The sequence below is a fragment of the Balaenoptera acutorostrata genome, chromosome 9 (assembly GCF_949987535.1).
Source record: "Balaenoptera acutorostrata chromosome 9, mBalAcu1.1, whole genome shotgun sequence".
Lineage (NCBI taxonomy): Eukaryota > Metazoa > Chordata > Mammalia > Artiodactyla > Balaenopteridae > Balaenoptera > Balaenoptera acutorostrata.
The window spans coordinates 23,284,088-23,356,176 of record NC_080072.1 but is presented as its reverse complement, the minus strand read 5'-3'; positions in this window follow the sequence as shown (position 1 = coordinate 23,356,176).

The window sequence follows — 72,089 nt, the reverse complement described above, 5'->3', positions numbered from 1 at the left end:
ATTTATTATTTATATCTTAAGGGCCTAGAACCACACTTGTAACCAAGTTCTTGAGGTTGTGGCATATTCTTTTTGAGCTAAGCTAAAAAAAAAAGAACTGTTTCAATACGTTGAGGACCTTGCTATCCAGGCTCTCTTTATCTTTTCTCTCCCTTTGGTCCTAAATATTGCTTAATTTTTGCAGCTTCACTAGAGAAGCAATGAATTAATACCTCTAAGAAATAAGGCATTATTTATTTTAAGGCACTCAAACAAGATTGGTTAGGAAATCAAGAAGCTCTTCAGAATGTTGGATGAGAGCTCAAGACTTCTTCATTTGGAAATGATTAAAGTGGAAGCTCATTTTAATGACTTATGGGTTGACTTTTTATTTTGTCTGCTTTCCTTTTTTAAAATTAAAATATAGTTTATTTACAATACTGTGTTAGTTTTAGGTGCACAGCTTAGCGATCCATTATTTTTGCAGATTATAATCCATTATAGGTTATTATAAGATAATGGGCATAATTTCCTGTGCTATACAGTATATCCTTGTTGCTTATCTATTTTATATATAGTCGTTTGTATCTGTTAACCCCATACCCCTAATTTGTCCCTCCCTACTTCCCCATCCCTTTTGGTAACCACAAATTTGTTTTCTATATCTGTGAGTCTGTTACTTATTTTGCATATACATTCATTTGTATTATTTTTATATTCCACAAATAAGTGATATCATATAATATTTGTCTTTGATTTATTCCACTAATATTCTCTAGGTCCATCCACATTGCTACAGATGGCCGAAATTCATTCTTTTTTATGGCTGAGTAAAATATATATATATGTGTATATATATATATATATAAAATGTAATATATATATATATATATATATATATATATATATATATATATATACACATACCACATCTTCTTAATCCAGTCATCTGTTGATGGGCACTTGGGTTGCTTCCATGTCTTGGCTATTATCAATAGTGCTGCTATGAACATTGGGGTGCATGTATCTTTTTGAATTAGTGATTTTTTTTTTCAGATATATGCCCAGGAGTGGAATTGCTGGATCATATAGTAGTTCTATTTTTAGTTTTTTAAGGAAACTCCATACTGTTTTCCATAGTGGCTGTACAAGTTTACATTCCCTTGGGTGACATTTTGTTAAATTAACTAGGCAAACTCAGGGGTTACTGTGTGGATGTAAGAAGCACATTATTTTTCTAATTTTTTGAAGGTCCTGTCTTGCCTCTTGCCCTGAGATTTCGTAGGGTATTACACAATGTAATGGTTCCCAGAATTATTTTTTATAATTGCTCTGGTTGTGTCTTGCACAAGACCTCTGGTTGAGGTGGCTAATGGGAACTGAAATCTAAGCTCTTCCTCCATCAGGCTGTGTCTACCTAGAGGGGGCTGCTTTTTCAATTTCACACAAAGGCTTCTTATGGTACAATGGAGCCCCCAGGAGATCATATCTTCCATGAAGGAGGAGACACTGTCATCCCATTTATATCAGCGAGAAATGGGTAAATCATGAAGGCAAGCTTAGAAAAAGGATGCAAAAGACTTTTGGTTAAATATAGAGGTTTGAACACACATGTTTGTATCTACTTTCTCCTTAAACCCCACTTTAAATATATATGTGTATGTATATTCATGTATTATGTAACTACTATACACCACACAACACAGTTGCTTACAAGAACCCTGTAAGATAATTATTATTTTCCCCTTGTAGGGGTAGGAGACTGAGGTTCAGAGAGATGAAGTAAATAGTTTTTGGTTATACAACAGGCAGTCAGGATTCTAACCCAGATTGTTTGGCTCCAGAGCTCCCACTCTGTCTACTGTATTATTTTGCTTTCTTTCTACAGTTTATAAAATGAATTTAAATCTGTTTCCTCATTCGATGCTACCCACATCCTGTTAGATGGAATGGTGGGTATCAGTATCCTTAGAACTTACCTGGATCCTCTGAGTGATGCGGTGACTTGCCCAAGGTCAGACAGCTTATGTGAATGTCTGAGTCTCATGTATACATTTACCCTGATAGATACTGAAACTGTCAAAACACCAACAGAGATAGGAGATACTGCTGAAAGCTAACAGCGTGCTGCCAAGAAGGCATGATTCTGCCCGCAGCAGAGATACTTGGCCAGACAGCACCCTTTGCGTGATGACGCATTTGTCCTGTATGTTTTGATGTTGTCTCGGGAGCTCTTGGACTGCTGTGTCACAGAATGGCATTTCATATGGCTTCCTGTAAAAATAGATGAGTGTTCAAATGGCAAAAAGCATCCAATAGGAATAAGGAGACCAGTGATTAAAAACAGGCTGAGGCCCCTGGAAATGCTGGTTTCAGGGATTCTGGGGTGCAGAATGTCAAAATTATAGTGCAACTCTTAGAGAAGTTACTTCTATCCAGCTGTGTAAATGACTATATTGGAAATGTCAGAAAAAAAGAAACTCTTTTCTTGGAGGGGGCTATTAAAAAGGCAACATTAATAATAAAATTAGAAATGCATTAGCGCTATCGGACGAGGTGACAGCATCACTTTCTGGCATCGGAATAGTCTCTTATGCACACACGGGTAGAGCATTTGTCGGGTTTATGATCTCCTCCCATAAAATGGTTATTGCCTCTTGATTCCTATGCCGTACATCACACAGTTCATAAATCAATTTACAAATCCTATAATATCAAATGTCTGTTCTGATCAGCCCTTCAGTCTTTTTAGTATTTATATGATTTCCTTTGACAGAGCTTGGTGAAATTTTTTCCGGGTTTTGGAGGCTGGAAGGGTGACGGGGTGGGTGCCCCAGAGAAACCTGTGAAGACTGACTGGCAGATTTAGTGGCTACTGAGCAAAACAATTGGGTTACACCTAACAGACACACCAGAATGAAACATAACACTGTCACTGCTTTGGTCCTGACAGTTTCAGAGGAAGAGACTGAGAGCTATGCCAAAAGTATTTTCGTGGGGATATTTGGATTGCAGGGACCTATGGACTGTGAAGTTGTGCTCATCAGGGGTGAAAAAGAAAATTTTAAAAGCTGTTAGCGTGTGTCAATTTTTGTGTAACCAGATTGCCATGTATTTCACGTCACGGTACACAAAATCATACAAGGCATGAATTGGAAGTCAGGTCAGAGGAAGTTCTCAGAGACATTTGATTGAGAGCTTTTGGAAGCCAAAGATGTGGAATTCTTCTTTAGACATAGGTTTTCTGTACAATGCCTGTGTTCCAGCTTTCATTCATTCATCCTTTCATGCAAAATTTGCTGATAAATTTGTAATTTGAGGGAAGCTGCAGTTATTAATTTGTTAAGACAAATAAATGTCATTTCACAGGGATGCACCAATATGCAATATTCAGTATCCCATCTGCTCAGAGTAGCAAGAAATGAAGTCTTTTCCTCTGAGGATGCTCTTCTCATGGTGGGTCCAAGAAGCCTGGGATGCTGATTCCAGATGGTAAGTCCAAGTTCTGTCCGTCTCTCCAAAGGCCTGTTTTTCCACTGATGCCTGGTGCTTCATAAAAAGGCTGGCTCTTGCAAGACCCAGCCCATAGGGATTGAGGGGAAGCTAAATTGTGACACAGCATAAAAAGGATTAGAAGAACAATCCTTCCTGAGTCATGCTTAGATATGGGGGCCTCATGCCAACACTGACTCAGTAGTACAGCACTTTCTCTAGCCAGATTTTTCAGTTAGCTCAACGCATTGCCTGAGGGTTATAAGTACACATGTTGCTAGAATACATGGTTTGGGGCAAGCTTTTTGGCAAATCCAGAAACAATATCTCTCCTCACACTTAAGGTGACTTTTATCTCAGGGGCTTGTTAGAGCTTTCCTACCAATAGGCCTTGATCAGGGACACCCTCTATCTTCCCTGCAAATATTTAGATGTTTCAATAACTTTGAACCTTGAAGAAAGTTAAAAGGTCTTGACACTTTACTTCCTAGAAGGTCTTTTTGCTCTTATTCAAAGTTGTACCCTCTCCACTTCAAGCTTTGTATTTCAGTTAGTACGGGGGAACGGTAAAAGCTCTATCTATCGACAGAGCTGGATTCTGCTCTTCCTTCAAAATTAAGGAAAGAAGAACCCTGCTTCACTAGGCGCCCACCTGTATCTGTTGTGTGCTGGACATTCTGTTAGGGCCTAGGAGTTGGCACACTAAATAAAGTTTTATTGGAACACAGTCTTTCCCACTCATTTGTTATTATTTATGGCTCCTGTCCCTTGGCTTCTGTTCCTGTATTTCCTCCATGCTAGAGCAAGCTTAGACCTTGGCAGGGGAGATAGAAGTCTTGGCAGAGGTGCTTACACCTTGACAAGCTAATGCCATCCGTGCTGGGTCCCAGGCAGAGCTGTGGACCACTGCAGCAGAGGGTGTCCAACCCTGGAGTCACCTTTGTGTTTTTGCTTATAAGAACTGAAACATCTATGGGATTTGGGGTGTAAGAGATTTGGAGAGATTAGAAGAATGGGAAGGTGGGGTGAGTGACAGAAATAGTGGACATTGCAACAATGGCCAGGCACTGCTGATTCCCTGCACATTGGGCCCTTCCTGAGATAAGAGAGAGGCTGTGGGGATGGAGGAAGCCGTGAGGAATAAATTGCATTTTCATTCAGTGAGCTCAATCTTTGAAAATCTATGGAATGCCCATCTAGCATGGGTACCAACTATATTCATTTTACTAAAAATGAGAGCTAATGTTTAATGGGGCTCCTATGCTAGGCATCATGTATAGTGACTTATTTAAGTACTGTAGTAACAATCATAATCCCCATTTTACAGATGCAGAAACTGATGTTGTTTGAAACAAGTGTAACATAGGGTTCAAGCACATAAGTTGAAAGTCTTAAATTTGGCCTAATAAAATATACAAGTCACCAAATATTTTCTGTGACTTAGCTGATTACAGAGCCATTGAATACAGAAAACATTTAGACATTATTATAAGAGCTAGCAAAAAATTTGAATATAATTGCTGTTACTTTAGCAGAAGCTGAGAAAGGCTCCAGCACCATAAACAACACATTGCTGATGGTAAGAGATGTTCGTACCTAAGACTACTCGTGAGCTAATGATCATCAATTTAGAAGAGTTTGTTGTTTTCTGTCAAACTGTGTCTAACAGATGGAGGCTATATGACAGCTAGTGACAACCTCATCCAACAAAGGGTAGCATCAATAATTTATAATATTGGGAGAAATTATTTATCAGGTAAACAAATTTTGTTACAATTTATATCACTTGGTAACTGGTTCTATAAACATATATAGTTCAGTTTATGTAGAGACAAAATAGGAGCAGAGGTTTTCATTTTTGATTTATATATTTATTTATTTTTCTGCACAGGTTGTTAAATATTTTAAGTAGTTTGACGATATTTTAGTTACCTAGTGAATAAATCAAATAGTTAGGGAGACTAATGGATGTGAAAAATGCATCATAAACTGTGACACACTCATAAACTGTAATGGAAAGAGTTAATATATTATTTTACACATGCACATATATTTTTTAAAGGCAAGAATAAAAATGGTTTAGAAATATGTTATTGATTTAACACTGGGGCTGGGAGTGAATGTGTCTCCTGTATAAAATAAATGAATCTATGGGGTACCTCAATTGTGTGTAGAAATGTACTGCCATTCAAGCAGTGTGGCACTGTGAAAACTGTGTGCATTTTGAAGTCATGAGAATCTGGGATTTGTCAGCCTTGAGCCTCATCTGTGCAGACTTGGGCACTTTATGTAACTGTTCTGAGCCCCATTTTTCATTCTTGTGAAATGTGGATAAAACTTTTACAACCTGGAGAGTTAGGAATATGATGCTCCTATCAGTGCCCTCAATATATTGATAAATATTATTATGAGTTTATTTTGAACATCTCCCATTTCTCCTTTACACACTTTCAAGGATTTGGTCTCTGGTTCTTTATTTAATTTCAGTTATTACCTTAAATGCAAGGAACTTCTATTTTAAATTATAACTCATTTTTTTTAAAATTTTTATTTATTTATTTATTTATGGCTGTGTTGGGTCTTCGTTTCTGTGCGAGGGCTTTCTCTAGTTGCGCCAAGCGGGGGCCACTCTTAATCGCGGTGCGCGGGGCCTCTCACTGTTGCGGCCTCTCTTGTTGCAGAGCACAGGCTCCAGACGCGCAGGCTCAGTAATTGTGGCTCACGGGCCTAGCTGCTCTGCGGCATGTGGGATCTTCCCAGACCAGGGTTCGAACCCGTGTTCCCTGCATTGGCAGGCAGATTCTCAACCACTGCGCCACCAGGGAAGCCCTATAACTCATTTTTTTATTACAAAAGCAATATATAATCATATAGAAAACAGAAATCACCGAGAAGCAAAGAAGAACAAAAATAAACATTTCTATCATCTCTAGAGAGAACCATTATTAATTTCCCCAGTCTTTTTATGCGTAAATATACCTTTAAAAATTATGCTCTACTCTCTGTTTTGTAACCTGCTTTCTTCAGATATACAGTGAACATTTTTTCCATGTTATTAAATGTTCTACAACATTTAAATGACTGTATACTGTGAATATAAAAAGCCAGGGACATTTTGACTTGCAAAACAAATTCTCAGTTTCTTCGGTTTTGTTTCTGGGTGGGTGGGTGGGAGAAGGTATGAACTGCTTTTAAAGTATTTTTTTTTGAAATTTATTTTTTAATACAGCAGGTTCTTATTAGTTATCCATTTTATACATATTAGTGTATATATGTCAATCCCAATCTCCCAATTCATCACACCACCATCCACACCCCCCCCCGCCGCTTCCCCCCTTGGTGTCCATACGTTTGTTCTCTAAATCTGTGTCTCAATTTCTGCCTTGCAAACTGGTTCATCTGTGCCATTTTCCTAGGTTCGACATATCTGCGTTAATATACGATATTTGTTTTTCTCTTTCTGACTTACTTCACTCTGTATGACAGTCTCTAGATCCATCCACGTCTCTACAAATGACCCAATTTTGTTCCTTTTTATGGCTGAGTAATATTCCATTGTATACATGTACCACATCTTCTTTATCCATTCATCTACGGATGGGCATTTAGGTGGCTTCCATGACCTGGCTATTGTAAATAGAGCTGCAATGAACATTGTGGTACATGACCCATTTTGATTTATGGTTTTCTCTGGGTATATACCCAGTAGTAGGATTGCTGGGTCATATGGTAATTCTATTTTTAGTTTTTTAAGGAATCTCCATACTGTTCTCCATAGTGGCTGTATCAATTTCCATTCCCACCAACAGTGCAAGAGGGTTCCCTTTCCTTCACACCCTCTCCAGCATTTATTGTTTGTAGATTTTCTGATGATACCCATTCTAACTGGTGTGAGGTGATACCTCATTGTAGTTTTGATTTGCATTTCTCTAATAATTAGTGATGTTGAGCAGCTTTTCATGTGCTTCTTGGCCATCTGTATGTCCTGTTTGGAGAAATGTCTATTTAGGTCTTCTGCCCATTTTTGGATTGGGTTGTTTGTTTTTTTAATATTGAGCTGCATGAGCTGTTTATATATTTTGGAGATTAATCCTTTGTCCATTGATTGGTTTGCAAATATTTTCTCCCATTCTGAGGGTTGTCTTTTCGTCTTGTTTATGGTTTCCTTTGCTGTGCAAAAGCTTTGAAGTTTCATTAGGCCCCATTTGTTTATTTTTGTTCTTATTTCCATTACTCTAGGAGGTGGATCAAAAAAGATCTTGCTGTGATTTATGTCAAAGAGTATTCTTCCTATAAGAGTTTTATAGTGTCTGGTCTTACATTTAGGTCTCAAATCCATTTTGAGTTTATTTTTGTGTATGGTGTTAGGGAGTGTTCTAATTCCATTCCTTTACATGTAGCTGTCCAGCTTTCCCAACACGACTTATTGAAGAGACTGTCTTTTCTCTGTTGTATATCCTTGCCTCCTTTGTCATATAATAGATGACCATAGGTGTGTGGATTTATCTCTGGGCTTTCTATCCTGTTCCATTGATCTATAATTCTGGTTTTGTGCCAGTACCATATTGTCTTGATTACTGTAGCTTTGTAGTATAGTCTGAAGTCAGGGAGTCTGATTCCTCCAACTCCATTTTTTATCCTCAAGACTGTTTTAGCTATTCAGGGTCTTTTGTGTCTCCACACAAATTTTAAGATTTTTTGTTCTAGTTCTGAAAAAAATGCCATTGGTAATTTGATAGGGATTGCCTTGAATATATAGATTGCTTTGGGTAGTATAATCATTTTCACAAAATTGATTCTTCCAATCCAAGGACATGGTATATCTCTCCATCTGTTCCTATCATCTTTAATTTCTTTCATCAGTGTCTTATAGTTTTTTGCATACAGGTCTTTTGTCTCCCTAGGTAGGTTAATTCCTAGGTATTTTATTCTTTTTGTTGCAGTGGTACATGGGAGTGTTTCCTTAATTTCTCTTTCAGATTTTTCATCATTACTGTATAGGAATGCAAGAGATTTCTGTACATTAATTTTGTATCCTGCAACTTTACCAAATTCGTTGATTAGCTCTAGTAGTTTTCTGGTGGCATCTTTAGGATTCTCTATGTATAGTACCATGTCATCTGCAAAGAGTGACAGTTTTACTTCTTTTCCAATATGTATTCCTTTTATTTCTTTTTCTTCTCTGATTGCCGTGGCTAGGACTTCCAAAACTATGTTGAATAATGGTGGTGAGAGTGGACATCCTTGTCTTGTTCCTCATCTTAGAGGAAATGCTTTCAGTTTTTCACCACTGAGAATGATGTTTGCTGTGGGTTTGTCATACATGGCCTTTATTATGTTGAGGCAGGTTCCCTCTATGCCCACTTTTTGGAGAGTTTTTATAATAAATGGGTGTTGAATTTTGTCAAAAGCTTTTTCTGCATCTATTGATATGATCATATGGTTTTTCTTCTTCAATTTGTTAATATGGTGTATCACATTGATCGATTTGTGTATGAAGAATCCTTGCATCCCTGGGATAAATCCCACTTGATCATGGTGTATGATCCTCTTAATGTGTTTTTAGATTCTGTTTACTAGTATTTTTTTGAGGATTTTTGCATCTATATTCATCAGTGATATTGGTCTGTAATTTTCTTTTTTTGTAGTATCTCTGTTTGGTTTGGGTATCAGGGTGATGGTGGCCTCATAGAATGAGTTTGGGAGTGCTCCTTCCTCTGCAAGTTTTTGGAAGAGTTTGAGAAGGATGGGTGTTAGCTCTTCTCTAAATGTTTGATAGAATTCACCTGTGAAGCCATCTGGTCCTGGACTTTTGTTTGTTGGAAGATTTTTAATCACAGTTTCAATTTCATTACTTGTGATTGGTCTATTCATATTTTCTATTTCTTCCTGGTTCAGTCTTGGAAGGTTATACCTTTCTAAAAATTTGTCCATTTCTTCCAGTTTTTCCATTTTATTGGCATAGAGTTGCTTGTAGTAGTCTCTTAGGATGCTTTGTATTTCTGCCATGTCTGTTATAACTTCTTCTTTTTCATTTCTAATTTTATTGATTTGAGTCCTCTCCCTCTTTTTCCTCATGAGTCTGGTTAATGGTCTGTCAATTTTATTTATCTTCTCAAAGAACCAGCTTTTAGTTTTATTGGTCTTTGCTATTGTTTTCTTCGTTTCTATTTCATTTATTTCTGCTCTGATCTTCATGATTTCTTTCCTTCTGCTAACTTTGGGTTTTGCTTGTTCTTCTTTCTCTAGTTCCTTTAGGTGTAAGGTTAGATTGTTTATTTGAGATTTTTCTTGTTTCTTGAGGCAGGCTTGTATTGCTATAAACTTCCCACTTAGAACTGCTTTTGCTGCATCCCATAGGTTTTGGATCATCGTGTTTTCATTGTCATTTGTCTCTAGGTATTTTTTGATTTCCTCTTTGATTTCTTCAGTGATCTCTTGGTTATTTAGTAACGTATTGTTTAGCCTCCATGTGTTTGTGTTTTTTACGTTTTTTTCCCTGTAATTGATTTCTAATTTCATAGCATTGTGGTCAGAAAAGATGCTTGATATGATTTCAATTTTCTTAAATTTGCTGAGGCTTGATTTGTGACCCAAGATGTGATCTATCCTGGAGAATGTTCCATGAGCATTTGAGAAGAAAGTGTAATCTGCTGGTTTTGGATGGAAAGTCCTATAAATATCAATTAAATCTATCAGGTCTATTGTGTCATTTAAAGCTTGTGTTTCCTTATTAATTTTCTGTTTGGATGATCTGTCTATTGGTGTAAGTGAGGTGTTACTGTCCATTGGTGTAAGTGAGGTGTTAATGTCTCCCACTATTATTGTGTTACTGTCGATTTCCTCTTTTATAGCTGTTAGCAGTTGTCTTATGTATTGAGGTGCTCCTATGTTGGGTGCATATATATTTATTATTGTTATATCTTTTTCTTGGATTGATCCCTTGATCATTATGTAGTATCTTTCCTTGTCTCTTGTAATAGTGTTTATTTTAAAGTCTATTTTGTCTGATATGACAATTGCTACTCCAGCTTTGTTTTGATTTCTATTTGCATGGAATATCTTTTTCCATCCCCTTACTTTCAGACTGTATGTGTCCCTAGGTCTGAAGTGGGTCTCCTGTAGACAGCATATATATGGGTCTTGTTTTTGTATCCATTCAGTGAGCCTGTGTCTTTTAGTTGGAGCTTTTAATCCATTCACGTTTAAGGTAATTATCGATATGTATGTTCCTATGACCATTTTCTTAATTGTTTTGTGTTTGTTTTTGCAGGTCCTTTTCTTCTCTTGTGTTTCCCACTTAGAGAAGTTCCTTTAGCATTTGTTGTAGAGCTGGTTTGGTGGTGCTGAATTCTCTTAGCTTTTGCTTGTCTGTAAAGCTTTTGATTTCTCCATCAAATCTGAATGAGATCCTTTCTGGGTAGAGTAATCTTGGTTGTAGGTTCTTCCTTTTCATCACTTTAAATATGTCATGCCACTCCCTTCTAGCTTGTAGAGTTTCTGCTGAGAAATCAGCTGTTAACCTTATGGGAGTTCCCTTGTATATTATTTGTCATTTTCCCCTTGTTGTTTTTAATAATTTTTCTTCATCTTTTATTTTTGTCAGTTTGATTACTATGTGTCTGGGCATGTTTCTCCGTGGGTTTACCCTGCCTGGGACTGTCTGCAGTTTCTGGACTTGGGTGGCTATTTCCTTTCCCACGTTAGGGAAGTTTTTGACTATAATCTCTTCAAATATTTTCTTGGGTCCTTTCTCTCTCTCTTCTCCTTCTGGGACCCCTATAATGTGAATGTTGTTGCATTTAATGTTGTCCCAGAGGTCTCTTATGCTGTCTTCATTTCTTTTCATTCTTTTTTCTTTATTCTGTTCTACAGCAATGAATTTCACCATTCTGTCTTCCAGGTCACTTATCCGTTCTTCTGCCTCAGTTATTCTGCTATTGATTCCTTCTAGTGTAGTTTTCATTTCAGTTATTGTATTGTTCATCTCTGTTTGTTTGTTCTTTAATTCTTCTAGGTCTTTGTTAAACATTTCTTGTATCTTCTCAATCTTTGCCTCCATTCTTCTTCCAAGGCCCTGGATCATCTTCACTATCATTATTCTGAATTCTTTTTCTGGAAGGTTGCCTATCTCCACTTCCTTTAGTTGTTTTTCTGGGGTTTTATCTTGTTCCTTCATCTGGTACATAGCCCTGTGCCTTTTCATCTTGTCTATCTTTATGGGAATATGGTTTTTGTTCCACAGGCTGCAGGATTGTAGTTCTTCTTGTTTCTGCTGTGTGCTCTCTGGTGGATGAGGCTATCTAAGAGGCTTGTGTAAGTTTCCTGATGGGAGGGACTGGTGGTGGGTAGAGCTGAGTGTTGCTCTGGTGGGCAGAGCTCAGTAAAACTTTAATCTGCTTGTCTGCTGACAGGGGGCTGGATTCCCTCCCTGTTGGTTGTTTGGTCTGAGGCACCCAACACTGGAGCCTACCCCGGCTATTTGGTGGGGCTAATGGTGGACTCTGATAGGGCTCACGCCAAGGAGTACTTCCCAGAACTTCTGCTGCCAGTGTCCTTGTCCTCACGGTGAGGGGGTGTCCTCACCCCCTGTCTCTGCAGGAGACCCTCCAACACTAGCAGGTAGGTCTGGTTCAGTCTCCTATGGGGTCACTGCTCCTTCCCCTGGGTCCTGATGTGCACACCACTTTGTGTGTGCCCTCCAAGAGTGGCGTCTCCATTTCCCCCAGTCCTGTTGAAGTCCTGCAATCAAATTCTGCTAGGCTTCAAAGTCTGATTCTCTAGGAATTCCTCCTCCCGTTGCCGGACCCCCCTGGTTGGGAAGCCTGATGTGGCGCTCAGAACCTTCACTCCAGTGGGTGGGCTTCTGTGTTATAAGTGTTCTCAAGTTTGTGAGTCACCCACCCAGCAGTTAATGGGATTTGATTTTATTGTGATTGCACCCCTCCTACCATCTCATTGTGGCTTCTCCTTTGTCTTTGGATGTTGGGTATCTTTTTTGGTGAGTTCCAGTGTCTTCCTGTCGATGACTGTTCAGCAGTTAGTTGTGATTCCGGTGCTCTGGCAAGAGGGAGTTAAGTTATGTTTTCAAGAGATATTTGTTTTCCCCAATGAAGGTTCAGTAGTTTGAATGATGTGACTCAGTCCATACCTTGTGCATGACAGTGATAGGATTTAGTAAGATAACCCTCTCAGGGAATTCATTGCCTGCCAAGACCCAGAACTGGAAGATTTACTGATGACAGAGAGTTTGCTGTCAATAGGAGTCACATGAAAGTTATTCTCTGCAGGAATGCCTGCCTTTCACTCTGTATCAACCACCTATGGCTCCCCGAAATATACAAACCAGCAAGTGACAAATGCTTTTGAGAAACTTACAATTGCATTCAAATTGAAAATGGAGGGGGGGCTTCCCTGGTGGCGCAGTGGTTGAGAATCTGCCTGCTAATGCAGGGGACACGGGTTCGAGCCCTGGCCTGGGAAGATCCCACATGCTGCAGAGCGGCTGGGCCCGTGGGCCACAGCTGCTGAGCCTGCGCGTCTGGAGCCTGTGCTCCGCAACGAGAGAGGCCCGCGCATCGCGATGAAGAGTGGCCCCCGCTTGCCACAACTGGAGAGAGCCCTCGCACAGAAACGAAGACCCAACACAGCCAAAATCAATCAATCAATCAAACATACGCATCTGATTCAAGATCCTCATTAAAAAAAAAAAAAAAAAGAAAATGGAGGGGGTTGATCAAAGAAGAAAGAAAGGCATTAAAAAGTAATCATCCCAGAGCCATAAAGTCAGCTGGAAACGCTTAGCAATAAAAAAATTAAATGAAGAAGAAGTTAATGTTTTAAGCAGAGATTTACATTTCCAGGAGAGAACCTGATAGTGGCAGCAGATGGGGAGCCTGCTAGATTTACAGGGGAAGCCCAAGTGTCTTGTCCCAGCAGAGGCTGCAGAAAGCATAAAACAGTCATCAAATATAATATCATTTATATTATTTAGTATCATTGTTCAAAACCTTGGTTGTAAAAGGAAGTGGCACTTCTGACTGACAGAATATTGTATTCAGAACAGATTGAAGTAGCAAAAATTGGAGGAATGGTAAAAAAAAAACACATCACTGCTGAGAGGAGCCCAGAGGAAATATTACAGAAATATTTAATATGAGGAAGTTGTAAGGCTTCAAGTAATAATATTTATCTACCTGTCTTTATAGTTTCAATACGAAAGCGTAAAATTGTGCCTGGGATTACATGTTTATTGGCAGGTTGTCTCTGGGTGGACTTAATGAATGGTCAAGTCTTTGGACCCAAAAGGAAAGCTGAACCAGATTTATTAGTTTCTGAGCAAAGTTGACACATATTTTAGAGTTTTCCTGACAAACTTAAAAATTGGGCCTGGAATGATATAGGTATAAAGACATTCTAACATTGGGGTTAAGAGAACTGGTTTTGGCAGCAAAGAGATCCTGCTTGAATCTTGGCTGTGCCACAGTGAAACCTTGAGGAAATTGCTTTTCTTTGAGCCTTGATTTCCTCATCTTTCCCTCAGCTGAGGGAAATGGGAATGGCAATAATACATTCACTTCACAGGGTGGTAGTTTTCAGGATTAATTGTGATAGTAGATATTAAGCATTTAGCATAGGTCTGTGTACACAGCAGACCTTCAATAAATGCAGCTTCTTACTCTTTTCTTGTTTTGCTAGATAATTACATGGAGGTTAGATGGTTGTGTGGCAACCTGCCTGAAGATAGCCTGGATGGCTTGTGAAATCACAGCCTTGGAACTACAGGTTAGTGTTATCTTACGGTGTATCGAGATTCTGGTCTCTTTCTGTAAATCTCCAAAGATTTTAGGGGTCTTTTCATGGTATTCTTGATTGCTTGTTGCCCATTATAGAGGGTTTCTTGGTGTGAGGTGTGGCGTTAATACCTTCTGATATCTTTTAGATTCTAACCAACTTTAAGGGCAGAGTATGCACCGGGATAATCTTAGAAGGGCCTTCTCCCAACTCAACTTCCCTGGGTCTACCTGCAGAAATATCTTATGAATGGTTAGCAACCCTAGGAGGGAATGTTCCAGCTGTTAAGAGGAATTGACACTTATTTAGCTAATTTTTAAAGCTCCTTAAAATTTATGGAGCTCCTGTTGATGCTGCTTCTGTGCCACACTTTTTTTTTTAAATTTATTTCTTTATTTTTATTTTTGGCTGTGTTGGGTCTTCGTTTCTGTGCAAGGGCTTTTCTCTAGTTGTGGCAAGCGGGGGCCACTCTTCATCGCGGTGCGCGGGCCTCTCACTATCGCGGCCTCTCTTGTTGCGGAGCACAGGCTCCAGACGCGCAGGCTCAGTAGTTGTGGCTCACGGGCTTAGTTGCTCTGCGGCACGTGGGATCTTCCCACACCAGGGCTCGAACCCGTGTCCCCTGCATTGGCAGGCAGACTCTCAACCACTGCGCCACCAGGGAAGCCCTGTGCCACACTATTGACCTTCAGTTAAAGGAAGCAGTTGAAATATTGCATCGTACTCAGATTATTAGTATGTCAAATGAAAATAATAAAAATAATCTTTTGCAATCATTATAGTCCTTTCTTCCCAGCATTCTTTCAGATGAACTGAGTTCATTTGCTTTTCCTCTGGGAAGCTGGCTCTTTGCACATCTGTGAGACTTGTCCTCTGACTCCCTTCCTCCTTCAGTCTTTCTGACTTCTGGGTCACCATCATCCATTCAGTTTCCTAAATCAGAACCCTCAGCGTCATTCTACACTTTTTCTGCAAATAAGCGATCAGCAAATTCTATCAATTCTAGTTCCTGTAATGCATCTATTTTCCATTATCACTACCACTGCCTTAGTTCAGGTTGTCAGCATTTCTTGATGCACTTTAATACCTCGATTTAATATTCTTGATGAACTCCTCTAGTCAGTAATTTATAAGACTTTTAGAATATTCTTTCTAAAAGGCAAATACAGTGATGCCACTTCTTTGCTTAAAAATCATTCAGTGAGTCCAATTGGCTCCCATTTGGCGTACTTTCCCTCTCCCTTCCCTCTTTCTCTTAATTAGCCTGTGCTAGAATGATACAGAATTACCTGCGGGTCTCCAACAGGACCTGCTTTTTCATGCCTTCATTCCCACTGCCTGAAATCTGACCCTTCCAGTCTCTTGTCTACTGAGAACCGAGGGAGATGGCGCATATGACACTTTTTCCAGGACCCACTCAGTGACTTTATTCTTCGCCTTCCACCTTTCCCCTCATCTTCACTCAGTCATCCTGTATCGACAAAACAGTGAATATGCTCTGAGATTACAGCGCTTATGCACTGCTCTGTGTTGATTACCAGCTTATTTACCCCACTACACTGTGGACTTCCTGAACATAGGAATGGTGTCTCTTTATGTCTGTTGTTAGGCCCTTGGACATTGCACGTAGTAGATGCTAAATAATACATGGTGGAAGAATTGGATGTGTGGATGGAGAAACCAGCGGGGACCCCTGTTGCTTTCCTCGGGTGTCTCTTCTCCCTCGTGCTCTGACCCCAAGCTGCTCTGTGTTCTCGGGAATCCTCCGCTGCGTGCTCAGAGCGGAGCCTATTTCAAAGGCAGCCACCTCATCTTTCATGGTGACTTTTCCCTCCCTCCTTAAAATCTACCTTTTCTCTGTACTGATTTTAATAGCTGTTCAGAGCAAAACATTTGAACTTAAACTATTTTATTCTAAATTATGAATGACTCACCACCCCCCTATTTTCTATTTTAAAACATAATTCCTATTCCTACTCCTAGTTTGAAAAAGAAGGCATCAGTTGCTCGTGAGATTTCAACAAATGTGTTAGGCCAGAGGGTATAGCTTTGCTCTTTCAAATTACCCCCTTACTTTGAGTACACCTAGGCCAGCCTTGTTTCACAAAAGAAGAGCTTCGCTTTTATAAGATCGAGAAATAATATTGTTATTATAACAACAATAATAACTACCCTGTCATGAGTGCTTGCATGAGTCTGCTATGCAAAGTCCTTTATATAGGTAATCTCATTTAGTCCTCCCAGTTACCTTGAAAAATAGGTCTCACTTTTCCCATTTTGTAGTTGAGGAAGCAGAGAGACAGAGAAGTCAAGTGACTTGCCCCAGGCCATACAATTAGTAAGTGGGGAGGCTGGGATTTGAACCCTTGCCTTCAGAGGCCACTCAACCTATGCCCGCTCAGGCACCATGCCAGGTGAGCACAGTGACATTTCAGGGAAGCAGGTTCAAAGAGCAAAGGCGGCAACTGGAAGTGAGGACTTGAGGAGGAAATGAGAACAACTGATCAATTCTGAACAGAGTAATAATGATGATCAATAGGGATTCCTGTTTCTGGCACACCGGGTACTTTGCTCAGCACTTTCCGTACTTTATATGCATTCAGTCTTCCAAAAAAACTCTTTAAAACATGAAGAGGAGAGAATTGAACTCAAAAAATTAAACTCGGAAAGTGACTCGCCTCCGTTGTTTGGTTAATATATATAGTATATGAGGCGATTTAATAAGAGTTCCAACAATGAACATTCTTATTTTATCAATTTGATTAATAAAAAAAAAAAACCCTGCAGCTCAGGGTAGTATTTATTTTAATATGGGCTTTGATATGTATATAGTTTGTCTCTATTATCAGAGCCATTGTACTTAGAAGTCTGCAATTTCAAGGGTCTTTCTAATTTAGGTTGTGCCATTTGTCTTGCTATCCCCCTGATCTTTCTGAAGGTGTTTATATTTCTCTTTAGAAGAGAAGTTCTAAGTGGTAATCCAATAAACTGCCTATAAGAAAGGTCCTGGGACCTGTTGATGTGCATTTTTCCAGTTCTCTAAACATCCCCTTTATTGGTCTTAGACGGCTAGTTCCTCTCAGGCTCTATTCTGACTTGTATCAGGGCTATGATAGCTTTAAGGAATGAGGTCCATATTTCAAAGGCATAATTAATTGAGCACGCCTCCTCCTTCATTAGGAAGCTCATTTTTCCCTTGAGCCTCTCTTTCTCAGGGTGTCTGCAAAGCCCTTCTTCATTCTCCCTTAATTCCTTTTGTGAGCCCTATGTCACTGTTCTTTTTTTTAAGGTTTCTGACTTTGTTCTCATTCTTTAAGCTTCTTTAACCTCACAAATAGCATAAATTCTTCCACAATTTTTATTCTATCTTCAGTGGCACTTTATTTCTCGAGGGTCAAACTCACTGCGGTTCCAGCTGCTTGGCCTGGTGGGACTGCCCTCAAGGTGAGCGGTAGACCAAGTTACACTTCGGTGGGGCTGCAACACCTCTGGTTAGCACAGGGGAAAAAGTGACCAGCTGGCAAGTTGAATAGATTACTTTAAAAAAAATTTAAAAATTGATTGTGGTAAAATGCACATGAGATTTACCATCTGAACCATTTTTAAGTGGACAGCTCAATAGTATTAAGTACATTAACACTCTTTACAATCACTAGAACTCTTTTCATCTTGCAAAACTAAAATTACCCCTTAAACGACAATCTCTCACTCCCTTCTCTCCCCAGTCCTCAGAGACCACTTTCTGACTCTATCAATTTCACTACTCTAGGTACCTCATATAAGTGGAATCATAACAGTTTTTATCTTTTTTGTGACTGGCTTGTTTAACTTATAATGTCCTCAGGTTTCTCCCATGGTGTAGCATGTGTTGGAATTTCTTTCCTTTTAATACTGAATAATATTCCATTGTACGTATGTACCACATTTTAAAAATTCATTCATCCATGATGGACACTTAGATTGCTTCTATCTTTTGGCCATTGTGAGTAATGCTGGTATGAACCGGGGTGTATTAGCATCTCTTCAAGATTGTGCTTTAAATTCTCTTAGGTGTATACCCAGAAATGGAATTGCTGGATCATATGGTAATTTTATCTTGAATTTTTTGAGGAACCTCCGTACTGTTTTCTATAGGGGCTGTATATCCTCACAAACACTTGTTATTTTCTTCCTTTTTTTTTTTTTTTTTTTTTTGGTAGTAACCATCCTAATGGGTGTGAGTTTGAATAGTTTATTTTAGGAGTTTGGGAGAAATTCAAGTTTAGTCTGTTTAGAATTCCCCAAGAAGGTGTTAATCTGAAGGAGGAAAGGTAGTAGTTCTTGGCAACAGGTGGGAAAACTGGTCTTGGATCAAGAGATTCTTTTTTTTTTTTTTTAACATCTTTATTGGAGTATAATTGCTTTACAATGATGTGTTAGTTTCTCCTTTATAACAAAGTGAATCAGTTATACATATACATATGTTCCCATATCTCTTCCCTCTTGCATCTCCCTCCCTCCCACCATCCCTATCCCACCCCTCTAGGTGGTCACAAAGCACCTGAGCTGATCTCCCTGTGCTATGCGGCTGCTTCCCACTAGCTCTCTATTTTACATTTGGTAGTGTATATATGTCCATGCCACTCTCTCACTTTGTCACAGCTTACCCTTCCCCCTCCCCATATCCTCAAGTCCATTCTCTAGTAGGTCTGTGTCTTTATTCCCGTCTTGCCCCAGGTTCTTCATGACCTTTTTTTTTTTTTTTTTTTTAGATTCCATATATATGTGTTAGCATACTGTATTTGTTTTTCTCTCTCTGACTTACTTCACTCTGTATGACAGACTTTAGGTCCATCCACTCCACTACAAATAACTCAATTTTGTTTCCATTGTATATATGTGCCACATCTTCTTTTGGATCAAGAGATTCTGACACAATATGAAGGAAGCGAATTCAGGGCACAATATTGGAAGAAGAGACTGAGGAAAACCCATGAAAGTGTCGTTCTCACCTGACCGCTGGTTACAGCTCACAACTAGACCTTGTTGCCCAGACGCAGACGACCTGAGCAGAAACCCAAGTAGATGGGGTGGGGCTTCAGCACGAAGGCTGCCACCAGACAACTCTCACAGACACGGGATTGCTTTCACCTTCACTTTCAAATTAAGTATCAAAAAACTGGGTTCAATTAACATGTTTGTTTGATAGGAGCTGAGCTGAGTTTCTCGAGCCAAGGGGAAGTTTTCCCCTGCTGTGGAGAGGAGGGTCGCTGGAGTGTTGGTTCCAGAAATGAAAACCAAAATTCAGAGTGTCCCTGTTCCCTGGGTCCCCTGACTTACAGGTGGTGCAGGGAAAGTGGGGTAATGGAAATCTGTTGCGAAAAAGCGTATCGCAATTAGAAAAGAAAGACCGAGAAGACTGATTGATACGATGGTACAAGAGAGAGCATGCAGGGTCAGAGTGAAAGGCTGGCCAATTCCTTGCTGTGTCTTTCTTAAATACATGCCTCGAGGTTGCTCCCAACGTGAGCAGAGAAGATGGACTGTGGTGACATTATTTTTCCTGTCGGGGATGATCTGTGGATTTTTGTAGGTCTTTTATCTTTTCCTCTTGGCACAATTAGCCCTCACAAAGAGGCAATAAACTAATAAATGCCTACGCTGGGCCAGCTGGTCATCTTCTAGGTGTTTTACATGTGTTAGTTCTCTTAATTTGATCCTGGAAACAACTCCACCAGGGGGGTCTTATTATTCCTATCTTATAGATTAGGAATCAGAGGCTCAGAAACTTTCAATAAATTTCTCAAGAATTCACAGCTAAGTGGTGAGACCAGTATTTCATCAGGGGTTATCTTATGCCAAAGCCAGCGTCTTTCCTAGCAATCAGCCACTGCTAAACTATGCAGCTTAGGATATGCACCCTAAAGGCAACTGTGGGTAATATACTCTCCTCCTCACTATGACCTTGACCTTCTTCACTCTAGAATACCTGGTTATCGCCTGCAACTCTCCTGTCCTTGCAGCTATGCCAACATTTTAATAGAATGACCTTCACTCATATCGTAGGTACGGCCTCTGAGTTACTACATCTTGTGTTGATTATTAAGTCCCCCTCCCCCAAGTCCTTGGAGAACTAGCCTCACTAAAACCAACCTGAAGAATAATAACTTATTACTCTTGCTATATAGTTACTCATCTTAATCCTCATAACCACTTCCAGGGCCAGGCGGTATTATTATCCATATTATGTGTATGAGGCAATAGAGACATAGACGTTAAGATGTTTGCTCAAGGTCACTCCACTAGGTGGTGGAGTCAGGAACCAAGGCAGGAATGCCACTCAGTGCCAAATGTTCTGAGCCTCACATTTCTATCTCTGCCCGAAGGACTGGTTGAGTGGGTTCTTACTCAGTAAGCCTTTCACTTGGTCCCCAGCTTATAGATGAAGCAATTGAAGATAAAAGCAGTCACATGGGAAATGGAGAGTTGGAACTCAGATTTTAATTGTCCTCAAACCCCTGAACGCTCTACAAGGATTTGGAAGAATATCCATCCAAAGTCTTGTTAAAATGCGTTAATTACTTAATTCCCCCATTTAGCAAGGGAAACCTCTGGGAAGGGTCTAAATGCTGGTCTTCAGCCCAGACACCCTCCCTGCTTTCCTCCATGATAACTCTTCGCTATGGAGGAGAAAAGAAAATTGGGGACAAGAATGTGAATGGATTTTACATACTGTAACCCATGGCAGTATTTAGTAGATGCGAGCCAGCTCTTGAATCAGATCTGGGTTTGAACCTGGCTTTCTTGTTCAGCCTCATCTGTCAAATGTCTGTCTCATAAGAGTGCTCAGAGGAAGACTGGATGCAAAGTGCTTGGCATGGTGTCCGAAGTTAAGAAAAGGCTCAGTGCACGGCAGCTGTAATGACCTCGCTTCACCTGATTTGGGCTAAGAGGTGTAATTTTCCTGGATAGGAGTTGCTGCAGGACTAAGTTACATTTAATTCATTGCCACGAAGTTTGTGTTCTTTGGCCGTGAGTGTTTATAAATCACAAAGGGGCTGTGAATACTCACGGGCTTATCCGAAATATCGTCAACTCTTCCCAAATATTCGTCTTTCCTTTACCTTGTTTTTTTAAAAATATCTTTATTGGAGTATAATTGCTTTACAAAGTTGTGTTAGTTTCTGCTGTGTAACATAGTGAATCAGCTATACGTATACATATATCCCCATATCCCCTCCCTCTTGCGTCTCCCCCCAACCCTCCCTATCCCACCCCTCTAGGTGGTCACAAAGCACCGAGCTGATGTCCCTGTGCTATGTGGCTGCTTCCCACTAGCTATCTGTTTTACATTTGGCAGTGTATATATGTCCATGCCACTCTCTCACTTCGTCCCAGCTTACCCTTCCTCCTCCCCGTGTCCTCAAGTCCATTCTCTATGTCTGCATCTTTATTCCTGTCCTTCCCCTAGGTTCATCAGAAACATTTTTATTTTAGATTCCATATATATGTGTTAGCATATGGTATTTGTTTTTCTCTTTCTGACTTACTTCACTCTGTATGACAGACTCTAGGTCCATCCACCTCACTAAAAATAACTGAATTTCGTTTCTTTTTATGGCTGAGTAATATTCTGTTTTATATATGTGCCACATCTTCTTTATCCATTCATCTGTTGATGGATACTTAGGTTCCTTCCATGTCCTGGCTATTGTAAATAGTGCTGCAGTGAACATTGTGGTACATGACTCTCTTTGAATTATGGTTTTCTCAGGGTATATGCCCAGTAGTGGGATTGCTGGGTCATATGGTAGTTCTATTTTTAGTTCTTAAGGAACCTCCATACTGTTCTCCATAGTGGCTGTATCAATTTCCATTCCCAGCAACAATGCAAGAGGGTTCCCTTTTCTCCACACCCTCTCCAGCATTTATTGTTTATAGATTTTTTGAGGATGGCCATTCTGACCAGTGTGAGGTGATACCTCATTGTAGTTTTGATTTGCATTTCTCTAATGATTAGTGATGTTGAGCATCCTTTCATATGTTTGTTGGCAATCTGTATATCTTCTTTGGAGAAATGTATATTTAGGTCTTCTGCCCATTTTTGGATTGGGTTGTTTGTTTTTTGATACTGAGCTGCATGAGCTGCTGGTATATTTTGGAGATTAATCCTTTGTTAGTTGCTCCATTTACAAATATTTTCTCCCATTCTGAGGGTTGTCTTTTCATCTTGTTTATGGTTTCCTTTGCTGTGCAAAAGCTTTTAAGTTTCATTAGGTCCCATTTGTTTATTTTTGTTTTTATTTGCATTTCTCTAGGAGGTGGGTCAAAAAGGATCTTGCTGTGATTTATGTCATAGAGTGTTCTGCCTATGTTTTCCTCTAAGAGTTTTATAGTGTCTGGCCTTACATTTAGGTCTTTAATCCATTTTGAGTTTATTTTTGTGTATGGTGTTAGGGAGTGTTCTAATTTCATTCTTTTACATGTAACTGTCCAGTTTTCCCAGCACCATTTATTGAAGAGGCTGTCTTTTCTCCATTGCATATTCTTGTTTCCTTTATCAAAGATAAGTTGACCATATGTGTGTGTGTTTATCTCTGGGCTTTCTATCCTGTTCCATTGATCTATATTTCTGTTTTTGTGCCAGCACCACACTGTCTTGATTACTGTAGGTTTGTAGTGTAGTCTGAAATCCAGGAACCTGATTCCTTTGGCTCCATTTTTCTTTCTCAAGATTGCTTTGGCTATTCGGGGTCTTTTGTGTTTCCATACAAATTGTGAAATTTTTTGTTCTAGTTCTGTGAAAAATGCCATTGGCAGTTTGATAGGGATTGCACTGCATCTGTAGATTGTGTTGGGTAGTATAGTTGTTTTCACAATGTTGATTCTTCCAATCCAAGAACATGGTATATTTCTCCATCTGTTTGTATCATCTTTAACTTCTTTCATCAGTGTCTTATAATTTTCTGCATACAGGTCTTTTGTCTCCTTAGGTAGGTTTATTCCTAGGTATTTTATTCTTTTAGTTGCAGTGGTAAATGGGAGTGTTTCCTTAATTTCTCTTTCAGATTTCTCATTGTTAGTGTAGAGGAATGCAAGAGATTTCTGTGCGTTAATTTTGTATCCTGGTACTTTACCAAATCCATTTGTTAGTTTTCTGGTAGCATCTTTAGGATTCTCTATGTATAGTATCATGTCATCTGCAAACAGTGACAGTTTTACTTCTTCTTTTCCAATTTGTATTCCTTTTATTTCTTTTTCTTCTTTGATTTCTGTGGCTAAAACTTCCAAAACTATGTTGAATAATAATGGTGAGAGTGGGCAACCTTGTCTTGTTCCTGATCATGGTGCAAATGGTTTCAGTTTTTCACCATTGAGAATGATGTTGGCTGTGGGTTTGTCATATATGGCCTTTATTATGTTGAGGTAGGTTCCCTCTGTGCCTACTTTCTGGAGGGTTTTTATCATAAATGGGTGTTGAATTTTGTCAAAAGCTTTTTCTGCATCTATTGTGATGATCACATGGTTTTTATCCTTCAGTTTGTTAATATGGTGTATCACATTGATTGATTTGCATATATTGAAGAATCTGTGCATTCCTGGGATAAACCCCACTTGATCATGGTGTATGATCCTTTTAATGTGCTGCTGGATTCTGTCTGCTAGTATTTTGTTGAGGATTTTTGCATCTATGTTCATCAGTGATGTTGGCATGTAGTTTTCTGTTCTGTGTGACATCTTTGTCTGGTTTTGGTATCAGGGTGATGGTGGCCTCGTAGAATGAGTTTGGGAGTGTTCCTCCCTCTGCTATATTTTGGAAGAGTTTGAGAAGGATAGGTGTTAGCTCTTCTCTAAATGTTTGCTAGAATTTGCCTGTGAGGCCATCTGGTCCTGGGCTTTTGTTTGTTGGACAATTTTTAATCACAGTTTCAATTTCAGTGCTTGTGATTGGTCTGTTTATATTTTCTATTTCTTCCTGGTTCAGTCTTGGAAGGTTGTGCTTTGCTAAGAATTGTCCATTTCTTCCAGGTTGTCCATTTTATTGGCATATAATTGCTTGTAGTAATCTCTCATGATTCTTTGTATTTCTGCAGTGTCAGTTGTTACTACTCCTTTTTTATTTCTAATTCTGTTGATTTGAGTCTTTTTCTTTCTCGATGAGTCTGGCTAATGGTTTATTAGTTTTGTTTATCTTCTCAAAGAACCAGTTTTTAGTTTTATTGATCTTGGCTATTGTTTCCTTCATTTCTTTTTCATTTATTTCTGATCAGATTTTTATGATTTCTTTTCTTCTGCTAACTTTGGGGGTTTTTTTTGGATTCTTCTTTCTCTAATTGCTTTAGGTGTAAGGTTAGGTTGTTTATTTGAGGTGTTTCTTGTTTCTTGAGGTAGGATTGTATTGCTATAAACTTCCCTCTTAGAACTGCTTTTGCTGTATCCCATAGGTTTTGGGTCATCGTGTTTTCATTGTCATTTGTTTCTAGGTATCTTTTGATTTCCTCTTTGATTTCTTCAGTGATCTCTTGGTTATTTAGTAGCATGTTGTTTAGCCTCCATGTGTTTGTATTGTTTACAGTTTTTTCCCTGTAATTGATATCTAGTCTCATACCATTGTTGTTGGAAAAGATACTTGGTACGATTTCAATATTCTTAAATTTACCAAGGCTTGATTTGTGACCCAAGATATGATCTATCCTGGAGAATGTTCCATGAGCCCTTGAGAAGAAAATGTATTCTGTTGTCTGTGAGTGGAATGTCCTATAAATATCAATTAAGTCCATCTTGTTTAATGTGTCATTTAAAGCTTGTGTTTCCTTATTTATTTTCATTTTGGATGATCTGTCCCTTGGTGAAAGTAGGGTGTTAAAGTCCCCTACTATGATTGTGTTACTGTTGATTTCCCCTTTCATGGTTGTTAGCATTTGCTTATGTATTGAGGTGCCTCTATGTTGGGTGCATAAATATTTACAATTGTTATATCTTCTTCTTGGATTGATCCCTTGATCATTATGTAGTGTCCTTCTTTGTCTCCTGTAATAGTGTTTATTTTAAAGTCTATTTTGTCTGATATGAGAATTGCTACTCCAGCTTTCTTTTGATTTCCATTGGCATGGAATATCTTTTTCCATCCCCTCACTTTCAGTCTGTATGTGTCCCTAGGTCTGAAGTGGGTCTCTTGTAGAGAGCATATATATGGGTCTTGTTGTTGTATCCATTCAGCCAGTTTGTCTTTTGGTTGGAACATTTAATCCATTTACATTTAAGGTAATTATCGGTATGTATGTTCCTATTACCATTTTCTTAATTGTTTTGGGTTTGTTTTTGTAAGTCTTTTCCTTCTCTAGTGTTTCCCGCCTAGAGAAGTTCCTTTAGCATTTGTTGTAAAGCTGGTTTGTTGGTGCAGAATTCTCATAGCTTTTGCTTGTCTGTAAAGCTTTTAATTTCTCCATCGAATCTGAATGAGATCCTTGCTAGGTAGAGTAATCTTGGTTGTAGGTTTTTCCCTTTCATCACTTTAAATATGTCCTGCTGTTCCCTTCTGGCTTGCAGAGTTTCTGCAGAAAGGTCAGCTGTTAACTTTTTGGGGATTCTCTTGTATGTTAATTGTTGCTTTTCCCTTGCTGCTTTTAATATGTTTTCTTTGTATTTAATTTTTGATAGTTTGATTAATATGTGTCTTGGCATGTTTCTCCTTGGATTTATCCTGTATGGGACTCTGCTCTTCCTGCACTTGATTGACTATTTCCTTTCCCATATTAGGGAAGTTTTCAACTATAATCATTTCAAATATTTTCTCAACCCTTTCTTTTTCTCTTCTTCTTCTGGGACCCCTATAATTCGAATATTGGTCCGTTTTATGTTGTCCCAGAGTTCTCTAAGACTGTCCTCAATTCTTTTCATTCTTTTTTCTTTATTCTGCTCTGCCGTAGTTATTTCCACTATTTTATCTTCCAGGTCACTTATCTGTTCTTCTGCCTCAGTTATTCTGCTATTGATTCCTTCTAGAGAATTTTTAATTTCATTTATTGTGTTGTTCATCATTGTTTGTTTGCTCTTTAGTTCTTCTAGGTCCTTGTTAAACGTTTCTTGCATTTTCTCCATTCTATTTCCAAGATTTTGGATCATCTTTACTATCATCACTCTGAATTCGTTTTCAGGTATACTGCGTATTTCCTCTTCATTTGTTTGGTCTGGTGGGTTTTTACTTTGCTTCTTCTTCTGCTTTGTATTTCTCTGTCTTCTCATTTTGCTTAAGTTACTGTGTTTCGGGTCTCCTTTTCACAGGCTGCAGGTTTATAGTTCCTTTCGTTTTTGGTGTCTGCCCCCAGTGTGTAAGGTTGGTTCAGTGGGTTATGTAGGCTTCCTGGTGGAGTGGACTGGTGCCTGTGCTCTGGTGGATGAGGCTGGATCTTGTCTTTTTGGTGGGCAGGACCGAATCTGGTGGTGTGTTTTGGGGTGTCTGTGAACTTATTATGATTTTAGGCAGCCTCTCTGCTAATAGGTGTGATTGTGTTCCTGTCTTTCTACTTGTTTTGCATGGGGTGTCCAGCACTGGAGCTTGCTGGTCGTTGAGTGGAGCTGGGTCTTAGTGTTGAGATGGAGATCTCTGGGAGAGCTCTCGCCGATTGATATTACGTGGGACCAGGAGGTCTCTGGTGGTCCATGTCCTGAACTCGGCTCTCTCACCTCAGAGGCTCAGGCCTGACACCCGGCTGGAGCACCATGTCCTGTCAGCCACACAGCCAGGTAAGTGGGAAGTTTCTTGCCTTTTGGGAAGTCTGAGGTCTTGTGCCAGCATTCAGTAGTTGTTCTGTAGGAGTTGTTCCACATGTATATGTATTTTTGATGTATTTGTGGGGTGGAAGTTGATCTCCATGTCTTACTCTTCTCCTGTCTTGAAGGTCCTCTCTTTGCCTTTTTTGTATTCTCCTTCTTGCCTTCCCATCTCAGTCAAAAGAGACATAGAATTTTAGCTCTCAGCTCAAGAAGGAAAAAAAAAAAAAGACATAGGGAAAGGAGTGGGAGAGAAAAGCATTTACCTAGAATGTCAAACAAGTGGAAAAGAATAATAAAGAGATATGATTGCTTTTCTTCTTTGCTTTTTTGAACGATGTTGGAAGAAATATCTCTTTATAAAATTTCAGAAACCAAAATCTAGAAATAAGCAAAAGAAACCATATAGCATAATCCCACCATCCTAATGCATTTTAGCCAATCCCTTTCCAGTCTTTTTCCCTATGCCCCCCTTTTTTTGTAATGTCGATGTAAGGTGGAGAATAGCCATCTTTGTACTTTTTCTTTTAACATGTTTCTGAATTAAAAATAGATATACTAAAACCATGAAAAGACATGTAGTAAACTTAAATGAATGTTGCTAAGTGAAAGAAACCAGTCTGAAAAGACTTCTGGGTGATTTCAACTTTATGACATTGTGGAAAATGCAAAACTGTGGAGATGGTAATATGATGAGTAGTTGCCAGGGACTTGAGGGTAGAGAGGGAGGGATGAATAGCTGAAGCACAAGGGATTTTTAGGGTAGTGAATTATTCTGTATCATATTCTAACAAATACATGACACTATACATTTGTCAAAATCCACAGAACTGTACAATATAAAGAGTGAACCCCAATGTAAACTATGCATTTTATTTAATAATAGTGTATCAATATTGGTTCATTGGTTGTAACAAATGTACAGCACTAATGCAGCTGTTGATAATAGGGAAGCTGTGTGTTGGGGAAAGGCGGTATATGGGAATTTTCTGTACCACCTACTCAGTATTTCTGCAAACCTAAAACTGCTCTAAAAGCAAAGACTATAAAGAATAGATATATTAGAATTTAAAATTTTGAACATCTGTTGTGCCCTTCAGAATGGTCTCCTCAGATGTGATGTGCATGTTTTAAAGATACTGTCTTTGCTAGAAACATGTTGTAAGTCCTCAATGAAATATTTCTATAGAGATTAGGTGGGTGAGCAAGATGGAGGTACCATTTTAAAATTATGTTTGTATAATCATAGAAAGATTGGAGGAAATGAGACATTTTCACATGTGACTCATAAATTGGATGGGAAGGTTTTCTTTATAGAGGCGAGCGTTAAGCAAATGCATTCTGGTGGGAGTATGTGGGTAGCCTCCCAAGAGAACTGTTTGAAAGAGAATGGTGCTTTGGATCATGAAGTCTCGCACGAGAGAAAAAAAATGAAAACACCATATTCATGTCTAGATTTTTTTCTTTCATGGGACCTTGGACATTGGTGACACTTGACTATCCAGGTACAGTGGACATAGACTTTTGATCAATTCCTAGTTACCATTTTCTAGTTGTAGAATCTTGCACAAGTCTGAACCCTAATTTTCTTCTCCTTAAAATGGGGAATATTATCTTGGAAAGTTTGTGTAGGATGCAAATTCTCTGCCTGGAACAAGCTATTCAGTACTGCTCAATCACGGTAAAAATTGTTACCAATAAAACTATTTTTATTGAAAGAGCCTCTGATTTTAGCATTCTCTTCTGAGGCTAATATTAAAAAACTAGAGTTAAACTTATAAAAAGAGCAATACTTTGCAGCACAAAATGTGCATGTCAATGATATATTATCTGACATGTTAATATCTATTATTTTTTAACCCATTTTCTTTTTTGTAACCATTAAGGTACAAATTTCATGACCTACTTTTTAAAAATTTGAGCTTATATAAGGTGATGTCTATAATAATGTCACTTCCACATACTAGCATTCTGATATACTTTCCTGAGTGGGAGAGAAACTTGTATGCAGACGCCTGTGCATTGAGAATTGCCCGTAACCTGCACCCTGTCTTAGCAATGCTGAGATCTGTAACCTGGTACAGCCATGGTTGTATTATTGTTACCAAACCCAGGTCCAGCTGCTCACTGCTCAGAAGCCAATTCTCGAGAGGCAAGTGTTGGTAGGAAAGGAAAGGTTGCTTTGTTTCGGAGGCTGGCAACCGGGGGAGAGGGTGGACTCCTGTCCGAGAACCAACTCCCGATTGTTGCTCAGGGGACAGAGTCTTTTAAAGGGGAGTTTCAGGGATGTATCGGCAAAGGGAAGGAGCAGAACAGTATAGTCAGTTCTTGACAGTCATCTTGAAATCAGTAATGTGGTGGTCTGATCGGCGTCATCTTGGTTGTTTTAAGTATAGTTAATCTTTAGTTCCGGGGTTTGTTCCCATTTCTTTGAGGCCAGTTCTGGGAATTGTGTGAAGTGGAGCAGCTTATGTCATGGCTTCAGTCTGGTCATCATGCAGTCATCCTCCTCCAGCTGGCGGGGGCTTCAGTATCTGCAAAACAGCTCACAGGATATGGCTCAGAATATTATCTATAGCCCTTAAGGCGACACTAAAGGTCCTTGGCTATGCTTAATGACTAAACTATTATTATTTGGTCTCCTTTGACGGTTTTCCTTTGTTTCTGCATTTTCTCACTTCTCTGATTAAACTTCTTCTTTGGCTAAAGTTTTTCCACAGACAAAAGGCAGGCTGAGGACATGGGGAGGTAAGGACCGTAGGGTCCTGCTCCGTTTCATTATGTGAATGTGATTTGTCATCTGTTTCATGGTGAAGGAAAAGACTGAAAATTGATGTTTTGGCTTAGTCCAATGACATGCTGGCATGTCATTCCTATGACCCTTCAAAGGAAGACTCAGCTGCTACTGCAATTCCTGGGGGCAGCTGTTGGAATCCAGTTTGTTTTTCCAGAGAGTATAATTTTGCCTTCACATATACATCTTTGAGCAAATGGTAATACATCGAAGAGGACTGATGCAGTATTCTGCTAATTGCTGAAGCCCTTGGTTGACATTTTAGGAATAAATAGGGGGAAAAAAAAACCCAAATAAAACTTAGAAGATAGAAATTAATTTTAGTAACAATCTATGCCAATTCCAAGCCTGGCTCTTGTAACTAACTATCAAGTTAATTTAATTCCTCAAACCCCATTGCCCTAACAAAATGTTGTTTAAATCAATTCATTCTTTCATTAGGCTGCCTAAGAGCACCGTGGAGTGATGAGAAATTACTGAGATGGCATTCATGTTTCAAAAATCCCTCAGTTTCACTTCATTTTCCATCCTGACATGGGACTAATGTTCTGCATTTGCATGCTAAAATAGTATTTTTAATTGTAAAAGTGGTGTTGTTAAATTACCTTCAAATGAGTTTATTTTATATGGTTCATTAAAGTTTTTGAAATCAGTCCCTGCATGATTGCATCTCTTCTCTGCTTTGATGTATTACATCTCTCACCAAAGACACTGGTGCTGAGAGAAAAGCCTTTTCTTGCAAGAATCACATCTCACAATCTGGCCGGTTTTGAAGTGAGAGCAGTAAAAGCCTCAAGCGATCACAGAGTGGCTGAGGGCATCGTCCCTGGCACTGCAGCTGAGAGGCTCGGGTAAGAGGGGAAGGTGGGTGGCCGTATTCACCAATAATGGAAGGTCAAAGCCACAGAGGTCTCAAAAGGTTTGTGTCAACTCAGAAGAGGAAAAGTGGCTCCCCCTGGGGAGCTAGTTTGGTTCTGAAATTTAAATACATCTCACAGATTCTGTATGTTTGCTTTCATTTTAACTTTTCTCTCTGATACCACCTTTCCTCTTCATTATTTCTCCTCTCGTGGTGTCTTCTAGAACAGTGGCCCTCAACCATTTTATCTTAAGCCTCAATGATGACTTTGCCAAAGTAGGGTTTTTTGTTGTTTTTTTTTTAACATCTTTATTGGAGTATAATTGCTTTACAATGGTGTGTTAGTTTCTGCTTTATAACAAAGTGAATCAGCTATACATATACATACATCCCCACATCTTTTAGAAATAAATAGCATGATTTTTCTGAGATTGTCATTTGTATGTTTATGAGAGTTTCTTTATCACATTATTCATTTTTAGTAGGTTTCGGGGAATACAAAATTGGCAATATATTGTTGGAGTGAATTTGATTGTGATTCCTCAGTTCTTGGTATGAAATCCTGATTATCCATCCAGGCCCACTACTTTCTCCAGCGGTGGAGCGACTGGGCAAGAAGGCTTTCCCCAGTGAGGTAGACAACGTGGAGAGGAAATGAGGACAGCCAGCTCTATGCTGTAGTATATAATGTCAGCACTTGGCAGCTTATAGATCAGTACCTGGTGGTGAAAGTACCTCTTAGCATCCTTGCTTGTCAAATAAAATCCAAACTCTGCTTAATGACGCCAACCATCTAACCCTGAGTAGAAGCAGCGTTTCCATTTCGATTTGAACAGAATTCCAGCTTCCCCTTTCTTAACATCTATTATTGAAAATGCTGTCTATCTTTATGATGACCTTTAAAGGCACCATATTACTATTATGCATTTACAGTTTGTTTTAAAACGTTTTGAGCAATGACAACAGCACAATATTCAATGCGTTTGCAGAAGCCAATGTCAAGAATAGAATTCCTGCTTCCTCAAGTTAGCCACTGATTCCTAAGACTTGCCCTTTAATCTTTGGCCAACATTAACTTTTTCTTGAACTTGAAGCACTCATAGTGCATCAGACTATATTTATTCAGCCCCTACCATGCACAAGACACTATAATAGGAACAGGGAGGAATACAAAAAAGTAAAATTGGAGAGAAAATGAAAGCCACTAACCAGTTTATCTTTGTTAATTACTCTGCTGTGAATCAGTATTTCACATGCATTTGCTCATGATAGGCTTGTAGGATAGATATGATCATCCTCAACTTTTCGGTAAGGAGGTTGTAGATTCTAATTTTAGCCCTCAAGGAACTTACAATCCGATGGGAAAATAAGGTACATACACGTGGTAAAATAACAATATAAAGCACTATGTAAGGAATATCAAATGAGTATTTCCAACATAACTACCACAGTTGTTGAAAAGAGAGGTCATTAATTTGGGACGGGCTAATTAGGAAAATCTTTGATACTACTGTGGGGTGGGGATGGGGATTCATTCATTCTATAAGCATTTGGGGAATGCCCACCATGGTCCTTTCCTAGGAATTTGAAGTCTGTGGTTAGGGACTGATATATAACTGGGAGCATCAAGGAGAGAGTGACTATGTGACTTGACATGGGTTTTAAATCAAAGAGGAAATTTAATAAATATGAAGCACTTTGAGACTCCATGGCTTATTTGGGTGGTTTTTATATTTTTCTTCTCTTCTGGTGGTACTTTTGTTCACTTTAAAGAACTCACTAAGAGTTATGGAAGAGCTTACATTTTTGATGTTTCTCCTCCATCAGCTCTTGCTTTTACTCTGACATTGGATAGAAACAATCTATTTCATTCCCCAGGATTCAGGACAGTTGATTTTATACATTTCAATTTGGCTAATAACACAGTATATTCAAATTTTCAAATTCACTTCCACATTAATTCTCCTACCTATTTTTTCAGGTGGAAGTTTTTAGCATTGATAAAAGCAGTCAAGGCTGAAAATTGACTGATACTTGAGTCTTGACTTAGAATCTGAATTTCTTCGGTTATTGGATGGTGAAAAATTGGGATGTTTAGTTCAAACTACGATACAAAAGGGTTCCATTGCTTTATTAGAAGTGATGTCTTCTGCTGAAACTATTCATTGAAATGACACAACAAATCAACCGCAGGTTCCAGACAGCCCAATATTTTGTTGCTGACCAAGAAGTATATTAGGAAAATCTTATGTTTCTGTGACATCAGAGGTTAGCAATTTTCTGTGAATACTTAAAAGTTCCTTAAAACCTTGTTGATAGTGCTACCAAATAGAAGTTTGGCCACACCCCTTAGGAACCTATATTTGTTCACCTGTATATACTGGAATGACACCAAAGAACTGAATTATAAGCTAGAAAATCTGGATGTTTGTTCTGGATTTACTTACCAGTTACTAACTCTGTGGCCTTGGAAAATCACACAAAGTCTCACGGTCTCAGTTTCTTTATTGGCAAAGTAGAGTAATACTATCTACTTAGGGTGGCTGCGAGGCTCAAATTCATGTCTTTTGAGCATTCTAAAGTATTTTAAAAATATAAAATATTTTTGTTACATATCAATCCCAGCGGACTTGAATTATACTTTCATTTCTTCTTCCTTAGGGGCCCTTCCTCAAATTAAAAAATATATCCTTCTCCAATAAAAAGGACCAGAGCTCCTTGGAGAAATGGCTGATTTTAGGACTGGAGTAGGAGATATACAAGATCTGCTTGGAGCATCTTCTAGTGCTAGAAAGTAAAGAAGTGCTCAAAGCAACAACAGCAACAAAAAATCCCACAATCATGGGAGTATGTCAAAGAGACACAGGAGCCAACTGAAAGAGCACCCAGTGGCCAAAGCCAGGGCAATTTGACCCACAAAATAAACATATTAGTGTTGGATTATAATTCAAAGTATAAAATAAATGTCCATGAGTCCACACTAATATAAATAAATGATTGAATAAATAAATAAAAGGGGGAGAGAGTAGACAAACTTCCTATATAGAAGAATTCCAAATATCAATAATTTACGTAGGTATTCTGCCATGAAGGAGGTGGAGCATTAGTCCATGCTCCTAAAGTGTGGGCTGCCCGTAGTGACTTTCTTCCAAACAGCACAGCATACAAAGGGGAAAAGAATCAGTAACTTCTGGTGGAGGACCCTGACTAACGCTACTTCCAGCCAGGTAATAGAGGAAAAATTGTACTGATAATATATACCTTTAATATGACGTGATGAGCATGGCACTCCTCCTCTGTGGTCTTCTTCCTAAAATGTTCTAACCCGCTCTGATCATGAGAAAAACATTAGAAAAATCCCAATTGAAGGACAGTCTATAAAATATCTGACTGTACTCCTCAAAACTGTCAAGGTCATCAAAAATAAGGAACGTGAGAAATTATCAGAGCAAAGAGAAGCCTGAGGACGTGACAACTAAGTGAAAAGTGATTTCCTAAATAGGGTCCTAGAACAGAAAAAGGAGATTAGGGGGGAAAAGCTGAAGAAATTTGCATAAAATATCCATTCTATTTAACAATGTTATTAATATTTATTCATTAATTATAACAAATCTACCATACTAATCTCAGATGTTAGTAATATGGAAAACTGGGTGCAGGCTATATGGGAACTCACTTACTAAATTCACTATAATTTTATAAATCTGAAACAGTTCTAAATAAAAAGAAAAATTCAAGGGCTCTTTGGAAAGTGTTTTACATGTCTGGATAGAGAAACTTCTACCATAATTAAAAGGGAGATTTCTTTCATTTTAAATAAGTTGGATTTCTTTCAAGCCTAGTGATCTGTTTTTCATTACTGAACTATACATTTTAAATAGTGAATTATTACTAATAAAATGTTCAATGGAGCATAACTTCAATATAAAATGAAACACTGGTTTTCATCAGGAAGGAAGAAAAAATTAATCATTATAAGATAAATACCCCTTTTAGTTCTGCAGAGCATTACTACTACTTTTAACTTAGATAAAATAAATTTTGCAACATTAACAAAAAAACAGTGGAAAAATCCTGTGTCCCTATATTTTGTTTTTCTGGCTTTGCTGATCCTCAGTCTCTCTGAGATGTCCAAGGTTTTTGAATATTCCAGTGACCTTTCTCTTTAGCCTTCATCTTTTGTAGAACAGAGGATGCTAACTTCCTCAATTCTTACCTCTGTAGAAGCCCTATCATTTCTTTATTCATTGCTCAAATTAAAGTTTGAAGTAAAATCAGAATCTAGTACCTTCAAAGCCATGGTCAAATACTAGATTTCTCATCCTTTTTCCTTTATGCAATCTGATTGCTTTGCTTGAACCTTAGCTAACAACAATGCAGAGATGCATTTGGAATCCCAGGTCCTTTCCCTGCAATCCTGGAAAGACACCGAGCAGATAAAGTTGTTGAGCAGAGCAGTTACATAGTCTGGATTTCATGCAAGCTTCCACAGAATTGCTGCTTTGAATTGAACTATCCAGCGTGAATTGATAAGATAGTACCAGGAGATCAGGGGGTTCTCCCAGTCCGGTAAGAGTTCAGTTCAGCATAGCAACTCACCAATTACTTTGTTGGTTTGGGAAGGGGAAGAGGAGGAGAATTTTACATTTCTATTCATTATTAATGGACTCTCAGAAGAAGCAAGAGTATCATAAAATAGAAAGTAGACACACCATTTGTGTACTCAGTCATTGAACTGAGATTGGCCAAAGTAAGATGGGTCACAGGGTACAAGAGAATTTCTTGTCTTGAATCCTGGTTCAGGAGGGCCCAAATTGGAAATGGCTGAATATAGGGCTGGCTTGCAAAAAAATGAACCTGTCTAAAGAGGGTATTTTCTTACCTGACTTTAGCTATTGACTACACAAAAGAAAGCAGTGTAGGATTGTGCTTTTATCTCAGTGACATGTGTGTGGTTGGATGGAGAGCTCACCTGGAAAGAAATATTCAAATCCACTTTCACTCAACCAGTTTAATTCTGGGCTGAATTTGTGTAGTGACAATGGATTTTGAGACCAGTCTCCTGCAGGATGGCCTGCATTTTAACACAGAGAGAACCGATGAGTATAATTGATATTCGTAGTTCCCAGGCCACTGGAGAGCAGTCATGCATTGGTCTGAGCCAGGAAAGCCTTCTGTTGGGTCATGTTATTGCAGATAAGCCAGATGCAGGCTAACTTTTCATTCTTTTGATTATTCTAACAAGAAAAAAATGTTCTACAGATGTGTGTCTCTGCGTGGCCAATGATTATTCCTAGTTTGCAAAAGGCTGTTTATCTAAGCTTAGCTGTCTAGATAAATTCTCCTGAGATTTCCTAATGGTTTCTAGCTTCTGACCTCCCTGCTTGGATTGCTCCTGCTTTGGACTGGTTTTGAGAACCTTTGGAGATGAAGATTCCACGTCTCTTTGTTAATCTTTTCCACTATTTCCTACCAGACGAGGGGAGGGTTGGTATCTGCTGGAAGAGGAATCAAGGACACGTCCAACATGGGCCAACAAAGATCAGGGTCTACTTTCAATCCAGAGTTTGGAGCCTGGAAAATAGTTTGTGGAGAGTGGAGTCAGTGCGTTGAGTCATGAAAGAGTCACTGGGAAGAGGATCTTAAGAATATGGTCACTAAGAGGAAGAGAGTCTGTGAAGTGGGAAACAGAACAGAATGTTAGAAAGCAAGGCTGGGCAGGGGTCTAGCTAAATTCTAGTCAGAGAATGTTAGAGTGGACACACAGATGGTTCTGCTAACTCTTGGCAACCAGGGTTGGATTTGCGAGCTCTGGACCAGGGCTCTTGACTCTACCACTTCTAATTCTAATTCCGTGTGCACTGGTTGAAACTTTGATAGCTGCCAGATGTTATCCTAACGTCCTATATTTAGTCTTCGAAACAGCCCTTTGAGCTTGTGCTGCTGTTATCATCCCCATTTTACAGATAGGAAGACTGAAGCTCAGCAAATTCAAGTAGCCTATCTGAAGTCTCACAGCTGTAAAGCAGCTGAGCCAGGGTTCAAGGAGGAGAGTGGGAGAGAGGGGAGAAGTTACAATCGTGAGATTGCAACTTAAAAGGACAAAACTTTGGTTCCCATATACCCTTTCCTCAGGAAGTAAATCTGTTAGTTTGAGGGTGTTTTAGAGGTTTCATCACATAGCATTATAAATACTCCATGTGACAGGCAGAATTTTAGTCCAAATGAACCCTGCCCCCCCACCCCCCCACCCCCACCCCTACCCCCGGTGTTACTTCTGTGAATATGTTAAGTTACATGGCACAGGAGCTTTGTAGATGTAAATCAGATTAGTAGTCAGCTGACCTTAAAATAGCAATTCGTCTTGGGTTATCCTGGAGAGCTGAATGTAATCACATGAGACTTTTGAAGCAGAGATCTTTCTCAGGATAGTAGTGGAAGGGGAATTCAGAGATTTGAAATACGAGGATCCCATGTGCTATTGTTGCCTTGAACCTGAAGGGGGACCCATGTGTCAAGGCTCTGCAAGGCACTGAATTCAATTCAAAACCCGAATAAGCTTGGAAGTGGAATTTTCCTTGGAGCCTCCAGAAATAACTGGAGGGCTATTCCTGGCCACCCTCCTTCACTACCCTGCTAATAGTTTAGGCTTCTCTGTTATATGCTCTCAGAGCAACATGTACTTTTCTGTACTTATTTGCGGAATTATTTGTTCCATGCTTTTTCTTTCCACTAGATTGTCTACTTCAGGACAGTCCTCATTTCTGTATTGCTCACCCCAGTACAGCACCTGTCACAGAGTAGTTTGGCTTTAAATGTCTGTTGAATGAATCAAAGAGTATTCCTTTTGACTCATTCTCTGTTTGGAAATATCAAAGGGGTCAACCCATGTAAAGGTCAATAGAAAAAAATGTTAAATGTTCCTCTTCCTGACACCCAACTTTAATGCCATTTCCCAAAGTGCCAACCTTCTATTAATATTCAAACTAAAGAAATGACCAAGGACAGGAACCTAAAATGGGAACTGTTGACAATAAGAAAAGAATAGCTGGGACTCATAGCTCCTGTTTCTGTTTCTTTAAATGCGTTTCAGACTTGTTTCCAAAGAGCAGCAGCCGAGAGGAAGAATGTGATGGCTATCTGACGCCCACGTAATTGTTCATTTCCAAGCAGAAGGCCTTTGCTATAAACATTAAGTTTATTTCCTTTTATTTGTTTTCCCCCTTTTGTTTAAGTAAAAGTAATTACGTTTGCATTAGATTAAGCACTGGCTTATTTTTGTGCAAAACAATGGAGATTTTTTTCCCCTTTCACTCTGTATTCACTATGTCATCTTGACAGTCGCGCTGAGGAGTCATCTCGCAGACTTGGAGCTATGTCCTGGGACACATCTGCTTGCCCTTTGCAGAAGGACAACGGGGCAGGTAGGAAGGGATATGAAAAGAAGAGACTGCAGTGACCAGTTGACTCGGATTAGCAAAATCAAAAGTAGTGTAAGAATGCTTTCCTGGGAGGTTCCATGAAGAGCTAAGTGTTTTCAATAGTCAGTTAATGCAGTAAATAAGTAATTAAATTGTTTGTGACCCCAGTCATTCATTTCTGTTTCTTGTGTGCTTTGTGGCCAGTGGGCCTCCAGAGTTTTCCCCAGATCCCTAAGTTCCCTCTCTCCTCATAGTTTTCTTGGATAGATTCTTGGACAAGATTTGCTCACTACCTTGAGACACCACAGTAAGTTGAAAAGCCTGGGGAGCTTCTGTAGGGGGACTGGGAGGGGTAAAGGCTGGGGAGAGGGTAGGGCTCCCTGAAGCCTCTGAAGAGGGAGAGCAACGACCTTCTGGGTCAGCAATGACCGGGGAGCTCTGACATTAGGAATCTAATGATAATGGGAACATGCGAACAGAACCTTCCCTTTCACTGTGGAAGGCGCACCTCTCATTTTCCCCAGGGGGCTTACAGATCGTTCTGAGCTACTGGGTCTGGTCCGAATGACTAGATTTATTAGTACAGGAAGTTTTCTTTGGGGTCAAGACTTTAGTTGGAACTCTCCCCAATTTCACTGCTACTCTTGTCTTCTCTGTACCTGGGAAACTGTGTGGGTCACGTGGAGATAGAAACTCAGAGAAGGTAGGGGCAGACTTCAGGCTCTGCCGTTTACTGGTTGTGGGAACATCAGCACATTATTGAGGGCAGCAGGCTGCAGTTTCTTTTACTAGTAACTGGGTGTGATAAAGTTCACTTCTGAGGATAGTTGTGAAGAAAAAAAGATGAGATAATGTGGAAAGAACATCAACACAGCTCCTGGTATATAATAATCTTCCCAAAAAGAGTGGCCAGAAAATCCCCCAAACCATGTCTTTAGTGGATTATGTCAGTAGCTAAGAGAGCACCACTATTTCCATTGACTTAGGACTCTACAGTTTAATCCTGAGCTTTACTGTTTAACCTATCATTTTATCCTCAGACTTGTCCTTTAAGGTAGGAACATAATTTGTTTTTCTTTCTTGGTTAACTTAGAGTTTTGTCCTTCAAACTGTCTACCCCAGTGGGACCTGCCTTATGCTGCACAGTCCCGTTTCCATGTTTCCTCGTTAACAGGTGTCACCTACCAATTGGCACTTGCCATCTACCTCTACAAGGATCAAATTATGAACCGCTGCAGTTGCTGACCTTCACAACCCCTGAAAGGAGTTCAGGGTGGAGATCAGGAATGATACACTCTGTGCTCTGGGAAAAACTGGCAGAACATGTCTTCAGATAGTTAGATATTTTCAGGAGACGATTTTATGAGCCCAATTCTTGCATCGTCTCATATCTATTGTAGAAAAGCACTAAAATCCTTTATGGTGGCGTCTGCTCCTCGTGACTCACAGTAACCTTCACGAGACTAGCAGAAACCTTCTGCAAAAAATATGTGCTTGGGGACTTCCCTGGTGGCGCAGTGGTTAGGAATCTCCCTGCCAATGCAGGGGACACGGGTTCGAGCCCTGGTCCAGGAAGATCCCACATACCGCGGAGCAGCTAAGCCTGCGAGCCACAACTACTGAGCCCATGAGCCATAACTACTGAGCCCGTGTGCCACAACTACTGAAGCCCGCACACCTAGAGCCCGTACTCTGCAACAAGAGAAGCCACTGCAGTGAGAGGTCCATGCACCGCAACGAAGAGTAGCTTCCGTTCGCTGCAACTAGAGAAAAGCCTGCTCACAGCAACGAAGACACAATGCAGCCAAAAGTAAATTAAAACAAAAAAAAAATGTGCTTGATTGCGTGTACTCCCCCTTCACCAAAATCACATATATACTGACCTTCCTCCCCTACCTCTTTGGAGCAGTTTCTTGGAGCTAGAAGAGAAAGAACTTAGAATGAATTTTTTTGAACACCTATTCTTGGCTGACAGCCTACAGATGAGATCTTGTTTGATCCTCACGCAGCCCCTGTGAGGAAGGTTTTACTAATATCCCCATATTGGAGATGTGAACATGGAGGTTGGGAAGGTTTAAGCCAGCCACGGTGTCTGACACAAAAGCACTTGTTCTTTTAATGAAACCGACTCTCTCTCCCTATGTTTTGAGGGGCAAGAAGGTGGAGTCTGAAAGCAGGACAGAGTAGAATCTGTGCATCTTTAATGCCTGTGAGCATAAGAGAATTATCCCTTTCCATTCAGGAAAAGAGACTTCCTGCAGTGCTCAAAGAACTTACCTTCTCTCCCTGAAATGATTAATCCTTACCCCTTGAGGGGTGATGAAAAGCGTCCTACAGAGGACAACATGTGTGAGGGCTCCTGTGTTGAAGGGCTCAGCTCCACTGGCTTTGGATTCTCCATGACAAAGCACAGACCTGTGAATTATAAGAATTGTTCCTTGATCTCTGACAGAAACCTCCAGTTTCTCTTATGTAACTGCAGAAGGCCCTGTGTTTAGTAAAGTATTGTGTGTCCCTTAGCCGTGTGTCACATTCAGAAACAAGGGTTTGGTATGCAGAGTCTGAGTAATGGTCTGAAATGAGACCATTTCTCTTTGCTGACAGCATCCCATTAAGCATTCAAACCCATACTCAGCCATTGTTCAGGGCATATTCACAGTCCTTTGGCGGGGGGTTAGTTACAAGACATTGAGTTATGAAGGGAATCTGGGCTCCCAAAAGCCACAGCAGATTGACATACTTGACAGGTTAGTTCTAAAATTACCTTTTGTTCAGTATAATTCAACATAATTCAGTTAAGCTTTGTGTCTTTTTTTTTTTTTCCCTCTCACTGTATAAAACTAAACCTCAACATTGCTTCATAACATCCTGCTATTCCTCTAATTATTTTTTGGATTACTTAGCAAAACCTCCCAGTAATCGCCATGCTGATTCCTCCTTGGTCTTGTGAGTGTAAATATTTACTGCAAAGTTGCCTGGGGCAATGTGGATAAGCACAGTAGCCACACCTTGCAGAGGACCTCTGATGGTGTGGGATGGATGTGGCTGATCATACACGGTTGTAAACAATAGTTTCTCTCTCTCGTAAGCACTTACAGTCAAATTTACCAAAAAGGTATTCCTGTAAAAGAAACCTAATGTCAGGGCTTCCCTGGTGGTGCAGTGGTTGAGAATCTGCCTGCTAATGCAGGGGACACGGGTTCGAGCCCTGGTCTGGGAAGATCCCACATGCTGTGGAGCAACTAGGCCCGTGAGCCACAACTACTGAGCCTGCGCGACTGGAGCCTGTGCTCCACAACAAGAGAGGCCGCGATAGTGAGAGGCCCGCGCACTGCAATGAAGAGTGGCCCCCGCTTGCCGCAACTAGAGAAAGCCCTAGCACAGAAACAAAGACCCAACATAGCAATCAATCCATCAATCAATCTTAAAAAAAAAAAAAAAAAAAAGAATATTGAAAAAAAAAAAAAAGAAACCTAATGTCATAGGACAGAGCCTGCAATCTGCCTGGGAGGTGCGGCGCTTTGACGGGTTTATTCACTTTGAATCCAACGTCTGGCACATACTATGTAGTCAATACATAGGCAACCAATCAATAAATAAATGAATGGTACAGTAGGCACATGAGAGACATAGACAGCATGGCATAAAAGAAAAATCACAGGCTTTAGAGCAAAGGGGAGAGAATTCTGGCTTCATTATTGTGTGATTTGGGGCTAGCCATTGATTATGTTTTCTCATATGTGAAATGGATAAGAATAAGCATTTCCTTTTTTGTGTGTGATGATTTAATGAGAAAATGTCTGAAAAGAACCCAGAATGAGTAAATGTGTATGTATGTGTATATGAATATATGTATATATGTATGTATTTATTTCCTCCCTTGTTCTAAAAAGGATTTGAGGTGACATACAAAAACATCCAAGTTGTTAGGATTACATATAAAAGTGGAGGAGAAAATATGAGTGAAGGGAAATTAAACATGGGGAAAACTTAAATACAATTAAGGGTGAATGTAGTGCATAAATAGCAGGGTATATATATGTATTTCTACAGTGTCTAGAAAATAACCACAAGTTTGTCTCAGAGCTTTCTAGTAAATAAATAAGTTAACATGATAAGATATGTAATTCACATTGTTAGTCAAATAAAAACAAAACAACACTTCAGAAGACTGGTCCTAAGGAAAAAATAGAGGTTTGTTGTGAACTAAATTCTCAATAACAGACTTCAGTGGGCTATTTCTTTTTTTGTTTTTTAATTAATTTTGATTGGAGTGTAGTTGATTTATAATGTTGTGTTAGTTTCTGCTGTACAGAAAAGTGAATCAGTTATACATATCCATATATCCACTCTTTTTAGATTCTTTTCCCATATAGGTCATTATAGGGTATTGAGTAGAGTTCCCTGTGCTATACAGTAGGTTCTTATTAGTTATCTATTTTATATATAGTAGTGTGTATATGTCAATCCCAATCTCCCAATTTATCCCTCTCCCCCTTTCCCCCTTGGTAACCATAAGTTTGTTTTCTACATCTATGACTCTATTTCTGCTTTGTAAGTAAGTTCATCTGTACAATTTTTTTAGATTCCACATATAAGCAATATCATATGATATTTGTCTTTCTCTGTCTGACTTAACTTCACTCAGTATGACAATCTCTAGGTCCATCCATGTTGGTGCAAATCTTTTTTATGGCTGAGTAATATTCCATTGTGTATATGTACCACATCTTCTTTATCCATTCATCCGTTGATGGACATTTAGGTTGCTTCCATGTCCTGGCTATTGTAAACAGTGCTGCAATGAACATTGGGGTGCATGTATCTTTTCAAATTATGGCTTTGTCCGGATATTACAGGAGTAGGCTATTTCTTATGGTGCATGTCAATGTGGGATCCAGTAAAATTATGCCTTAATATGGGAAAAGGAGGGCATTAAAAACCTACAGTCTAAAATTTAGATTTCTGATGGTAATACTTATTCCTATGGTAAATTTAATTTATTCTTTTATTTCATTTTAGGAAGGCTATATAAAAAGAAGTCAAAGATAAAAGAAATGACCAAACTGATGGTCAATCAGAAACGCTTTGTTACAGAGTTTATAAATAGGGATATTTTTAAGTTGGAGTTTTGGAGAAAAAAAAATTTCTTACTTGATATCAATTACAATGATTATGATTTAGAGATATTTTTAATAACTCACTTTTTATTTGCTATTTTTGTCGTATATTTTACTTCTACATAAGTTACAAACTCCACAAAATGTTGTCATTATGATTGCCTTAAGCAGTCAATAATCTTTTATATTCCCCTGTGTTAACCTATTCTGGTGTGGTTTATCCTTTCTTGGACTTCCATGATTTCATCTGCAATTTTTTTCTTTTAGCTTGAGGAAATTCCTTTAGTATTTCCTACAGTAGAAGTCTGTTCCAGTAAATTCTCTCATGTCTTTTTGAGAATATCTTTCTTTTGCCTTTTTTTAAAAAATTACTTTTACCAGGTATGGAATTCTAGTGTTAGCAGTTTTGTTTGGTTTTTTTGTTTGTTTGTTTTGTTTTGGCATTTTAAGAACACCATTACAATTTCTTATGGCAAACGTGGTTTCTGCTGAGAAGTCAATTGTCATTTTAGTTGTTGCTTTGCTGAGGAAAATGTTTTTTTTACTTCCTTCTGGCTGGCCGATTTTAAGATTTTTCTCTTCTTCTTCTTCTTTTTTTTGTGTGTGTTTGTTTGTTTGTTTTCAACAGTTAGCCTCTTATGTGCCCAGGCATCATTCTTCCTGCTTCTGATTCACTGAACTTCTTCATCTGTGCATTAATGTCTTTCATCAGATTTCAAAATTTCTTGATCACTAATTTTTCATATAATGCTTCTGTCTTGGTGTCCTTGTCTTTTATTTCTTGGAATCTAACTATGTGTATATTAGATCTTTTCAGGTATTACATGTTGCATGATTTTTTTCTATTAAATTTTTCTTTTACTCTTGTGCTTTAGTTTGGATTATTAATACTGTCTTTCACTGTGCCTCATCTAGCCTGTTCTAGACCTGTATGTATTAGTTATCATTCTCCAGAGAAAAGAATATTCTTTTTCTATATAGGGTTGACCCTTGAACAATGCGGGGGTTGGGGTGCTGACCCTCTTACTCAGTCAAAAATGTGCGTATAACTTACAGTTGGCTCTCCACATACATTGTTCCTCCGTATATCTGCAGTTCCTCCATATCCATAGTTCCACATCTCCACATCCGTGGAGTACTGTAGTATTTGCTATTGAAAAAAATCCTCATATAAGTGGATGCACAGTTCTTTCTCTAAATATATATGGCGGGAGAGGGAGGGAGAGAAGAAGAGAGAGACACATTTATTATAAGGAATTGGCTTATACTGTTACAGAGGCTAACAAATCCCAAGATCTGCAGTTGGCAGGCTGGAGGTCCAAGAGAGCTGATGGAAAGTTCCAGGAAAGCTAGGAAATTTCCAGTCCAAATGCTGGCAAGCCTGATATCTAGGAAGAGCCAATATTTCAGTTGGAGTCCAAAGGCATGGAAAATATGATGTCCCAGCTCAAGGCAGTTCCCTCTTACCCACCTGAGGGCCAACCTTTTTGTTCTATTCAGATCTTCAACCGATTGGATCGCTCACATTAGGGTGGGAAATCTGCTTTACTCAGTCTTCTGATTCAAATATTAATTTCATCCAGAAACACCCTCACAAACATACCCAGAATAATGTTTGACCAAATATCTGGGCATCCATGGCCCAATCAAATTGACATCATCACACCCATCTAATGAGTTTTCAATTTGATTTATATTTTTCACAATAGAAGGAAGGAACAGCAAGGGAAGATCCCAATCTACTCCTCTTACAGATGTTTTAAGAGGTAGGATTTGTCCCTTGTAAAACTGAGGAGTTTATTGAGGACAAGCCCCTAGAAAGAAGGCCATCCTTATTCTTCAGAAGTGGCCAACAGAAAACTTCTGACTGCCTGGTTAATAGTAAGTGCTCAATAATTGTTAGTTCCCTTTAAATTTCTTAAAGAAGTTAGTATATGCTTGGTGTATAATAGGTAGCAAATACAAATACTCTTTTCCTTCCATACCACTTGCTAGACATGTGACCCTGGGCAAGTTACTTCTCTGTGTTTTTAAAAGCCAAGGTACACTGACATAAGAGTAATACTAATTGTTGGGTTGTTGTGACAATTAAATGTGTTAATATATGCAAAATGCTTAGAATAATGCCTAGAACAGAGAAAATATTAAATAGCTGTTGTGTGTACTATTACTGCTGTTACTATTGTTATAATCATTCTCTGCCATAGTCAATGCATTTTCTAGAAGTTGTAATGGAATAACTAGAACATCAGAGACATGGTTCTATTTTCCTGCTATTTTCTGTATGTCTACCATTCCCACATGTAAAATGAGAAGTTTTCCTTAGATGGCAACATTCTCTTCCAGTTTGACGGTTTTCTGATTTTTATAAGCTCAGGTGAGCTCAGCTTATGGAGTTGACTGTCAGTGATTCAGGGATGATTGAGGATTATGTAGTAAATCAGGCATTAGGCATATTAACAACATTGGTGACACTCCTTATCCATCCCTAGGCCTTGATACAAACTCCCATTAAGAGAATATCAGAAAAAGTGGACTTAAGGAGCAATATGTACCAGTTAGGACTGGATATGTAATCACTTTGGAGGCGCAGAAAAAGAAATGTTTTGCTATATCATGGAATAATAACCACCGGCTTTCATTGAGGGCTTAACGGGCATTACATCAGTGAACCTTTTAATAGCTCTTTGAAGTAAGCAGTATTATTAACACTGTTTTACAGAGGAGGAAATTAAAAGGCTCTGACAGCTTGAATTGCACAGTGATGTGGACCAATAGGTGGCAGTACTGGGACTTGAATCTAGGTCCAGTTAACTCCAAAGTCCAACTGGTGAATCCATAGAGTGTGCTATTTCCTGAACTATGGCTATGGTCAGATCATCTCCCAGTTGTGCCTGAAACTATTCATTAATACTTTTTAAGTTCTAACTTTGTGTATCCCTTCAAAGGAAATACCTTCTGATTCCATTACCTTTCTCTTATTCTCAGCCAGTCATTATCTGCTTCTCACACCTGAGAGAACCTGAATGCACCAGCAGAGCCACACTTAATGGAAAACCTTTCAGGACCATTACCCAGCCAGTTTCTGTGGAAACAAATGCCAGCCCAATATTAGGCTCATTTTCAGTTCGATTAAATTTCTAACAAATTGTCATTTTACAAGAAGCATTTCATCCTGACATAATAGACTTATCTATTTTCTCCTCATTCCTTCAATTACAGATACCAGTTCATACCAAGAGAAACATTACTTAAATATTACAGACTTGAACATGATGTGGATTGTACTATTTACACATACTCTGGATGTCATACAATTCTGAGTTAAAACATTTTGTGAAGGCTTCAATCATTTTAATAAATAATAGGCTTTAATAATTTTAATTAATTATTAATTATGTATTAATAATTTAAACACATAATTTTAATAATTATGGCTTTCTTTTACATAGTGGTTTGGGCTGCCAAAATGATAAATCCCTGTTTTAAGGAACTAATTCTTGAACATTTTCCTTATATGCAAGAAAGGATAATTTGACAATAGAATCTTTGTGAAAGATTCAGAGATATATTTTCCATTCACTTGTAATTTCTTGAATGCTGTAATCTAGCTATATTTATAGGGAATTCATCTTGCTGCATTGTTTATTGTTTCATGGAGGACATGCTTTTTCTATTGAAGTATAGTTGATTTACAATGTTGTGTTAGTTTCAGGTGTACAGCAAAGTGATTTAGTTTTATATATATATATATATATATATATATATATATAATTTTTTTTAAAGATTCTTTTCCCTTATAGGTTATTAAAAAATATTGAACATAGTTTTTCAAGGCAGACCGCCACCATTTGGAAAGCTGTGTGGTGTAAAGCGAAGAAACTCTGGATTTTAAATAGGCAAATCTAGGTTCTAGATACTGTTTAGTCTCTGAACAGTTGAAGTTGGGTAAGTCACTTCATCTGTAAAAGGATGGAGTGGAAGTAAATGCTTTTAGGTCCCTTCTTGCTTGAATATATCTAATTGTAGGCAGGCAAATTTTATGCCCCATCCATTTTCAAGAGATGTTCAGACTTTTTACTTTGGTCATTGATGTGTAGGTGCTGTTGTGAAAAAATTTATGAACATCTGAGTCTACCATGTTAGCATTTTTCAGAAGGAAAATAAGTAATACTCCTTTCTGTGCTTTCTGGGTTCAAAAAAAATTAAGAGATGAACTAATTATAAAATAGGATTCCATACCTGTGCCTAAAAAATCTTGCCAAAACACTCTATACTTTACACTCCCACCCATCCTGCAGTCTCTAACTTGGGCTTTCCCAACTAAGGAAAAGTTTAGGTCTACAGATCAGACATAATTGTCCTGAATTGTTGCCTCATATTAGTCAGGGGTTGAGAATGAAGAACAGGAAAAAAAAGGCATCTCCAAGGCACGCCGACCTTTAAAAGATTGGTTCTACCTAACAGAGAAATGTGGACCATTGATAAGCACATGTCACGAAAAGTTTTTGAGCGGTGGAGTGATATGTTCAATGTGAACATTAAAAATTGATTGAAAGGGGGGAGGTCCCAGAGCAGGGAAAACACTAAAGTTGTTATTGCAAGGTAATAAGGACTTCTGCTTGGTGGTGTCAGTGGGAACAGAAACTATATGAGGTGAAAAAAGGAGGACTGATCAGGAGGAAATGGCACCTGACTGAACATGGAGAGAAGAGTCAGAAGCACTTGAGATTTAAAACACGTTACTTGGAAAGTGATGGTACCGTTAACATTTCGGAGTCAGATGTAAGCATTTTAAGTTTACTTTGTTGGTGGGCCATCCAGCTGGAACCATGAAGAAGTGTGCTGGCGTTTTGAGCTGGAGATGTAGATGTTTAAGGTCATTCATTAGAGAGGTTAATTGAAGGCATGATCGTATGAGATTGTGAAAGTAAGAGGAATGAAGAGAGGAAGGATGACGACATGGCCTCAGACATGTCTGCTCTGAGGGGATGAAACAGAAGACTAGGGGTGAATGGAGGAGGCTATTTGAGTGTCCTGGAAATTTTAGGAGGGAAGAAATTTACAAAGGGAATGCTAAGCTGTGCCAAATGCTGTACAGAGGTAGTAGGTGAAGAGAAAGCACCAGTAGTGACTTTTGAGAGGGCAACATCAATGTTGGAGAAGTTTAGAGGCCAGTTTTCAAGGGCAAAGAAGGGAGTGGATGATGCATGGGAAGTGGAGTCCACGTTCTTCATTTGGAAACTTGGAGTCATAAAAAGAGAGACTGTTATCCTAAACGGAAAACACTGTTGAAGAAAAAAAAAGGTTTTATGTGAAGAGAGTTAATTATATTTGCACTTGTATGGCTGTTATTTTTTTCTGTGCTTCATAATTTTCTTTTGCAGAATTACCTCTATTTTGGCCTCTGCCCACGTGCTGTGGCAGTAGGTAATTCCCTCTTCTCTCTTTGCTTCTACTCCAGGATCTCCATGTGGCTCAGACCTAGTCCGTTAGAGCATTCTGTCCTTTGGCCAGAGGTACTGGTTCAGAGAGAAGCACATGACTCCAGCTGGGAGATTAAGAGCTCTCCCTGGGACTTTTTCTGCAGTCATTAGGAAAGAGGATTTTTTTTTTTTTTCCTCTGATATTGGTAGTACAAAGGACAATGAGAATGTCTGAAAAGGAAAGACCGAGAAGCAATCAGAACACAAACATACACATACAGAGAAGAGAGAGAGAGAGAGAGAGATTAACTATTGAGACTTTGTATTTTTGGATCTGACTGTAACTCTGAATTTAAACCAATAGCAGTGAAAGAGTATGCAAAGGAAAAATTCAGGGTGAAGAATAGAAGACCAAAAGCCTGGTGAAAGAGGGGGACTATTGATGAAATAAAGTCTAGTGGGGAGCTTTAGGAGATGAAGTGGAGAGATTTGCCTTTGAGAAAAGTTGCATCATTGTTCCCTCTGATGCTGAAGAAAGAGAAAATGATAGTAGTAGAGATACAGAGAAATGTTGATGGTGGGGAGAAGCAGAGTTGACAAAATTGACATTAAATGGCTAAGATCACCTTTATACAACAGGAAAAAAGGTCATATTACATAATTTACTTGTTACATTGATTTTTTTCATAAACTGTTATGAGAAGTTGCCTTCATAAAGATGTTATATTATGGATTGGGTTTTATAGTTGATTGAATATAAATAGAATAGGGAGATACAAAAAGTAGTAGAAGATATGGAAAATCCTTGAAATGTGTCTCTCACACACGTACACACCCCTTATGGACATGGATGTACTGTCCTTATTCCTTCCTTGTGAATATTTACAATGTACTAGCCACAGGGATTACAGTTTTGAATAAGGTAGATATGGTCTCTGCCATCACAGTGGTGAAAAAATGATGAAAGGATTAAGAAGGGACTAAATATTTCAGGAGTTTGAAGTCTTGTGTTTATTTTACCAACTGCAGAAGTTTTTACAGGAATATTATTTATTGATAAGTTGTCAAAACAGAATCAGCTGTGCTTATTTTTTATTGAATTTGGAAAGTTGATTATGTCCAACAAGCTTGACAATTTATGTGGACAAACCTTTGGAGAGAAGTCAGTCTTTTAAAATAGCATGCTCAGCTAGACTGCATCTAATTTCTTTCATTTAATTGAATATCAATAAATATATTTCAGCATATACCATCTCTCTTGCTACCTTCTTTCCACTGGACAAGTGTTTATTACACAAAAGCCTGTGTGTGTGTGTGCATATGTGTGTGTGTGTGTGTGAGAGAGAGAGAGAGAGAGAGAGAGAGAGAGAGAGAGAGAGAAAGGGAATTCAATTATTTGCAATTATTTCTCTATCTTCCTGAAAGGTTTTGGCACAGGGGAACTGTTCAGTGTGTGTGGTGAGTTGGAAGGGACATTAGTCCCTGTAGAGGTTACACAAAGTAATGCGCCAAACTACAAGCTAGCAGTGGGAATATAATGGAGAATTCAGAGGAAAATATTTCATGTCCATTGCCCCATCATGTTAAAGAATCTACCAGTCCCTGTAGAGTTTAAATTTCAACCATGGCTGGCATGACAGGTTATAGAAGCATTGCCAATACATTCAATCTAGTCTGCTTATATAAAATCTAAAACTAGTCCATTCGGAATTTTGGTTCAGTTCAAGCAAAGTTTCACTGTCTCTTGATGACCTTTGAATCCCAATGGTTGATTTGGCTCTATTGTTTATTTCCTCCCCAAGTGATTTTCCAAGTCACAGTCATACCCAAGGCTCTACCTCCTACCCCCATTTGCTTACCATTAAATTCACCTGTTCTAGTTTTAGTAGTTGGAGAAAATAAAGTTGGCATGGAGTTACCTTCTCACTCATCTGTCATTTTATTTATATTTCTGTCTTGACTAAAGAGAATAGAGATAGAAAAGAAAGAGAACTGGATCAAATATTTTGTAAATTGTGTGAAATCTCTTTGTAAACTCAGCAACTAATGTCCATACTCATAGGCTAATGCCTTTTCCAAATAGTCACTGGCTTTTGTCTGTCAGTAGAAAGCCAACATTGCTCAGTAGAAAGAATGCTTAAATTGGAGAAAAGAAACTTGGCTTTAGTTTCATCTACTACAATTATAATATAATATGCATAGCTTTGACTTTTCATTTAACATTTCTGAACCTTTTAATTTTATAAAACAAGATTAATAATGTGACACATATTCCATACAGATAGCCTTTAGAGTCAAATGAGAGAAATTATATCAGAATACTTTGTACATTTGTATAGTGCTGTGAAAATGGAAATAATGACCATAGAGATAAATTCCCATACAATTTGTTTTGCATATTTGTCATTTTAGATTTTAGAGTGATATTGCCCAATATGGAAATAAATAAGCATCAGTATTATATTAGAAAGAAAAATTCTATTTTCTCTCTCTCATCAAGTACAGCCCATCATTTTGTCCATCAGTGAAATGATTCTTTTAAGACTTATGGTCCTTTCATGCATTGTACACATTCATAGTATAGGTCTGCTATTAACGACAAGAAGTCTTAAAATTCAAGTAGATTCAGAGTGAACTATTCAAAAAATATTTTTATAAACCGTTCTATTCTTTTCTTTATTGTCTCAATTAGAGAGTTGATATTTATCAATAGAAAAAGATCCCAGCTGGCTCCATGTTTATCTGATAGTTTAAAAAATCTTTCTCTTTTCCTAGCTAATTTAATTATAATTCTTTTGCCACACCTCGAATTATTTGATCAAGAGTGTTTCATGTCTCTTTGATAGTACTTTAGTGTTTACTTTCTGGGATGTAAAATTTAAGTGACCTAAGATCTTCAAAAATACAATCTTGATTATAAATTTTGTGAGTATTGAAAAAAAAAGAATGGTTAGAGACTTCTAAAATCTTGTGTTAAAATAGTGGTGAGTGTGAAAGATTATACATCCTAAGAAAGCTAACATCAGAATATTCCTCTGATGCTGCTCATGAGGGGATGTGGGTTGACTTGGTGACAGTCAAGCATGAAAGACAATATAAGTCTATTTCCATGGGGTTCCATTGGGCATCACATGGCCTCAAAATCTCAGGTTCCTTGAGTTGACTAGTCTCTGATTTTGCTCTGTTACCATGATACTCTAAAGTGGAAGTAGATGGAGTTTAATGAGGGGTTGAGAGGTAGAGGGCTTTGCAACTAATAAACATGCATTAAAATTCCACTTTCAATAACCCTCACATTTTTATGCTTTTACAATCATAACTATGTTTTTATGTACTAATGGGTGAGAAGCATATGTGGTGGGCTTCACTTTAAGAAATCTCACCAAAAAGGCTAAATTTAGAAAGACTAATTATACTTAGTGTTGGTAATGAAGTAAAACACCTGGCACTCTCATATACTGCTGGTGAGAGCATAACCTGCTAAAATCACATTCAAAACTCTTTGCCAGTAGCTAATCAAGTTTAACGTTCATATACTCTATAACCAAGCCCTTCCACTTCTAGGGATATACCCAACAGAAATGCATACATATGTGCACCAAAAGATATGTATAAGAATATTCATATTAACATTATTATTAATAGCACCAAACTAGAGATCCAAATGTTCATTGACAGTAGAATGGCTACATAGATTGTGATATATTCATCTAATAATATATAATGTATAATGATGCATGATAATGATGAATAATGTTGTTGCTATATGCTACAACATGATGACTATTACAAACGTAACATCGAGTGAAAGAAGCTAGATGCAAAAACAAATCATGAATGAGTCCTTTATATTTCAAAAGCAGACAAAACTACTTGTCTCTGATGATATAAGTCAGAAAGTAATTACTTTTGGTGAAGAGGGAAGGTTAGTACTGGGGAGGAGCAGTAGGGGGCTTCTGGGTGCTGTAATATTTCATCTCTTGCTCTAGGTGACAGTTACACAAGCATGTTAACTTTGTGATAATTGACTTCTTTCTTATGGCTGAATAATATTCCATTCATCTACCATTGGACACTTAGGTTGTTTCCATATCTTGGCTATTGTGAATAATGCTGCAATGAGTATGGGAGTGCAGATATCTCTTTGAGATACTGATTTCACTTCCTTTGGATATATATCCAGACATGGGATTGCTGGACCATACAATAATTCTATTTTTAATTTTTTGAGATACCTCCAAACTATTTTCCACAGTGACTGTACCAGTTTACATTCTTACCAACACACAGCATTTTTAAGGAAACCACTTGTGTATACATCTTAGAAAAATGAAGATGTAAACCAAGAATCATGCAGATTTAGGATCTAGGAAGAAAGAATGGTTTGGGAAAATAATAAAGGGAAGTTAAGCCTGGTAATCATGCAGCAAACTTATAAAAGTCCAAGTAGAGTAAGAAAACAAAAAACTCCAAGTGGGTATTTGAGAGATTTGATATTATCCCAGAGAAATGGAAGAACTTAGGAATTCAATAAAGGTAAACAATGCAAGAAAATAATAAAGGTCGATAGAAACATCAAGATAAATAAGAGGCAGCATAAGAAAGAAAATATAACCAGAGAATACTTCTTGGCTCTACCACGAGCAATATTTACACAGTAATAGTAATATAAACCCTGTTTATTATTGTCCGAATCTCAAGACTTCAATTTGGTTTCAGAGCAGACTTCAAATATTAGTAACTTTGCAATGTAAAAATACAATTACGATTACAGAAGCTTGGAGGCAGAAATGTGTCTAGGAGGCAGAGGAGTGAAAAGACTGGTGGGGACATGGACACTTGCTAATTGGATTATCCGGTCCACGGAGGGTTAATTTAAATAATCATTTCCACTTCAGCCCTTGGTGAAATTCCTTTTAAGAAGTTCACATTCATTTTCCTGCCTTAAACAATAGAACGTTGTTAAAAATAGTGGAGCTTCCCTGGTGGCGCAGTGGTTGAGAATCTGCCTGCCAATGCAGGGGACACGGGTTCGAGCCCTGGTCTGGGAAGATCCCACATACCGCAGAGCAACTAGGCCCGTGAGCCACAGCTGCTGAGCCTGCGCGTCTGGAGCCTGTGCTCCGCAACAAGAGAGGCCGCGACAGTGAAGAGGCCCGCGCACCGCGATGAAGAGTGGCCCCCGCTTGCCGCAACTGGAGAAAGCCCTCGCACAGAAACGAAGACCCAACACACCCAAAAATAAATAAATAAATTTATTTAAAAAAAAAAAAATAGTGGACTCTGATGGCAAGATGTTATAGAACATCGTGCAGTTGCAAAAAGGGTAGAATATTGAGACAGACAATCAACAATCCCAAAACATTATAAGAACACTTTTGCAGGGCTGCTAGCTGCACACACAAGACTTTCGGGGTTTTTTGTTTGTTTTATTGTCTTGGGGTTTTTTGGTGATTAGACTTTCTCTGAAACAGAGTAACAAGCAAAATATTCCAGTGCACTGAGAGCCATGGTTACCTGGATTCCTATAAATCAGGATTTTCCTCCACCTTTTAGGTGAGATATCTATTGAATAGGCTTCTGCTGTATTTGACACCAAACTGCCAGCTTGGATTTAGAGATGGAAGTTTAAAAAAATGCCATAAAGCAGCTCTAGCTTTTAGTGCCAACTATAGAGATCAATATCATTTGTACACCACAACAGGAGCATTTGTTAAGAAATCACTCTGCCTCTGACTCTCAGGGAGAGAATAAAGCTTCACACTTTGTGTTTATATGGCCATTCTCTCCACTGATAGTAGTGAGCCCTGGTGAAGTCCAAGTGAGCTGTGTTCTCTACGTGTGTTATGTTTGTAACTTGGGAGTGCGAGGCTGGTTCTCACCCCCTCTTCAAATTTATTGATATTGACTGACTCACTTTGGAGCTAAGGAGCCTTTTTGGAAAGTAATATTTCAAACAAGGTTGATACCTGGAATGCAGATCCACGCAGGCATGACTCTTTGACTGAAGGACGCCTGAAGGAAGCCAGATTGCCATGGTGGACTGTAGGGCCAGTGGGAAAGAATCAACCCTGAGTGAAAGTAAGCGGAACTCCTCCACAGGGCCCGAGGGTTGGAGGAAAATAGTGGTACTGGGTAAACTATGGTGACTATAACTCAACCATTTGCAAACTTTTAGTGGAGTAAGTTGTATATGTTGAATAACAAATAAGTGATCCTAATTTATCCTCCTTATCACTCCCTAAGAGTGATAGTGTTTGCTTATTCAACTTCTTTCTGCTTTTACTGGACTTGTTCTTGTTTTTGTAATTGCTTTGCTTTTATTTATTTAATTTATTTTTCATAGAAGTAGAGTTGATTTACAATGTTTCAGGTGTACAGCAAAGTGACTCAGTTATATATACATATATTCGTTTTCAGATTCTTTTCCATTATGGGTTATTACAAAATATTGAGTATAGTTCTCTGTGCTATACAGTAGTAGGTCCTTGTTTATTTTATATATAGTAGTGTGTATATGTTAATCCCAAACTCCTAATTTATCCTTCCCCTCCTTTTCCCCTTTGGCAACCATAAGTTTGTTTTCCGTCTGAGTCTATTTCTGTTTTGTAAATAGGTTCATTTGTATCATTTTTTTTTAGATTCCACATATAAGTGATATCATATGATGTTTGTCTTTCTCTGTCTGGCTTATTTCACTTAGTATGATAATCTCCAGATCCATCCATGTTGCTGCAAATGGCATTATTTCATCCTTTTTTATGGCTGAGTAATATTCCATTGTATATATGTACCACATCTTCCTTATCCATTCATCTGTCAATGGACATTTAGGTTGCTTCCATCAGACTTATTCTTGAGGTTTGTGATTTAGAATCTTGTGAATAGATAGAAATGCATGGTTAGCTAGACAGGGAGACTGATGTTGTGTTTAAGATGGGCAGTTTTAGATATGACAGAACTGTAGTATATGGGGTATAGGAAGGTGATGTTAAGGGCAAGAGAGGGTCCAGATTTTGCTGGGCTGGTATCATCTTTGAGAGAAAGAATACAAAATTATAAAAACAAAATTAGGTGTGAAATTGAATGTACATTTGAAAAGAGAAAATAAATCACAATAAATTGCAAATATTAAAGAGCTGTCAAATATCACAAATATCATTAAGTGCATAATAATTTAATTATTGTACACACGTTTGATATGTTTGTGTCCCCCCCCACCCAAATTCATATGTTGAAGCCTTAACACTCCCAATATGATGGTATTTGGAGATGGAGACTTTGGGAGGTAATTAGGGTTAAATGAGGTAATGAGGGTAGAGTCCTCATAGTGGGTTTGGTGTCCTTTAAGAAGAGACACCAGAGAGCTCATGATCTCTCCCCAGCATGTGCGCAAAGAATAGGTCATGTGAGCGCACAGTGAGATGGCAACCGCCTACAAGCCATTGTCAGAGCCTTGATCTTGGAATTCCCAGACTCCAGAACTGTGGGAAATAAATTTCTGTTGTTTAAGCCACCTAGCCTATGGTGTTCTGTTGTGGCAGTGAGTGGACTATGACGTAATATGATTTTTCATGTATACTTTTTGACTGCATACATTGAGCATTTCTTCATGTGAAAACATGATTTTTGTAATACTTTGTCTTAACATGGTTGATTGAAGTTTGTATTTTATTATTAGTAGTAGTGATGCATATATATGACTTACCTCACAGCTTCACTCACCATTTATAAGTTTGTGCCCTAAAAATAAAGGAATTCTGATCAATTCTATTTTCCATGCTTCCAACCAAAAAGGAAAAAAATAAAGTGTGGTACTTTTATAATTGCAAATGCCACATTATTAAATATTTCCCTGAAAGGAGAGGACTTCCCTGTTTCCTCTGCTTGCAACTTTACATTTTTGATGATTTGAAGAATTTTCCACAGACTAGGTACTGGCTTTCCCATTTCAAACCTGGTTTCTCATCCACTACATACATAGTTCTGGTGCCAGGGCCTATAGGACAGATTCACTTTTCAATACCGCCTCTGCCCCTGTACATTTGTGTTTATGGTGCTGGGTGAGTTGGCACAGTGCACAGTGGGAATATTCCTGAAAGCTATTCCAACCCGGGAAAGCTAGTGATAGCTGTAAGCCACATAAATATATTCCACTCAGACTAAGTGTATCTTAAATTTAACTCTTCCTTAGGTTCCCAAAATGTAGTTACTGCATTGCCACCCAACATGAGAGTGAATGTGACAGAAAGAAGTCAGAATGCAAAGAGACAATGATCTTAAATTATTTTCATTTAAAATATATCTTTACAAATTTTACAAAAACATTCGATTACATGAACACATTGCTTGAGTCCCCCCTTTCTTTGTTGATCTTCTGTCTATTGTCTTCATCATTGAAAGTGGGGTTTCAAACTCTTCATCTAAGTTTATTGAATTGTCTATTTGTCTCTTCAGTTCCGTCAGGTTTTGCTTCATGAATTTTGTGTCTCTGTTCTTAGGTGCATATATGTTGTGTTTTCCTGATGGAATTACCCTTTTATGATTATAAAATTTCTCCTTATCTTTAATAATTTTTTGTTTTAAAATCTATTTTGTCTGATATTAGTGTGGCCACTCCAGCTCAGATACTTTTCAGAGAAAGTGACAGTTGTTGGTTTGATATTGCATTTTATGCAATGTCATTTTTACTTATATATCAAAAATTTATCATGGTGGGAGGAGGCAGAAATGACAATTTATATTAGAGAAATGAACACTGTATCATTAGGAATGACAAACTTTCATTTCTGATTCTTATTTGAATTTCCGTGAGAGGATGATATTTACATAGATGTGTGATGCACCAATTGTTGACGTGGAATACAGAAAAAATCAGAGTTGTACTTTGGAATTTCTTTGAGTTTTGGGGTGAGGGAGGAGGCAATATAGTTTGGGTTTTTTGTTATCTGGAGTTCAATTTCATTGACATCATGAGAACTTGTTTGTAGCTAAGAATAACTTGTCTGAAGTTTCATCACTGTCCAGTAAGTTACCAAGCTAGACATCTTGGAGTCGTCCACAGTTCTTCTTGTTTTCCCATGTCCCACTTCAGTACAGATATGTCTTCAGCTCTGAAGTCTTGCCTCACTTATCACTGTTTCCCATACCACCTTACCCTCCTACAGCCCCTGTATCTCCTCTGAATCCTTGGAACAGTTTTTATACTCCTTTTATAGCACTTCTCACATACTGTGGTTCTCTTCTTATATATCTGACTCTTCAATTACATTAGATGGTAAACTCTGAGACTCAGGGTTATATATTGTTTAACTTTGTGTTTTCCATGCCTGGTATATGGTACATGGTACATGCTTAATAGATGTTTAGACCTCTTGAAAACGTGAACTTGAGCATCCAGTATACCGAGCCAGCTAGTACTAGAGGGTTTACTTAGAAAGTAAAAAAGTGAAAAATAGGAGTACTTGCCAGATGTTCATTATTATGAATGTCACCTTACAACTTAGGGGAAAATGGATTATGTAATATATTAAATACATATATATTTAACATTTAATGATTAAAATAATCTATATTCATGAAAACAGTAATTGGCATATGTTCCCTTTGGCTCTTGTGTTCTGCTTGATGAAATTATAGATATTTAACGTACTGCCAGGTTTTATTTTATAAATGGCTCTATACCAAATATAGTTTTAAAAACACCTACATTCATGCAAACAACAGCATAAGAGCCCATTAATAACTGCAGTTTTTTAGAAGCTGTTTTGTTGAAATTGGCTTACATTTAATCCAGCAGAAAAATGAATCCCTCCAAACTAGGATCTTTTCTATCCCCAGAGTTATTGTATTTGCCAAGTGTCCGGGAATGTTGATAGGTCAAAACAGTTGATTTGTTTAAAAATCTTGAGTTATTTATACTAAACTGCAAAGATTATTCTCATACTTCAAATAGATATAGAACCCTAGAATCTTGAATTTGAAGGTAACTTCCAAATCAACATAACCTAATTTCCATATTTTACAGATGAAGAAATTGAAGCCCTAGGAATGGAAATGATTTCTCAACTATATTTCTTAAGTTCCAGCCCACTGCTCTTTCCCGCATATCATTCAGCTTCATACAAAGCATTTGAAAAACAACTTCATCACAACACTGACAAAAATCCTACTTGTCTATTTTGCAGACACTGACAAATTGATCCTAAGATTGATATGGAAATACAAGGGACCCAAATATCCAAAACAATCTTGAAAGAGAAGAACAAAAAGGACTCACACTTCCCAATCTCAAAACTTACTGCAAAGCTAAGTAAGTATGACAGTGTGTGGCATAAGGATGGACATGGGTATCAATGGAATAGAACTGAGAATGCAGAAATTAACTCTTACATTTATGGTCAATTGATTTTCAAGAATGCCAGCATAATTCAATGGGTAATGATAGTCTTCCTAAAAATTTGTGCTAAGAAAACTACATATCCACATACAAAAGAATTTGGATTCCTACCTCACACCATATACAAAAATTAACTCAAAATGGATAATAGACCTAAATGAAGAGCTAAAACTATAAAACTCTTAGAAGGAAACATGGGTGTAAATCTTTGTGACCTTGGGCTAGGCAATGGTTTTTCAGATATGACACCAAAATCACAAGCAACAAAAGAAAAAGATAGATAAAACAGACATCATTAAGATAAATAACATTGTGTTTCAAAGGCCAACATCAGAAAAGTGAAAAGACAGTCCTCAGAATGGGAGAAAATATTTGCAAGTTGTATATCTGGTATGGGATTTGTATTCAGATTATATAAAGTATCTTACATCTCAACAATTAAAAGACAAATAACCTAATTAAAAATGAGCAAAGCATTTGAATAGACATTCCTCCAAAGAATATATATGAATGACTAAAAAGCATATGAAAAGATCCTCAACATCATTAATCATCAGGGGAATACAAATCAAAACCATGTACCCCAGAAATTCCACTCACTGATAAACACTCAAGAGAAATAAAAATCCGTGTCCACACAAAAGCTCATACCAAATTGTTCATCATAGCACCATTCACAATATCCAAGACGTAGAAACAACCCAAATATCCATCAAGCCATAAATGGATGAATAAAATGTAATATATTCATACAAAGGAATGTTGTTTGGCAGTAAAAAGGAGTGAAGTATTGCTATGTGCTACAGCATAGATGGACTTTGAGGACATTATGCTAAGTGAAAGGAATCAGTCACAGAAGACTATGTATTGTATGAATCTATTTATATGAAATGTCCAGAATAGGCAAATTGATACAGACAAAAAGTAGATTATTAGTTACCAGTGACAGGGTGATGGGGGAAGCAAAGTGACTGAGTAGATACGAGCTTTCTTTGTGGTGTGATAAAATGGGCTAAAATTAGATAGTGGTGATAATTGCATAGTTTGTGAATATGCTAAAAACCACTGAATTTTACACTTTAAAAGGCTGCATTTTATGGTGTGTGACTTATAACTCAATAAAGGTGTTATAAAAGAAACTTCTATTAGGCAAGGACTATTAGTAACTCCATTTTATAGGTTAGAAAATTTAGGCAGTTGCCTAATTTTGGCACTTGCCTAAAAGTCAAATTGATACTGAGTAATGAGGCCAGGATTTGAGTCCAGGTAAACTGACTCCAGGTCTTTCATCCTAAACTTGGCTTTATTCCTGCTTTAATAAGGCAAATAAGGGATATATTATTGCTCTAATGGAGTCATGGTTCTTTTGCCACTAGGATACATTTGGTGAATGATACTCAACAATGTAAAATCAACGGACTTATCTGACATGGCCTGAATTAGTTGATTCCTCTTGCACTCCTATAGTTAAATCAGCTTAGAAAGAAATGCATCTTTTAAGTTTACAAGAGTAACACTTCTTTAGGTGATACCATCTCTTCCTCAAGCTGGCATATGTGTATAGACACAGCCTAAAAAGTATTTTGTTACACATTAAAAACACCTGTATGATTAAATATACAGAGCTAGATATATAAAGTGAATTTTTTGCTTTATAGTTGAAGAATGGATTTTGCTGATCCATGAATGATTTGATATCATTTGCTCATGACTGAATAGAATTGGCCATTTGTCGAAATTTGCACTCCACACAGATTAGCTAGTTGGAGATATTTCTTTGTACCACTTCTATTATTTTTCTATTTCTCATACTCTTTTCCAAAGAATCACTTCATACATCCTTATTGCTCTCTGATATTACAAATGAGGCCTTTTTCATAAGCTGGGGTTGTGGCACTCTCAGCTCTCCAGAGTACAGAGAGGGACCAGGAAGGATGTAAAACAAAAAGTCTTTTAAGTGTTTTTGCATTGATATTCTTGCAAAGGACTAAAAGCCCTTTCCAGAGCCTTACTCTGATGTAGTAAGTTTGGTTATTTGGTTTTCTAGTTCACATAAAATCAGAATCAGCAAGTTAGAAGTTTTAGGGAGACTGGCAGGGGGACAAATATTGATCAGCAGGAAGGGACAAACTAATAAAGTAGAAATTCTAGCAGAGGCCATAAATCCTGCCAATAATGTCATAGTTGCTAAGTGCCCCTGTATCCTAAGTCAAGTGCAAGACCACCTATCAGGCCTTGCTGGGTGACTGTGAAACAAGTTCCTTCAGCAGCAGCCCAGCATCCTTATAGAGAGCATCTAAGATTTGAGGAGGGCAGGACCTTGAGAGAGAGGATTTCTTGGGAGAGGGATGTCGCTGCCTTATGCTTCTCCCTACCCAGTGCAGGAGGAAAGGGAGAGGCCTCTATTTCACCTTCAACCAAATGAGAGAGGCTCCAGAGCTTGCTATTCATCTCTTGAAGTAGAGACTTTAATATCTATGACGATGGAAATATTCCTCGGTAATTATGGTGACCACTAGCCACATGTGTCCGTTGAGCACTTGAAATATGGCTAGGGTAAGTGAGGAACTCATTTTTTTTTTTTTAATTATTTATTTATTTATGGCTGTGTTGGGTCTTCGTTTCTGTGCGAGGGCTTTCTCTAGTTGCGGCAAGTGGGGGCCACTCTTCATGGCGGTGCGCGGGCCTCTCATTATCGCGGCCTCTCTTGTTGCGGAGCGCAGGCTCAGTAATTGTGGCTCATGGGCCTAGTTGCTCCGCGGCATGTGGGATCTTCCCAGACCAGGGCTCGAACCCGTGTCCCCTGCATTGGCAGGCAGATTCTCAACCACTGCTCCACCAGGGAAGCCCAGGAACTCATTTTAAATTCTGTTTAGGTTTTTTAAATCTATATACTAAATTCAAATAGCCATATATGGCTATGGAATACTTTATTGGGCAGTACTGTATTATTGTACAGTAATACAGTAGTAATTGTATTACTATTGTAACAACAGTAGTAGCTAATACATATTGATAATTTGCTAGGTACCAAATACTGCACTAAGCACTTTCCTTCCAGTATCTTTAAGATCCTCCCTGTAGCCACTTGATTTTATCCATCTTGATTTTATTCAGGAGAAAACCAAAGCACAGAGAGGTTACATAAGGGACAGATTTAGAATAGAACCTAGAGGATTTGATTCTAGAACCTTTGGTTTTAATCACTGCACTCTTTTTTGTGGACATGCCTCTTTAATTTTACCCCCCCCCCCACCCTATTCATACTTTTATTAATGAGTAACAGTAGCAAAGATCATCTCTGGAGACTTCATTTATACCTTTGTACCATATCTTCTTTTAGTTATATACACTTTTAATCTTCCTCAACTACTTTGGTATTTATACATGTATTTTTTTTTTATACAGCACCTCTGAGACAGGATAATTCCATTTGTCTTATTTTGTAATCATCTTTGTTGAATAGTAAGTGGAGTCTTTGAAGATGAAAAGATTTTTATCCTTGAAATATATGTTTGGGAGGTCCCTAAGTGCCCTCATATATTTAATATTCAGAAACCTGAGAACACATTATCACCTCTACCTTGGAAAAACCTCATTTGATGCATAATGAGAGTGAAGCTTAGGGGCTTTTTGACGTGGTTTTCTGTGCAGAAGGTGCTTTCCTCTTTGATTCATGAGTAAGCTGTGGAGTTCATTTGTATTTTTTATTTTCCAAATGGGATAATTATATAAGAAGAAAGATTTGTGCTTTAATATTTGTATTCTAGGTGCATCACAAGCCTCTACTGATTCTATATAAACGGGAATACCCAATGACTGGAGGATGAGGATTCATGGACAGTCTCTGACAAAATATCATAGTACGGTAGCCATTCACCAGCAAAAATGAGTATCTACCATGTGCAAGGCTCTGTATGCACATTATCTTTTTAATACCCTCTACTTAAATATCATTAGCCCACTTACAGGTGAGGAAACTGAGGTGCAGAAAAGTAAAGTCGTTTATCCAGGGTCATACTGGAACCATACTGGACTCATGTAGAGTCCTAGATAAACCTGGGTTAATTTCATTCTAAAACCGTCTGCAGGAGGAGTAGTGTGTTTGAGCAGTACATTTCAACTCTGGCTGCACACTGGCATGTCTTCCGCAGGGAACTTTAAAAAATCCCAGTGCCCAGGCTATACTCCAGAGCAATTAAATCAGAATCTTCCAGGGGGTAGGACCTAGACATCATTACACTGTAAAGTTCTTCATGTGATGCCAGCATGCATGTGAGGAGGTTAGCCATGCAGCTGCTTCCTGTGTGCTTCCCATCAGCCAGGGTTGCAATGCCCTGTAAAGTTCAATGGTGTATGGATAGATAGACCTGCTGCATTTTTGTAAGGTGTTTGTAAATTTTTTGGAAAAAATAATAAGAACCATTGGTATCGGTTTTTCAGATCACAAAACTGAATCTAATTTCTATTTTGAGCCCCACCCGCATTCTCTTTGGCATAAGGAAATATGAGTCACTTCTAGGTAATCAAGTCATATCAGTCAAATCAGGACTTAAATTTGGTCAATTTAAGACTTGACATCAGTCGTTTCAATGTTTTCGCTCACCCCTTCCTTCTCTCCCAGATTCTGGTGGGCTGGCGCAGCCTCGGCATGAGAGATGAAGCAGGAAGTGTCTGGCCTGTGGCCATCCTCTGTCCTCCATCCGTGTAAGCTGGGCTTTAGCCACCTGATCTTTGGGTGTTGGCCTCTAATCCTGTGCATGGCTACCATCTCTGGGGCTCCGTGCTGTATCTGTTGATGTTCTCTCTCATCATGACTGTAGGATCCTATCAGTCTGCCACTCCCTCTTGGCCCCTTCTGAGCTTTTTGAGACACGGGAAGTTCCAGATGTTCTCTCCCGCAGGTGGAGTCAGTCTGTATCCAGCTCACAAGGGCTGCTTGTATGAATCTTTTCCCAGCTTGTGTTCAGTAGCATTCCCTTGGTAGCTTGAAATTAGCCTTGGGAAGTCTTTACACCATTTGAAAACTCTCTGTGTTAGTTTCCTATTGATTCTGTAACAAAGTACAACAAGTGAAGTGGTGTAAAACAACACAAATTTATTCTTCTTTCTGACATTCTCTCTCTCTGTCCTGGATAATCCAGGATCATCATCTCCAGGTCCTTGAATTAATCACATCTGCAATGTTCCTTTTGCCATCTAAGGTAACATTTTCACAGGTTCTGGGGATTAGGGCATCACTTTTGGAGGGCTATCATTCTGTCTCCCAACCCCTAAAATCAGAGATTTTTATTTTAAAGAGAGCTAGTTGGTAACTATTTACCAGCACACACACTCCCTATGACCCTTTGGGAGGCTTATGGGGAAAGACCCTAATCCTTCTCGTGGTAGACATGCTGCACTGCCATGTTGACATCAGTGCTCCCATACCTTCTGCTGTATAGGGACATTTGTAAGGTTTCTGCCTCTGGAAAGTGGGCCATAACTACGTTCTCATTCCCAAGCTTCTCTGGGCGTCCTATCAAGACCCAGGCTGGAGGCTGCCAGGTGCAGTAACACCGCCCTGTTGCTTAAGCGGTCACTTCTCTCTAGTTTTCCCTCCTTCTTCAGCCATTGAAATTTACCTTGTTTTGGAAGGGAAAACCTGCTTTTATGTTATTATACGTTCATCTTAAAGCCATGCTTATAAAACAAACTTTTTATATCTCCTAGGTCTTAGTTCTTAATAGCTAAAGGCAAGCTTTTAGAATTCAAGAAACCTTTTCTCTCTCAAAAAGCCAGTTTCTCACAAATCAAAAACACCTTTCTTTTAAGATTCCACTTACTTCCAATTTTCAAAGCCCTATTTTGAACCTCAAAGCCAATAAATGCTGTTTTGCCATCCCTCTAAAGCAATGACAGCCACTGAATAAAGAATGGGTGGAGGGTCTCCGGGCAACTAGAATATAATACGACAGTTTTTATCTTTCGACATGGCTAACAATGTGGTAAGACATGTATCCAAATGCCAAGCAGGTGGACCAGATAACACATGCTGTTGAAGTTTAGAGGATGGAGAGGTTGGTGGGGGATGCCGGGTCAAAGGTACCTTGATGGTATGGGAAGGACTGAGCTTGGCCAGGGTGGATGGTTTGGGTTCAAGCAGGAAAAAAATCGGAGGGTCAGGAAGGGGCAGGAGTGCACAAGGGACCAGGAGCCCTTCAGTCTGCCTGCTGGGGGCATTTAGGTGGGAGAGTACCAGGGAAATGGAATAGCTGAGGCTTTGAATGGCAGGCTGAAGATTAGGACCACATTTCTAGTCCCGGGGAAGTGGCTCTATGGACATGCTGTGAGCTGTTGGTCACCTGAGTGGGGATGTGCGGCTGCAGCTTATCCTTCTAAACCCAAAGCTTATCCGAGCTCTACAGCAGCGCATAGCATCTTGGTAGAGCACCCTTGACATGTCACCGAGCCTTTGTCCATACATCACAGACACTTCCCAAAGCAATCCTGTGAAGCATCTATGCTACTGCCTCCACCACATAGGGGGAAAAAATAGACCTTAGCATATCTTGAAATTCTCTTATAAGCAGTTTACATTTGATGTTCGCTACTTAGTTATTGGGTCAGTTTGGGGAAGGATAGAGAATGTATGTATGAGCATGTGTGTGTGGTATGTGCGTGTGTGAGATGTATGTATGTGTGGTATGCATGTATACACAAGGTGGGGCATGTGTGTGGATGTGTGTATATGTGATGTGTGGTGTGCTTGTGTGATGTATATATGTGTGTGGGGGGATGTATGTGTGTATGGTGTGGTACGTTCCCTCTGTCCGTGCCCACGATGCATGGAGTGTGGGGGGTAGGTGCATGTGTATACAGAGTGTGTGTATGTGGCATGTGGTGAGTGTGTGGTGTGTGAGACTTGTGGGCTACGTGTGCATGGGGAGCGGGGGTGTGTGTGTGGTGTGTGACTGTGGGTGAGATACGTGTGTGTTGGGAGTGGTCTGCGCCTGGTATAAACATCGATGCCGTGTGGTACATGTGTGTGGTGTGTGGTGTGGGGAGTGTGTGTGTGTGAGCATATGGGCGTGTGTGTGTGCGCACACACCTGTGGACTTGTGCTGTGGTATTTAAGAACCCAGCTCCGGAGCCAGACTGCCTGAATTAATGACTGGCTCCACCACATGGGCGAATGACTTAACTGCCTTGTGCTTTCATTTCCTGATCTCTAGAAAGAGGGTAAGAAGAGTGCCTGCCTCCAAGTGACGGTGTGAGTTACCACACACGAGACATTGGCACAGCGCCAAGCACATAGATGACCCTCAGTAAATATTAGCTGCTGTTTGGTCCCCTCACAGATCCTCAGGTTCTCAGGTGCTGTTTAGAGGTCTCTCTGCCTTTTCTGCTGCTTGATGGTCCTCTGGAAGCAGCAAGCAGTCACAGTTTGTTGTGGAACCGTTAGGTCCAAGCTAACAGGAGGATTTTTCTTCTTCACGTCCTCGCTGATCTTCAGCATCACTACTCATCTTTGCACTCACTGTAGATTCTGACAACACACAGAATCCTGAGCTGCTCGGTTTTTCAGAAACCTGTCCGGGCTGCTGAAGAATAGAGGCAGCCCTCCACCACGCTCCACGAGGAAGAAAAGGAAAACAAGGATGTTACAAGGACACTAGGTGGGCGGCTCTCAGATATCAACCACAACTACCACCTCCACAGCTCCTTAAAAGGAGCGTGTGTTCGGTAAGATGCAATATGTTTGCTGCTCATGGAACATTTATTTTGAAGAGAAAAATGCCCGTGAAAACTCCTCTAGAAGGAGTTGGTGATGCCTCTGGCTGATGGTTCGAAGACTGACATCCTGTGTGGGCAGCAAGGAGCCAGGGGGTGAGGAAAACTCATTTTCCCTGATTTTTACCGGATCCAGAGTGGTTTCTAGGGCACGGGCAAAGAGAGTCCACCTGGAAGGCATTTTACAAATGTCAGGACCGTCTTGTCCAGACGAGCAATTAGAGAGGAGGAAATGAATCATAATTTAATTGAAAAAGTAAGTCCATCAAATTTGTGTTACTGGACAAATGCACGAAGAAGTGTATATAAAATATGTGTGTATCTCCTGGTTATCATAGTCACCTCTTGTCCCCCTCTGTCCCCTAATCCAGCTGTATTTTGTTAACTCCCTTCCCCTTAGACTATAAATTGACAGGGACAGAAATTTCGCTTCTGTTGCTCACGGCTGTAGCTCCAGTTACTGGAACAGTCCAGGCACATTGCAGGTGCTCTGTACTTAGGTGTTGAGTAAATAAGTGAATAAATGAAAAAAAAGAAAGAAAACCACTTAACTGTCCAGTGAGAGGGTTTGGTAAATACAATAAGTCACCTCTATTGAGCGGAAAACAATGGAACCATTGAAAGTGATAAGGCAGATTTAAATCCTTATTTATTAACCTGGAAAGACAAACATTTTCTGTTTAGTGAAAACAATCAGGTTGCAGAACAGTTTATGTGTATGTGTCTTTTGTGTGTATGTGTTTATAGTTATGTGTCTGTATGTATTGTTATATGGATATATTTGCTTAGAAAAATCTTAGAATATATATCAGTGATAATCTCTAGGTAGGATGATGATGGGAGATTTTTATTTCTTACTTTTGCCTTTTTGTATTGTCTGAAAAATATAGAAGCGCAAACTGCTTTAAAAATCAGAAAAGTAAAGAGAATTTTCTTTAAAATAGATTTTTTTTTGAACTTCCAAAAACCTTCAAAGCCTATCCCGACTCTAATTTGTTCCGGCTGCTGAGGGCAACAGAAACTTGGCACTAGAGATTTTGAGAAAGATCCAGATAACTTCTTCTGCTTGATTAGTATGGGGTTGAGCTTTTTGGAGCTTCAGAAGGAAAAGAAGTAAAATTCTAGCTCCTGGCATAAAGTAGGCCCTCAACAAGCTCCTGCTTGTTTAGTAGAATGGCTAAATTTGGAAACTTGTAAATTTGGAAATTTGGCTTGTTCTCTGCTGAAGTAGTACCTGTTGGCTCCAGGTCAAGGGATTTGATCTTTGGTTCTTTGGAGAATCATGAAAATTCCCCCAGGTTCAAGGTCTTATATATGCCATCAAATGTGTGTGCTCAAAGTCCCATGCTTCTAGGTTGGGTACGAATTAATGAGAATGACCTGGTCAGGGAAATTGATTCTTCTGAATGTGAGAACCAGCGAATGTATTTCATGATGGCATTAGACTGAGTTCTAAATGACAAAGTTTTTGAGTGTTGACCTGAAACTAAAACCATTGCTACCCACTCTGCCTTCTGAGTCTTAATAGGGTTTGGAAATTTAAAAATCTAATAAAGGCCACAATCATTTTAGGCCTCAGGACAGTGGGCTATGTAGCTTAACAAAGAGGTGTTCAAATAACCACTAACATTACTTTTGCTCTTTCTATGCACCAGGCACTAGGCTAAGTTCCTTACCTGCATTTCTTCGTTTAATCCTTCTGGCCATACCTTCTGATATGGCTGCCATTACTAGCTCCATTTTAGAGGATGATGTACTTGTGATTTAGGGAAGGTTAGTACCCTGCTTGAAGTCACACTTGTGGACATTAAATGACACAACTGGGACACACAGACAGCTCTCTCGTACTCCAGAGACTGTTCTCTTAAACCACAATTCTAGACTGTTTTTCTGTCTTTTATAATTCTTCAATCACACCATTAAGTGAACCACCTACTCTGTGCACTTTCCTGGTCCCTTCTGGTTGTTGGGTGACCTTATGTGTCATCGTTCAAGGTGAATTGATTTGGGATCATTCCAGAAAGGTTTGGAGAAATTTTGGAGGTGTTTGTAACAGCAGGGGGTATTTTACCATAAGATTACATTAGGCCTGCTTGGTCATGTTACCAGTGTTGTTTTGCATCTCAAACTTAGCCTGTCCAAGTTTAAACTTTTTAGGCAGTACTGGAAAATATAGAACCTCATCTGGTGGTTGTGGGAAATGCTGGTTTTAATTAGCAAATATTAGATTCAGTTGGAAGAATACCTTCTTTGTTGACCTTAAGTAACTGTAAAGGCAGCAGGTTCATTTGATTTCACTTAATTGATTTCATATTTAAGAGGAAAAGAGGAGGTTTATAGTTATAAACATATCTGGTTAGCTAGAATCTTACACAGCTAATTCATAAAGTCATTATTATTTAGGACAGCAAGAGGTAAGTTGTTTGCATTAGCCTCCCCATGTAATGATGCCAAAATAGAACAATTAACTTTCCAACATAAAATATCAGGGAGCAAACACAGGCACCCAAATATAAGGGATTAATCATTTATGTATTGGAAAAGGGACATGGAGACCAGCTAATTGCCAGGATCTGAAAGTCAGCAGTCTAATCCGATTAAATATGTAAATGGAGCAATGGTGTTCATTTTCAGTGTCCTTTTGGGCTAATAATTAAATGATGGATTTAGAAATTAACTGCTGGGTAGTGGACTGCTTATCCAGAAAACACTGCCTTCCTTCACTAGCTGTGCCCAGCATTTGGAAATTCCACGGCCTTACTTGTTTTTGACTTTGGCATGGAGGAAGTGAGAAGAAATTTACCCCATGAACAACAAATAGGTTCCTTCCTCTGCCTTCTCTCTGACATAACAGTCAAAATGAGAGAATATTTCTCCTTGAGGACAGTGCTATATTGCCACTTGACTTGTAATAATTGTCAGGAGAATAGCACCGAGGGAAATGAAAACTAAACCTCGGCAGTCTTGCTCCAGTTGTGGAGGCAAATGTGTGGGTAAACGTGAGTATCTGGTGTGATGGAAAAACCCTTCCCTGCCTGCGTCAGCCTGCAATTACCTCCACCTCCTGCAGCTCCCAGAGGGAACATTGTTTTAGTAGTGCACCCAGGACACCTCTTCCAGTGTCATCTTGACTTATTACATTCCTAAGCCTGTTTTCCCTAGATGACTGTAAGAGCCGGAGTGTTGTATGTTCTGCTAGTGTTTTGGCTGTGTGACTCTCTGTGTGTTGACACGTTGTTGGGGTGTGTCACCCAGATGCCAGCTGGGTCTGAGGTCCATCACAGGCAGGCGGGAAGAATGGCCTGATCTCATTCTAGCTAGATATGCTCCTTCTCTCTATTAGAGGTCCCTCATGTATGACCTCTAACCTCGTAGCACCTGTCTGTAAATCTGTTACGTTATTTATTTGAATCATCCTTGAATATTGCTAAGTGCCTAATATAGGTCCTGACACATACTAGCTGCTCAGAAAGTACTGTAGAATACAGAATTAAGTGAATAAATGCATGAAGGGAAATACAACGTTCTGTCTTCTTGGTAGGTACTGGACAAAGTAAATCAGAAAGATTTTGTGTTGAAATCAACAATATCAGCTTAGAGACATTCAGATTCAATTCAGTTTCAGATTCAGTTAACTACTTTTTTTAATTAGTTTTTTCACTCTTTTAATTTTTTTCGAAAGTAGAACATGCATGTAATAATAAACTCAGATAATGAAAGTAAACATATTTCATGCTCACATTTGTATGGGGTCCCGATCGATGAGGACATTCTCTCAACCACTTGTCAGTACTGCCTTTTCTGAAGTGTAATTTACTTGAATGTGCTTAGTACATTTACACATTATAAATGCTGCCTCTCTCCACTCGCTGGCTGATAGCTCTACATTGGGAGAAGAAAGTCTTATGCATCTTTGCATTTCTGGCAAGTTGAGCACAATCCCTATAAACATCTATATAACAGGTGTTTAATATTTCTTAGTTGAACAGAACAGATAAACACATTGGACTCAAAGTATTTGGAGCTTCATATATAATTTCAAGGTGAGTTTTTGCAAGTTAAAAGAGACATGAAGAACTGACAACATTCAATGTGTTAAGTGAATTAATGAGGGTGGAATTTCAGGCATAAGTAATGGAGATATTTTAGGCTGACTGGAATCCTTTATCATGCTAGTTAAGCACCTTTTTTTTTGTTCTTAAAGGCTGCCTCTGACTTCTGTTAAAGCCTATCTTGTGTGTTTCTTCTTTCATAGAAAGGCAAACTTGATTGATAGGGGTAAAGAGCGTGAGCTTTGAAGTCAAACAAACCTGGATTGAATCCCCACTATACCATTTACTTGCTTGTTATTACTGGACAGCCTTTTTAAGCATCTGGAGTCACAGCATTACAAGAATGGAACATACGGTTACTGTGGAAATTAGAGATAATGAGACTTACATGGTATATTGTAGTCACTCAATGACTATTGCTATTTTAATAATTGTTTTCATTTTAGAGAGCTATGTACCCATGCAATATTTCCTAATGTTTGTTGATATCTAAGGGATTCTAATGAGACCAACATATTTCTGCCTTATGACATCCCAAATGTCTTGGGCTGCCATAACAAAATACCACAGAGTAGGTGGCTTAAACAATAGAAATTTATTTTCTCACAGTTGTGGAGCCTGGAAGCCTGAGATTAGGGTGCCAAAGTGGTCAGGTTCTGGTGAGAGCTCTCTTCCTGGCTTGGAGAATGGGCAACTTATGTGTTCTTACATGGTAGAGAGAGAGGGGGGGAGTGAGCTCTTCGTTGTCACATAAGGGCACTAATACCATCATGAGGGCCCCACCTTCATGACCTCTCTAAAGCTAATTATCTCCCAAAGGCCCCATTTCCAAATGCCATTACATTTGGGGGGTTAAGGCTTTAACATGTGAATTCTGGGGGACACAGTTCAGTCCACAGTAACCCAAAAGAGGCCCTATCACAAATTGATTGACGTGGAAGTTTTTCTTTCTAGTAACGGGTTAGTTTGAATTGGGAGCAGTGGGTTTGGGGAAAGGGTTTTGCAGCTCAATGGGCTATGATCTGGTTTGATTGCCACCTCCAAATACAACTGTAGGTTTGTCATTTGAATTTTAAATTTCCTTCCATTAAAGTGAGAAGAAGGCAAGAGTGGCTGATGGCAAGGTGCACAAGCTCAGTGAAGTTCTTGGGCTTTCATCTAAGTCAATGTATCTATATTCTCTTGCAAAATACTTGACCAGGAGTGTGGAGAGAAAAGGGTTGGAAA